This window comes from Palaemon carinicauda, unplaced genomic scaffold (genome assembly GCF_036898095.1).
Source record: "Palaemon carinicauda isolate YSFRI2023 unplaced genomic scaffold, ASM3689809v2 scaffold1012, whole genome shotgun sequence".
Lineage (NCBI taxonomy): Eukaryota > Metazoa > Arthropoda > Malacostraca > Decapoda > Palaemonidae > Palaemon > Palaemon carinicauda.
In genome coordinates this window covers 3,143-70,167 of record NW_027168497.1, presented here as the reverse complement: position 1 = coordinate 70,167, position 67,025 = coordinate 3,143, and the positions used below count along the sequence as shown (strand labels likewise).

The 67,025-nt window shown below is 41.5% G+C and overlaps 1 long non-coding RNA gene across 3 annotated transcripts; it reads left to right on the top strand.

Moving 5' to 3' along the window:
- The first annotated feature begins 7,960 nt into the window (after positions 1-7,960).
- On the top strand, positions 7,961-63,640 carry LOC137635207 (uncharacterized). Of its 3 annotated transcripts, XR_011042615.1 has the most exons (8): positions 7,961-8,109; positions 17,188-17,271; positions 20,861-21,021; positions 30,364-30,778; positions 39,129-39,327; positions 51,516-51,931; positions 56,671-56,773; positions 57,889-63,640. It is a non-coding gene; the product is annotated as an uncharacterized lncRNA (long non-coding RNA). The 3 variants fall into 3 exon arrangements; XR_011042616.1 differs by lacking the exon at positions 30,364-30,778; XR_011042617.1 differs by lacking the exon at positions 39,129-39,327.
- The last annotated feature ends 3,385 nt before the right edge of the window (positions 63,641-67,025 follow it).

Sequence of the window (67,025 nt, the reverse complement as noted above, 5' to 3'; positions counted from 1 at the left end):
AATCGCGGCCTGCCAAAAAAAGAAAAAAACGCTTACGAAAACTCCTAACTAAACTAAACTATCGTACTATAATCAAAGATAAACAATAAACTTTCTATCATTCACGAACACGCCTAACAAAAATGAATAAAAACAGTACTTACTCAGAACATAAAACACTAAACAGCCGGCTTCCGAAGAACAAAAAAATGCAGAACCGACTCCTTCTATCGTTCGAGATCCAATGCTTTCGCCCAAGACATTCATCACCGCCTATCCTAGCTAAAAAATGTAAACAAACAACCTCAAATATACCAACAATCTTTCCAACTTCAAACAATCATTCGCTAATTACCCTTTTTCTTCGGCACGCACCGCGGACACAAACACACGCACACACAACCACACATACCCTCTCGCGCACAGCGCGATCTGGCAAAACTAAAGCAAATGAAATTCTCTCTCTCTCTCTCTCTGACAAAACTAAAGCAAATAAACACTTTCTTTCTTTCTCTCTCTCTCTCTCTCTCTCTCTCTCTCTCTCTCTCTCTCTCTCTCTCTCTCTCTCTCTCTCTCTCTCTCTCTCTCTCACAAAACTATGCAAATAAACACTTACTCTCTCTTGCGGTTTGACAAAACTTAAGTAAATAAACACCCACACTCACTCACTCTCTCTCTCTCTCTCTCTCTCTCTCTCTCTCTCTCTCTCTCCCTCTTAATGAGAGAATGCCTTGATGAAGTCACTGAGCTTCAGCACGGCATTTTATTCCCGTGCTGAAACTTCGTGACGGGCAAGAGGGCTCTCGAACTTGGGGAAATTGCTCCCCCAGTTCGAATCTAAATTTCTCTCTTTCTTATCTTTTTCTTCCTCTTTATATTGCTTCAACCTTCTCCTAATATTATAAACTTTCTTTCATGATGCTGTCCCAACCCTATGAGTAAAATTTTCCATATGTATATGTGTATATTTTTACATATATATATATGTATGTTTATTATCTTTTTTTTTTCTCTTTATGGCATGGATGTTTCTACATCTATTATTGCCACTTGGGCGGATGTTTCGGCATCCGGTATTGCTGCCTGCTTTTGATGAATGTTAAAGGTGTCGCGGTTGGGAGGTCTTTGTGCTCAAAGCTATATGTGAGTGTATAGGATGATCTCAGCCATCCCGAAGATGGTTTGGACCTTTTTGGCGGAACTATTACAAGTGTTGGGTCTTCGGAATCCAGGGGGATCCAATGCTTGGGGTAGGACTCTCGGCTTCTGGCCGGAAGCCCGTCATTACAGATATGGGGAGGATGATTCCATAGTTTCTTGGTCTCAGTCCTAACAGGCGGGTTCAGCTTACACCTGTGCCTCTATATCTGTTTTGATGCTATCCTTCGGGTAGGGTATGGAGTGGACCATCTGGGAAGTATACTCTCACTGTGCCGGTAGTGGAGAGTGTAAATCTCCTTCCCAACATGTGATGCCTTAATGTTCTCAAGCAGGTAATTCAAACTTCAAAAAATCACTCTTCTCTTCTTTTTTATGATGGAATCTTGTGAAAATGACCCCACCTCCCCTGGATATGCTGACTCGCCCCCGGCACTGTTGACGACCTCTGGCAATTCATTTAAAGAAAACTCCGTTGACGACGTAGGAACTAAAAAGGACTATTCTTTAAACACTCGGAAAAAGGGTAATTTGGACAACACAGGAAAACTGAAAGTCCTGCACGTTACCCAAATCCCTTTAGAAGCTGATTATGATGTGCTACATAAAGTATTTGAGTGTTACGGATCAATAAAAGAAATTAGAATGAAACTTCAAGATGATAATTGGGAATCTTGGTTATCATTTAATTGTCACGAAGAAGCATTTAATGCAAGCTGTAACATTGTTGATATTAAAGTAGGTAATATGAATGTTAAGGGTGCTCTGTGTGATGGGGCACCTAAAGATCTGGATGTCTACAGACCAGCAGACTGGGCTGATAAAGATATAGAGGCAGATATACCATCCCAAAGAAAGCCAAAACCACCAATGTGGCTTCTTGCTCAATCTGTAGGAGGTACGGAAAATTATTTCAAGATATGCAAATTTCTTCAGAGGAAGGTAGGTACGATCGCACCTGGAGATATATCTCGATTTGGGAAGAAAAGTTTCTTGATAAAGGCCAAGTCATACACACAGTCTGTTATACTGACTCATTTGAAGACAGTAAATGATGATATAAAATTGGACATCAAACCCCATCTAAACTTTAGCTATGGAAGGGGAGTGGTTTTTAATAGGGATCTGTATGAATTTACTGAAGAGGAGATATTGGCCATGTGTCCACTATCAGTGTGGAAAGTACATAAAGTACCTGGAACATCAATGATTGTTCTTACTTTCCAGGATGCTGATGTACCTTTCCACATAGACATAGAAAACGAAAGGATCAGAGTTCAACCTTTTAAGCAGAAGCCACTGCAATGTTATAATTGCTTTAAATTTGGACATCCTTCCAAAGTTTGCAATAATGAAAAAATTTGTAATACTTGCTCCAAAATTTACCATGGGGATTGTACACTTGAGGCAAGGTGCTTAAACTGCAACTCTAATCATAAATCTAATGATAGGAGCTGCCAGTTTTATAAGTTAGAAGAGGCTGCCCTCAATAAATCAATTATTGAACATGTAAGCGTGGGGCATGCCAAGAGATTATTAAATAAATCTAATACTTATGCAAAAACATTAAAAACAGGAGAAAAAGTTCCTCGGGAATCATCTCACCCACCTACTACTGTAGGTAGTTCTCGAAAAAGGAATTCACAATCTATTGATAAAGTGCTGCATAAGACAAGAACATCTCCTCCTAAAGATTTATCATTGAGTATCAACAAAAAGACATTGCCCACCACTATAAAACCTTTGTCCCCCATTACAAAGGATAGTACTAACCTCTCCCAGGCCATATCCTTGCCTGATTTAATGGAGATTCCACCTGACACCAAGTTATCAGGTGTACCTGTAGTGGGGAAGGTACAAAAACCTGGTAACTTGCAACCTATTAATCGTAAAAGAGAGAGACCTCCATCTCTCTCACCCCCTTCCATAAGAAATACTAGAATTATGACATCAAATAAATATGATGTTTTGTCTGTTGATGTTGGCGATCAACCAGAAGACAATTTAAATAAATCAGAAATTCAAGTTGAGGTCCACCATCCCCCTCAACAAATATATAAAAAAGATACAAAGAAAAACTCCAATGTAAAACCCAACATAACAAGACCATCTCTGAAGAAACCTACAAGTGATAATGTTAGATTAAAAACTGCTAATGGGAAGACCTCACCCAAGACGTCTTCCAAAAATAATCCATAGTTTTCTCCTCCATTTTGCAATGGAACTGTCAGGGTTTGAGGGCGAAATATGAAGAACTTAAGCTCCTAATTCATGAGCATTCCCCCATAATAGTATGTCTACAGGAAAGTATGCTTGATTCTAACACTCCTAGTCCTCGAGAGTATGTTAGCTATAGAACACCATATAATCAACAAGCAGGGAGCCATGGCGGAAGTCTCATGTACATTCGTCGAGATGTTCCCCAAATACCCATGTCTATACGTACAACCCTGCAGGCAGTTGTTGTACAAATTGATATAGGGAGAAAATATACAATATGCTCTCTGTACTTACCTCCAAATGATGATATTTTATATGATGATTTAGCAGAAGTTATTCAACAACTCCCTCAACCTTTTCTCTTACTGGGAGATATGAATGGTAGACATCCTTTATGGGGTGATGTTTTGGCCAACACAAGGGGCAATATTATCTCATCAATTGTGGAGAATGAGGATGTGGGGCTCCTTAATACAGGAGAGCCCACGCACTTCCATGTTCAGACAGGTACTTTGTCATGCATTGACCTTTCAATTGCAAGCTCTAACTGCCTTCTTGATTTTGATTGGAGGACATTAGATGATTGGCATACTAGTGATCATGCACCAATCATTATAAACACCAACAAGGGTCCACCTTTGCAAAGATCGCCACGTTGGAATCTAGACAAGGCAGACTGGGTTAAATTTTCTGAGCTAAGTGAAATCGAAGGGAGAGCAGAACAGTTTGAAAGTATTGATGATGCTATAGATCTGCTGAATGGAACTCTTCATACAGCAGGAGTCAATTCAATTCCCAAAACAACAGGGTTATTCAAACGACGACCAGTCCCGTGGTGGTCTTCAGAACTAACTGCACTCCACAGAGCCACAAGAAGATCTCTAACACGATTGCGTAGACTCCGAACTGATGAGAATTTAATCATGTACAAGAAATGTAGAGCACAGTTCCGTCGTGCCATGAAAGAAGCAAGGCGCCAGTCATGGATGTCTTTTGTTTCCTCCATTAACAGTAGAACACCACCATCTTCTGTGTGGAGGAAAGTAAAAAAGATAGCTGGCAAATTCACCCCCAACCCACCACCAGTGTTGAAGGTGAATGGCCAGTATGTAACTGAAGCAAATGAAGTTAGCAATGCCTTGGCTAATCATTTTTCAAATGTATCCAGCAAGTATGAAGGAGCCCCTGGTCACCAGTATAGGAGCACTGAAGAAAATAAAATTTTAAATTTTGCAACAAGAAGGGAAGAGTCGTATAATTCTCCTTTCACTGAAAGAGAATTTGATTCCGCACTTGCTCATTGCAACGATACAGCCCCCTGGACCCGATGGAATTTCATATGCAATGATTAAACATGTACATTTTAATACAAAGCTATTTATTTTAAGCATTATTAATAGAATATGGCATGATCATAGTTACCCAAGTGTTTGGGAACTAGCCATTATTTTAGCCTTTTTAAAACCCGGTAAAGACAAGTTTTCAGCAGCAAACTATCGTCCTATTGCATTGACATCTTGTTTATGTAAAATCATGGAGAAGATGGTCAATGCAAGGCTGATATGGTACCTTGAAAATAAAGGTATTTTATCACCGATTCAATGTGGATTCCGAAAAATGCACTCAACGACTGATGTGTTGATACGACTTGAGTCTTCTATTTGTGAAGCCTTTGCTTCCAAACAGCACCATGTTACAGTATTTTTTGACCTTGAAAAGGCATATGATACCACATGGAGATATGGTATTCTTAAAACCATTCATGAATTGGGATTGAGAGGAGAGCTGCCACTATTTATTCAGGCATTTCTTTCACGTAGAGTTTTTCAAGTGAGAGTGGGGGAAACTCTATCAGAGAGTAAGTGCCAGGAAGAAGGAGTTCCTCAGGGTAGTGTGCTGAGTGTAACCCTTTTTGCACTAGCAATTAATGGGATATCCTCAGCCATTCCCCAGGATGTTCTCTCAACATTATTTGTGGATGATCTCTCAATATCATTTGCTGGCACTAGAATGGCAATGGTTGAGAGAAAAATCCAACTCTCTATTGATAAAATTATCCAGTGGGCTGACATGAATGGATTCAAGTTCTCGACAAGTAAAACTACCATTGTCCATTTTTGTCGTATCCGGGGAGTACATCCAGACCCGGATATATACATTAAAGGTCAACGGATACCATGTGTATCGGAAACCAAATTTTTAGGTTTGATATTTGACTGTAGACTTACCTGGGTTTCTCACCTAAAAGCGCTAAAAGCTAAATGTGTTGAAGCTCTGAATATCTTAAAAGTATTATCCCATACATCATGGGGGGCAGACCGCAATACTATTTTAAAATTATACAAGGCCTTAATTTTTTCCAAAATTAGTTATGGTTGTGAGGTATATTCTTCAGCCACCCCAAGCCGGTTAAAAATATTAGATTCGATACATCATGCAGGTATTAGATTTTCTACTGGAGCTTTTAAAACCTCGCCTATCCCAAGTCTCCTTGTTGATGCTGGAGAGTTACCTCTAGACCTTTACCGAATGTCTTCCATTCTTCGGTATTGGTTTAGTTTGCAAAGACTCCCTAACTCTCTAGCCTTTCAGACTGCAAGCCTTGTAAGACAAGCATCATACTTTGAGTTGCACCCAAAATCTCCTCAACCTTATGGCTTTCGGGTGAAACGATTATTAAATAGTCTGGATATAATTAGAAATAAGATACTTCCATTCAAGGTATCAACAACGCCTCCATGGAAGTTACCAGAGATATCTTTTTGTAAATATTTTATTGGAGATAAGAAGAATATGTCAGACCTAGAAGCCAGGTCTCTTTTTAATGAACATGTTAAAGAACATAGAGGATCAACTTTTATCTATACTGATGGCTCCAAATCTGATGCTGGCGTTGGATTTGGAGTACATAGTAATGGTTTTAATTGTAGAGGTGCACTTCCTCTGACCGCTTCCATATTTACTGCCGAACTGTATGGCATATTAACTGCTATTGAGAAAATAGCGTTGGAAAAGGAGGGTAATTTTACAATTTTTAGTGATGCAAGGAGTGTCCTTCAAGCTATGGAAGTTTTTAATTCTAATAACCCTTTAGTTTTAAAGATTTTAGAATGGCTTTTCATAATTGGACGGAGAGGTATAACAGTTCAATTTTGTTGGGTTCCAGCACATGTAGGTGTGTCTGGGAATGAGAAGGCAGATTCACTGGCTAAGGAGGCTGCATCAGAGTTGCTGCCAAGAAGGTATCCCATTCCCTGTGATGATTTCTTACCTGACATCAAGAAATTGGTTTGCAATAAATGGCAACAGCAATGGGATAGTCAAGATGGCAATAAAATGCGAGAGATAACAAATGACATATCTCCTTGGAGGTATAATATGATGCCCCGAAAATGGGAGAAGTCTCTTTGTCGTCTCCGTATTGGTCACACTCGGTTTACACACGAGTTTTTGCTGAAGGGCCAACACCAACCATATTGTGACGACTGTGTAGTACCTCTAACAGTAAGGCATTTGCTGACTGAATGCCCCAATTATAACAACTTGCGGAATAGATATTTGTTTGAGGCTCGAGGTGAGGGTGGCAGGTTCATCCTTGCCAAGATTCTTGGAAATGATGTGTCCTACCATGCAAGTGGCATTTTTAGATTTATTTCAGAAGCAGGTCTTCTGAAAAATATTTAACTTTTATTACATTCAACTTTTATGATTTTAATTGAATACTCTTTTATTTTTTATTTTATTTTATCTTTTATTTTTGTATACATAAATTAAATGTTACCGGCGTCAATGACCTCAGATGTCAGGATGCCTGAAAACTTTGAATCAATCAATCAATCTCTCTCTCTCTCTCTCTCTCTCTCCTCTCTCTCTCCTCTCTCTCTCTCTCTCTCTCTCATTAATGACAAAGCTAAAGCAAATAAAATGTCTATATTTAACAATACTACAACAACTCTCTCTCTCTCTCTCTCTCTCTCTCTCTCTCTCTCTCTCTCTCTCTCTCTCTCTCTCTGTGACAAAACTAAGCCAATACTGTAAACACTTCTCTCTCTCTCTCTCTCTCTCTCTCTCTCTCTCTCTCTCTCTCTCTCTCTCTCTCTCTGTGTGACAAAACTTAAATAAACACACTCACACACACTCACTCTCTCTCTCTCTCTCTCTCTCTCTCTCTCTCTCTCCTCTCTCCTCTCTCTCTCTCTCTCTCTCTCTCTCTCTCTCTCACTCTTGATTTGGCAAACAAAAAATAAATTAAAATAAAATGAATCCTCCACATTATTTTACTTCTTTCAATGATATTTTGATTATTTTTATTGTTTTTAATCATTTGGAACAATATTCTAGCCATATTTATATAATTTATTTACACTTAAAGATTAAAATTGGAGTTGTTTATAAGTGAAAAATGTGAAAATCAATACACAGAAATAAAAGGCGTCTGTTAACAATGACTGTACTGTTAATTCAAATAGCATGTACAGTACTGTTGATTCTCTATATGATTTCCAGTATTATAAAAATAGTTATAGATTGTAACAGTTTAAAATTTGATGTTTTATGTCAATATATCGTTCTTTTATTCTACTAAATAGAATGCAAAAATTTACAAATTTTTTGTCAAAAAAAAAAAAAAGCTTTAATTCTTTTATCTTTGTTTCAGCTGGGGTGTATGTATAATAACGGCCACCTGTAAGATGAAGACTTAAGTATACTGTAATGTAAGGGGGTCGCAGGGGGGCATCAGCCCCCTATTAGGTAAGTGGTAAGCACACGTCTCGTAGGTTAGGTTAGGGGGGGGCGAAGTTTAGTGGGTGTCCATATTTTTATGCTTGCTGAAGGAACTGGCCGTTGTTGTACAAAGGCTCCAATACAATATTCCTAATAAATAAATAAGAAGAGTTATTGGTATATTTTCAAGTAATTTATGTTTCTGATGGAAATGTAAAGGGAAAAACCAATATTTTAGAGGTTTTATGATTGTGGGAATTGTTTTGAAATGGAAACAACGCTAGGGCACCTCCTAACCTAAGGTTTCCATCGTGACCCTACGAGCTGATCCTTGCTTCCTTCCCAACCCGTGGGAAGTGTATCACACCCGTGTAGGCCACCGTACCCTTAGCTTACCCTAAGACTAAATCTCAACCTAGTGTTTGCTTCTCAAACAGCTTAACTCCTGAAACTGGTTTTGTTCCTGTGCAAAATACAAACCGTCCGCTCTTTACTTTGGAGTATTATTTCGGCGATGCTGAAACCAGCCGATGAAGCTTTTTTGTCAGGGTGTAACAACCCGCCTCTAGTTAGCGCTCACACCAGCACTAGCGACTAACCATCACTTTCTATTTCAGCTCGGTAAATACGTAGTCTTTCTCTCTCGCCAACCTTTTTAACCGGTTTTCGGTTAAAAGTAACTGGCCTAATGCTTAATAAAATGCCCATTTGTTTTGAGCTGCCTTCATTGGTTCTCACGGGTTCCCTGTGCAAGGAAGGTTGTGAGGTACGAGAGACTGACCATAGCCGAGTGATGCTTTATTCCTGAGATGGGCAAAGGACATTGACCTGTGCGGACAGCAAAGTAGCATCCTGCTGGGCAGGTGACTGACCGACTGCGAACAGGCATTTGTGTTTTCTAACACTGACGTTATGATTAATATAAAAGCCCACACTTTACTGTACATATAATGATGAATCACACATAAAAATGAAGGGCAAATGATTTCGCGCCTAAATGCATAATCAATATATACAGGGTATTTACAGAGAATACTATATTTACAATGCTGAAAAGTGTGCTACAACGTCCTACATGTTGTCTTTGTAACTACTTACCTCCCCAAGACAGTTATTAAAAGGGGATCATTTTAATGATTGTATGAAAAGAAATAAATGGGTAAAATATACATATTAGTCGCTGTAGCAAGACGGGGGTTGCAGGCATCCCCTTCGTCGAAACACTATGACTGGAGGGCCGTTATTCTCGATACGCAGTCTCAGGATGCAGCCCCGTTGAGGAGAAACAGGGGGTTTGACTGCTGGTTGTAGTTTCTTGGAACTGCGTTTGGTCGGACTTCTTGCGTCTTCTATTTGTTTGTTCTGGGGAAGTACTCGTGGGCGCCGCCCTTGCTGCTCGTACACGTCGACATCGCTTTGTGAACGAGCAGGCCTTAATCTGTCCACAGTCAGCCAGTCTTCTGTTTCGTGGACCATGACCTTAAATGCCTTCTTCGTCCTCTCCAGCACATGATAGGGCCCATTATAAGGACGTGAGAGTGGGAGCTAGTGACCGTCCTGTCTGACGAAGACGTAGGGGCAGGTGTCCAGCGAGGCAGGTCTAAATTGCTTTGTTCTGTCTACATACGTTTTGTGGCAAGGCGTGAATTTTCCTGCGCTTTCACAAAGCTGGGCGAGGTTGACGTCTTCGGTGTCTGGATTGAAGGGGAAAAACTAGCCAGGGGCCATGAGCGTTTCCCCATAGACTTTTTCTGCCGAAGAGGCATCACCGTTTGCTTTCGCAGCCGTTCGAAGACCGAGGAGGAGCCAGGGAAGTTGCTCAACCCAATTCTCGTCTGTGCATCGAGCCATTAAGGCCGCTTTCAGGAACCAATGGCCTCTTTCGACCATGCCGTTGGCTGTGTGGTTTTAGGCAGTCGTGCTGTGCAGGTTGGTCCCCATCAGGCGAGTGAGGGATACCCACAGGTTCGATATGGAAGTGGGTCCGCTGTCGGTTTTCATGTTGTCCGGGATCCCAAAATGGCTGACCCAGCCGGAGAGAAGTTCCTGGGTGTAGGTGTCAGTCGATGCTTTGGTCATGGGAGTTGCCTCTGGCCACCTCATTGGACGGTCGATCATTGTGAGGAGGTACTTGGCGTTGCCGGAGGGTGGTAAGGGCCCCACAATGTTGCCGTGGATATGTCCGAACCGTCGCCTGGGTTGACGGAAACTGCTGACTATGGATGGAGTTGATGCTGATTCTTGACAAAGCGTCAGCCACAGTGTTTTTTCCCCCCGGGACGTAGCTAATAGTGCAGCCGAAGTCGGAGATGGGCGCCAAGTATCGTTGCTGTTGGGTGGACCATGCATCCCCAGGCTTGGTGATGTGAGGAAGTACCTGGCGTCACCCGAGGGTGGTGAAGGCGTCACAATGTCGACGTGGATATGTCCAACCCGTCGCTTAGGTTGAGGGAAACTGACGACTCCTGACTCGGTGTGACGGCTGACCTTGCTGGTTTGACACGCCGTACATGCACCTGCCGACTCGTATGAGTCCTTCCTGATCCCCAGCCACACGAACTTTGGTGGTAGTCCTCGATGAGGGGTGTGAGAGACCGTGGATGACGTTGAATACCAGCCTTTATCGCGTCTGCTGTGGTGGAGTCGCCTGTTTGTTCTTGGGCTGATTTCCTCGTAGTCCACCCCGATGAGGATGGAGTTGATGCTGATTCTTGACAGAGCATCGGCCACAGGGTTTTTTCCCACCGGGACATAGCTAATAGTGCAGCCGAACTCAGAGATGGCCGCCAGATGTCGTTCCTGGGCTGTTGAAGGCGTGGACCAGAGGCTGGTGGTCTGTCTGGATGATGAATGAAGCTCCCCCCAGCAGGTATTTCAAGTCCCTTATGGCGAGGTACACTGCCAGAAGCTTGCGTTTGAAAGTGCTGTAGCGAGTCTCGGATGGTTTTAACATCCTGCTGAAGAAGGTGAATGGTTGGGGCACGTTGCTGATCACCTGCTTTAGGATGGTGCCGCATCCAACGTACTGGCGTCCGTAGTTAACCTCGGGTGACCCGTGGTCTTGGTACACCATGGTTGTGGCCATGTAGAGGGCAGTTTTTGTTTGCTCGAAGAGTACTTGTTGAGAGGGACCCCACTGTAGCTTTTTTGGTTTCCCCTTCAGGACGTTGAGAAGAGGTTTCATCAAACTGGCAACATTGGGTAAGAACTTCTTGTAGTAGTTCGTCATGCCGATGAATTCTTGAAGGGACTTCACGGAGGTCAGCGTGGAGAATTGGTTTATGGAATCCACCTTCGACGTCACAGGACGCACGCCCCTTTTTGTGAGTTTACACCCCAGGAACTCCACCTTCTCAGCCCCGAACGTGCATATGTCGAAGCGTACCACGAGGCCATTCTCCTACTGGTGCTTCAGAACCGTCCTCACGTGCCCCAGGTGTTCCTCCCGCATCTTAAAGAACACGAGGATGCCATCGACGTAGACGGTACAGAATGGAACGTCCCCAAGATGCTGTCCCTCGTTTCTCAGGCTGAACGTCGAGTAGGAAAAGACGTAGGACCCGAATGGGGGTGATGATGGCCATCTCTGGGATGTCGTCGTACTGAATGGCGACCTTATAATAAGACTTTGAGATCCATCTCGGAGAAAATAGTGGCCCCGTGGAGGGCCCCGGTGAGATCCTGCATGTTTGGCAACGGTAAGTGGTCAAGTGTCGTGGCCAGATTTAGGGGTCTATAATCGCCTTTTTGCAGATTCCTATGCGCTCTGTCTCCTGGAAGGTATGCTTGGCGTCCTGTATCTTCTGCGGAGGGAGGCTTCTAAACCAACAGTGGGTTGGGGGACCCGTCGTTGAGATATGGTGGAATATCCCATGCTTGGCAGGGAACCCCTCCAGTTGTTGTAGCTCGGGTTTGAAGACCTCCGGGAATTCCTGCGGCAGGCGGTCGTATTTGTGGGGCGTAACTGAGCACGTGGGAAGCCTGGGCCCGAAGGAGAGGTGGTCCTCTGATCGACCAGTCGTTTGCGACACACGTCTACCAGCAGTCCGTGGTGAGCGATGAAGTCGGCACCTAGGAGGGGCACCTTGATCAGGAAAGGCCAGTGTAATCCTGGCCCATGATGGATGTCTTCAGTGTCCTCGTCCCATAACAGGTGATGGGGCTGCCGTTCGTGGCAACCAGGGCGGCCTTTTCGTCTGATTGGTGGCCTAGGTTATTCTTTGAAGGTGGGAACATTGACACTGTAGCGCCGGTATCCACCAGGAATCTTTTTGGTGAGTTTACGTCGAGGATGTAGAAGCCCGTGTGATCGGGCCTCGACTGCTCCACGGTTGCTTGTAGGCATGGTCGCCCACCTAGTTTTATTTGGATGGGCGCACGGATGGACACACTTTCGCGCCCCTTTCCTCCAGTCTTGATTGAAGTAGCACCATCTGCGAAGGTGAGGCCCTTGTGGTAGTGGTCCTCTCGTTGTTGCTGTTGCTCCTGCTGGGGGCGCTGCTGGCGTTGCTGCTACTGTCCATGCAGCGGAAGCCGTGGCCAGGAGTATTGGGGTCTCCCGCTGTGGATCGTGTTGACCCCTACTTCGTCTGGCTCCTCCGTGACGGCGTTGACAGAGGTGGTGGCGCGTATCTGGCAGTCTGGGCTGCCAGGTGGAGTTTGTCGGCCTTCGCGACCAACGATGGAACGTCCAGGCCCTCGGCACCCTCCAACTGGGCGCTGATGCTTTTGGGAAGGCAACGCACGAAGATCTACCTTGACAGGCTTATCCCCTTGGGACGCCCATCGCAGCCGAGCTCGTTCAGCAGGAGGATGTCCATCAGTTCGTCCCAGGCTACCGAGGGACGTATGTCGCCGAGGGGCATTGTCATCAGGTCGAGGGCTCTCTGGGCCCTCAGGGGTACCGGGAGGTCGTAGATGTCCATCAGTTTCTTCTTCAGGTCGCTGTACCTCATGGGTCCCGGCCTCTGTTTCAGCCAGGGGAACTCCTCCTAAATGCGTCTGGTGTTAGCATTAACATCACCATGTCCGATTTAATTATTTCATCGATGATGTTTGCCAACCTGAAGTTTGACTCTGCACGCTGAAACCATACCGTTGCTGCGTCCGGTGTGAATGGAGGGAGCTGTAACTTCTGTCCCATCGACATCTGTGGAGCCGTTTGCGTTACTTGTGTGAATATCGCGCCATGCCCTTCGGTTGCGAGGGGCGAGTTACGGTAGACGTCTGAATCTGTCATCTGACCTCACACTCCGAAACTCAGTAGTGAGCCGTATTTAGTCCACTAACGGAGTAGGAATTCCAATTTGCTGAAGTAGCTAATTGCCATGGCAAAACTGCATTTGGAAATGCCAGAACGCAAAATGATTTGTGCTGTAATGAGTCCATTAGTGGCGTTGGGGTATGTGGAGTTGAGTTCGCTAGTATCAGATGGCGTTCGCAAGTTCTTGCCACCATTCGCTCATTTTCACCACGTTCGCTGGTAAATCTATACGAACCTCAGCGCCTTAGTATCGGAGACGAAGGTTTGTGAGACCTTGCCTCGCCTTCGTTCCCATGGCAGTTTGCGAGCCTATCGCCTCATGCGAGATCCCCATCTCGTCTTAGTACCCATGGTAAATTTGGGAGACCCTCGTCTCGCCTTATTGACAATGGCGGGTTTGTGAAACCCTCCTCGCCAGGGCTACTGTAGTGTACACTACTGTCTCTAGCAGTGAAGGTAAGATTCAATGCTGACATTTTTCAAATTCTCATTCACTAATTCTCGCTGGCGTTTGCGAGCGCTTACCAGTGTTTTGTGAACGTTCACCAGCGTTCGATAGTATCAGATGCCGTTCACGAGCGCTTGTCAGCGTTTGCGGACAATCGCCTGCGCTTGCGGACGCTCGCCACCGCTCGCTGATTCTCACCATGTTTGCTAGCAAGCCTATACGAATCAGCCTAGTGTTTATGTTCTCTGCGTTCTGGGACAACAAATCCTTCATGCGAGACTGCTTATTATGGGTAGCTTTCTTCCCCGAGGAGAAGTTTTACACAACTACAGGTGTTTATTGAAACTGTATAAAAGGCTGAAACGAATTCTAGTGGCGCATGCGCTCCCACCAAAACAAAACCCCAAGGTTATTGCCACAAATACGATTTACTATCGATGGCTGGAGTCAGCCGCATGTGTCAGTATGCCCCAGGACACGACGACTTCAAGTTAGACACCGAGTTTTGAAACATAATCCTTCAGGGTTATTTTCTTGGGCTTTTTTGCCCGACGGAATGGAGAGCTTCGGAGCAATCGCACAACGGACTTGTGATGTACTGTATACCCTTACAGGGTTATTATTTCAAGCCTTTAGTCCCAAGGGAACATTAGTAGCCTCTGCTTACATTTACGAACGATAGCAAGCCCCGTCCACAAGGCAGCCAGATGAATGTTGTCAGCTTCTTATTACCGCTTGTGAACGATAGCAAGCCCCGCCCACAAGAGGGGTAGGCAAACCAGTGAGGGTATGATTGCTACACCAGCTGTATGTTTTGTTTTTGCGAGCGCACGCGCTCACATCTTAAAAAGTACTACAGCTAGTAGACGATCACATTCCTTGGGTAATATTTTTAGTATTATTTCTATTCTTATAATTATAATAATAATAATAATAATAATGAGATGAAGCTGAAAATGACGAATTCCGAGATATTTTGTATTTTTCATAATACAAACTTTAGCTATTTATTACGATATTACTTTTAGCAAAGCTGAAAGGATAAGCCATTAAAATTTAGCAAGGGTTAACCACCCATCCCGATAGTTAGTGGGGGTTAGGTGAGTTAGCTCGCTACCCTTCCCACTCACACACCTGTGATTGAGCTCACTTTGCTTTTGGCTCGGATGGAGACCGGTTGTTTTCTTTATAGTGTTTAAGCTCTGTGTGTGACAACGCAGTACGGCAGGTTCTTAAGGACGGAGAATCTTCCCTTCCGACCTTTCCCCCTTGACTATCCGTCATCCCGTTGGCGAATAGTCTTCCGTGTGAGTCGGCCGACTCCGCAGGGGAATCGTCATCGTTCAGCTGTTGTCATCGCCTTCCCCTCTGCGTGGAATCTACTGAGGGAAGGGAGTGCGGCCTTTTCAGAGCTTGACATCTGTCTTACTCTTTCTCAAGGTCATCGCCGTTCACCTTTCAATGGCTTCCGACAGTATACTCTGCGGGGCGGAGCACCTTTCCCGTTTGCGGGTTAGGTTGCTCTTCCGATTGGTTTCGTCATTAATTATGTGAAATTATAATTGTTTGTTGTTTACCTTTCTAGCTTCTCCGCAGGGAACCCTTCCCGCCAGAGGGTCCAGTGGCTCTTCCGATTAGTGAATATTTTTACCTGAATTAATTAATTGTAATTCTTGTTTTATTACAGTTTTTTCGCTGCCGCTATCCTTTTCCCATCAATGTCGGCCTGGGAAGGGAGTGCGTAATTCTTATTTTGTGTCTGTTCTCTCGGTGGACACCTTTCCCGCCTGCTCACTAAATGCTTTTCCCGAGGGAGTTTTATCTTACATAATTTATTTTATTTTCCTCAGTTAGCGATGCCATTCTTCTTCGTTCGACTAAGAGAGCTGAGGAAGTAGAGCAGTTCTGGTCGCGCCTTGGGGATCTGCCGTCACTTTCCTGTTCTTCTACGACCGTGGCAGCTCCTGATCAGCACTCCATCTTCGTGGAACTAGCTTCGGCTACATTTCCTCATGCTACGCTCATTGCAGATTTTCCACTTGAACAAGGCTTGGTGACAGGAAGCATAGAGCTTGGGTTGTCCTCCCTTCTGAGGGAGAACTTTCCTTCATCATCTTCATCACTTCACATCGACACCAACTGTGGTTGCTGTATCTTAGCTGAGATTACGCTTCCCCCTTGCTGAGTCGCCTCTTCTGTCTTGGCCGGAACAAAGTCCAAGGCAAGTCTGTCCTGTGAAGTGATCACCTCTCTTTGCAAGAGGGGCCACTCATAGAGACGCCTCTTCAGAGGATTGCTGCTGCTGAAGGTCAGCTTGCTGATCCAACAACCTCAGAGGGCGTTATCACCTTAGAAGTGTGCCTGCCTCTTTGGCTCTTCAGCTTCATCAACGCAGCTTTCCTCCGCAGAGGAGCCTCCTTGTCAGTCGTCTTCTGGCCCTCGACCTTCACCTGCTACTGGACCTTCTTCCGACGACTCTGCCGCTAGTCCTCGGAGACTTCGGCCTTGGACTCTCCTGTGGATCACGCATGATCCCCTTAGGTGGATGTTCATCATTGCAAAGGACACATCCCTGTTCTAGTTCATCCTACGCGCTGATCTTCTACGACTCATCATCCTCCTTGCCGTCTCCGTTCCCGATGCTAGGCACCGTCGAGATCATGCTCCAGTGGCTCGCCAACCTCGCCAACGCACCAGCGTTCTCTAGCGCGTCAACGCTCTCCAGCACACCAGCGATTACCATATCTCCGATCGCTATCTCACTGCTCACCCTCTCCTCAATATACCCCGGATCATGACACACCATGGAGGTCTCGTTCGCGAGCCTTTCCTGAAGATGTCAGCCCTTCCAGGGCGTGTCTTTCTGTTAGCTCGTCCTTTCAGCTTCGCCGAAAGTAATACAGTACCCCTAACAAACGGCTAAAGGTTTGCATCGTTAGGAAAAATACAAATTATTTCCAAATTTGTCATATCAGGGATAAGAAACTTAATAGACCGTAAGTTCTACCGTCATGCCTTCACCTAATTTTTTTGTTAATACCTATAGATTTACTCTGCTGTAGAAGTTTCCATAAATTTAAACGTAGATTTATGATTTTTTGTAGTAATGAATTCATTTTTGGTAATTGAAATTGTTGAATCTTTGACCAGTTCTAAATAGAAAGCTTTATTTAAAAAACTTCAGATAAAAAAAATAGTGATAACATTTGTATAATTCTAATCAAAACAAGAGAGAGAGGAGTGCTCGTTTATTCTTTGTCATTTGCAAGAGACCTTGCCTCTCGTTAGTATTTTATGAGGGGTTTTAAATTCATCGAAGTAAACCAAAAGTTCATTTTGTGTTTGACTTATCAATTCAACCATTAGTTTTGTTTAAAATGACTCATACTTTCAGATATCAAACAAGTTGAAATTTTTCTATCGTGAAGCTGCCTTCCAACACTGCACTGAAGTGGAACTTGAAGCTGTTCTAACCAAGGTGAAATGGTATTCTTAAGATGTGTATTGACAGTAGTTTGTTCCTAGATTGTGCTGACATGAATGAATTATATTTTGAAGGTGTATGTTTTCATGTTAACCCTTTTACCCCCAAAGGACGTACTGGTACGTTTCACAAAACCCATCCCTTTACCCCCATGGACGTACCGGTACGTCCTTGCAAAAAAAATGCTATAAATTTTTTTTTTCATATTTTTTATATTTTTTTTTGAGAAAATTCAGGCATTTTCCAAGAGAATGAGACCAACCTGACCCCTCTATGACAAAAATTAAGGCTGTTAGAGCAATTTAAAAAAAAAAATATACTGCAAAATATGCTGGGAAAAAAATAACCCCTGGGGGTTAAGGGTTGGAAATTTCCAAAGAGCCTTGGGGGTAAAAGGGTTAATGAAGGTTTGACATTGCAAAGTTCAATGTTTCTGTGATAGTCTAATGTATACGACAAACGTGTTCTAGGTGCAACAAAACGTGAATATTGCACTAGGTACGGAACTGAATTTCAAATGAATTTGCTTTGAATGTTTGGGTTGGGGTGTCTTGTATCAGTATACTGTAAGCTATAGTGTATTACCTAATTAGTGTGTGTTCTGATTTAGTATTAAAACCAGGCATATCAAAAAGAATTGGACATGGGTCCTTAGTCAATTTATTTTGCTTACATTCTCTTACAGAAGGGACAGATGAAAGCCGTTCAGTATTTTATGGAAGGGAAAATTATCAAAAGCTTTCAGAGAAGAAAATGGAAAAGGAAAAGGAGTGTTAGGGTGGTGATTTGAGGTTTAGGAAAAACATTCTTGTACAGGAAGTGTCCTTCAAGCTATAGAAGTTTTTAATTCTAATAACCCTCTAGTTTTAAAGATTTTAGAATGGCTTTTTATTATTGGACGGAGAGGTATAACGGTTCAATTTTGTTGGGTTCCAGCACATGTAGGTGTGTGTGGGAATGAGAAGGCAGATTCACTGGCTAAGAATGCTGCATCCGAGTTGCTGCCAAGAAGGTATCCCATTCTCTGTAATGATTTCTTACCTGAAATCAAGAAATTGATTTGCAATAAATGGCAACAGCAATGGGATAGCCTAGATGGGAATAAAATGCGAGAGGTAACAAATGTCATATCTCCATGGAGGTACAATATGATGCCCCGAAAATGGGAGACATATCTTTGTCGTCTTCGTATTGGTCACACTCGGTTGACACACGAGTTTCTGCTGAAGGGCCAACACCAACCGTATTGTGACGACTGTTTAGTACCTCTAACAGTAAGGCATTTGTTGACTGAATGCCCCAATTATAACAACTTAAGGAATAGATATTTGTTTGAGGCTTGAGGTGAGGATGGCAGGCTCATCCTTGCCAAGATTCTTGGAAATGATGTGTCCTACTATGCAAGTGGCATTTTTAGATTTATTTCGTAAGCAGGTCTTCTGAAAACTATAACTTTTATGATTTTAATTGAATACTCTTTTATTTTTTATTTTATTTTATTTTTTTAATTTTGTATACATAAATTAAATGTTACCGGCGTCAATGACCTTAGATGTCAGGATGCCTGAAAACTTTAAATCAATCAATCAATCTTGTACAGGAAAGTGACACAACACGGCAGGTGGCGAGACCAGCTAAAAATGTACAACGGTATCCCATGGGATGGGCACACGTGCGGGCTGGATTATTGCATTTGCACTCATCATCAGCACGGGGAAGGTCAAAAGGAGGGTCATTGACCTGGCCCTGAATCCCGATCCTCTACCAACACGAAGACCCAGAGCTCATGACGCCAGGGGCATTGCAACGTCCCTGCCGCTCAAAAGAAACCACTCTGTGGCGTGTAGAAGTATCAGACGACCTTCACAGTCCACTGCCTTCAGATGTGACCCACAGGAACATGGAGACGTTCTCCATTGGTCCTGTGGTGGCTGCACAATAAGTAGTTTAATACCTCAAGCTCCTTGATGGACAGGTAGCAGAGGGTTTGAAGGCGAAGGTTATCCGGGATTAGTCTGGGATGAATGTTTAAGAATGGCTGGCTCTTTCTTTTCTTGACCTTTCTCTCTCTTGGGGCATCAGCACCCAGGATCCTCTGCAAAGCTGACCTCAACTATCTGCAGGTAAACCATTTCCCCTAGTGTAACCTCTTATTGTTTCAATACTTGTTGCGTCCCCATACCCTAACGATGGGGTATTAGGTAATGTCTTGGTAACCTCTGAAGAGTCCAAGGGCTCGGAAGAACTCTTAGCAAGACAGTCTCATTGCTAGTATCACGAGCACACAGCTTTTGTAGGCCGCGGACCATGCGTAGTACGGTTTTAGTGAGGTGTAGGGTTTCCGCCAATTATGTGCAGAACACATAAAGGGGAAAACCCCGGGTCAAAGCCAAAAAGCCAATTGGCACAGACTTCCACCTTTCTCAAGGGTAAGTCATCCCATATAGATAGCTTTGGTTTGTTATTTAGTGACGGAATAAATGACAATTAGGAAGTAATTTGTGTTTTTCCTAGTGACACAAACCTTTAGCTATTTATATAAATTGGCCCGCCAGTACCTGTCCCTCTTGAAGTCCTACTTCCTAGCAAATTAGGTTAATAGCTCAGGTGTGTTAGTGAGCAGGGTGGCTACTACTCCCACCCCCCACCCTGCTAATTAGCGAATGGGTGCTTAACCCTCGTTAAAAGTCTCCTCACCTATCCTTCTTAGATTCCTAAACTGTGGTAAGTCTGTTAGGGGTACAGATATCTATGGTTATCTATGGATACGTCCCTGATTACACACGATGTCTTAGGATAGTCGTTCCGGGGGTTAGAACCCCGTGATACCTGACGGTAATTCTCTTATAATATCACTCGCAGAAATATTATACAGTAGGAAGCTGCCGGGAGGACCTTCCATCAGGACAACATGTCTATCTCACCCAAAAATAGATTTTTCTTACTTCAAAATTCGTTTTCTTTCAGCTTCGCATAAAGTAATATCCATGTATAAATAGCTAAATCTTTGTGTCGTTATAAAAAATACAAATTACTTTCAAATTTGACATATGTCGATATACGTGACCTTGCGACGAGCTCTGCAACAAGCAGTTATGATGGAAAATAAAAAAAAAAAGCAATTCCATTCATAAAATTAAAAAATACAGTACATACTTATCTCTGATAATGGTATAATGGTATTATACATAGTATAATGAGAAAATATAAGTACAGAAGTGTGATAAACAAAAACATAAGATATGTTTTGACAACTCTATTTGCATCTCAAAGCTGTCCAGTACCTTACAGGTTGAAGAGTGTAGCTCTCTCCCGACTGAAGCTATGTCGGTTTTGTTAAGAATAGTCACTAAGGTCGTACAAATATTTTGTAAATGGATAACAGCGTGATAGCCTAATGTTTAATTTATAACATAATGCAATTATTTATATATTTTATGTACTATGAAACTTTGGAATGAAGTCTTGGTGCCTAGCAATGAATTTCTCTGAATTTAGATCAAATTTTAGAATTTTTCAAGTGACACTATTAGGAAAAGGGCTTTTTTTTATATTGATTTATTTTAATTGAGCAATATTCCAGGTAAGGTTGCTGTCACCCCAAGATGAAAGTGGCTTTAAATCATGACGCCGATGCGATGGAAATAGCCAGATCTTGTGACACTCGCCGACCCTTTCTTTAAAGTTCCCTTAGGAACTCATAAAACATCGCATCTGTTTGTACTGGATGGAAATCCTTTAAAAGTAAGTTGCTTTTAGTTTTTGATTATCTGGAAAGTGGTTTTTTTTTTTCCACAAATTGAAGTGTTATTGGCTAGGAAAACAAGTAAGCTTATAGGTTACTTTGAGGTACTGTACTGTATAGGCTATTGTGTTGAGGGTAGGATCAAATCATCTTTGTTCCGACGCTAAATGCAAACCCTTCCGCTCTTTATTAGGGATATACTTCCAGCGAAACTGGATGACTCGCCATAAGACGTTTAGTGAGGGGTAACTCCCCCGCTGCTACTTAGCGTTGGGTAGGGGAGGTAGCCGGCTACCCCGCTCACACACGCACACACAGACGCACGTACACACACACCAGTGTTGTCTCATCACTTTTGATTGTAAACAGGACTATGAGGGGGATAGGTGATGGCAGGCCAAGTTTATATAAAGAGTTTAAGGTTTGTGTTAAGAAAGATACAAATTACTTTAAAATTTGTCATTTTTATTATTGTTAAAGAATTTTCTATAGGTGTCATAGGTGGCAAGATTTTTATTTGCATTAATAAATATTTTCTTTGGTAATTCATGCTTCTTAAAATGTTTATACATAATCCAGTGTGTGTTGGCTTTTCTAAAATGTTAGAAGAAGTAGAATTTTTAAAAATAACATTTGTATAATCAAAATCAAAACAAGAAAGAAAGAATACTTGTTTGGCACATTGCAAAAGACTGTCGTCTTTTCTTATGAATAGGTCAAAGTGAGCCCAAAAAAAGCAGTTTGTTTTGGATTGTGATTAATTCAACCACTAGATTTGTCTAACATTGTGAATACTTTCAGATTTCAAAATAATGAATCTGCATCTCCTGTCAAACCTACTGGTATGCCATCTATACTTGGAGCCTTGTTGTTTTTCAGACTAGAAATTGCAGATGTTACCTCAACTAAGGTTGGGATTCTGTCCAGTGTCACAACTGGTTGTTGAGGTCTGTTATTAATGGCATTTTCATCTTTTACAGGATCTCTATTCAATAATTCCTGGAAATGTTCCCCACCTATTAAAGATGTCTATTGAACCCTTGAGGTTTCTAGCACATTCTTTGTTTCTTATGGAGCTAGTCCTTGTGAGATGGAACCATATACTCATCTTGCAGTGCTGAAAAAGTCAGCATTTTATTTGCATTTCTTGAAACTGCTTATCCGCCACTCATTTTCAGTTGTTCTTGTGGATCTTTGAACATCATCTTTCAGTTGTCTATGCTTTTGTCTTTTAGTTTCCAAGGTGAGATTGTTCAGGTCATCAATCAGTGCCTTTCTTTTTACATCTGTTAGCTTTGTTTGCCTCGTCATTTTCATCAAACCAGTCCTCGTGTTTGTGATCTTTCATGCCAATTGTTTCTGAGCAGCTGTCCCACACTCTTGTTTTGAGTTTCTTCCCAGTGTCCTCTAATATCTGGGGATATTCATCTGGTAGATTATTGCTAAGGCCATTCTAATGTGATTTTTTTATAGAGGAGTCATATAGATGTTCAGTCTTGAATCTGGTTCTCTTCAGCATCCGTCCATTCCTGACAGTCTTTTCAAGACTTACCTTTATCACTGTCTGCCAAAGAAGGTGATGAATGCAAGAGTTGATGGGAGAAGTACAAGAGGAAGGCCAAGGTTTGGGTGGATAGATGGAGTGAAGAAAGCTCTGGGTGATAGGAGGATAGATGTGAGAGAGGCAAGAGAGCGTGCTAGAAATAGGAATGAATGGCGAGCGATTGTGACGTAGTTCCGGTAGGCCCTGATGCTTCCTCCGGTAGCCTTGGATGACCGCGGAGGTAGCAGCAGTATGAAGCTTCATCTGTGGTGGATAATGTGGGAGGATGGGCTGTGGCACCCTAGCTGTACCAGCCGAACTCGGTTGAGTCACTCGTCAGTCTGGGAGGAACGTAGAGAAGAAAGGTCCCCCTTTTTTTTCATTTGTTTCATGTCGGCTACCCCTAAAATTGGGGGAAGTGCCTTGGTATATGGATAGGACTTTTATCACTTAGTAGACAAGAGGATGGGCAGTCCAGCAGCCTATGAAAGGGGCAGCTCTTGTGATCATTACATCTTTACAGTCAGGTTCTTTCAGTGATATAACCTAGTAAGTGCCTTGGATGTTATCAGGTAGTCTTATATTTGTTCCTTTGCCTGAAGATAGTATTTGCGATGCATAGATTGAATTCTGAACTCTTGGATAGGAAAAGGGTTTCATTTATATTGATCTTACCTGCTCCATGTCTACCGATTGTATTTCGCCATAAATGAGTCTGTTAACTCTGGTGTTAAAGTCACCAAGGAGGAATGCTTTGTCAAGACTAGGGAATAATGTAAGTATTCTATCAAGGTCAGCAGAGAGAGACTTACAATGTCTTCAGCATCAAGAGTCAGAGCATAAGCACTGATCATTGTGGCATATGCTATTAAGATTCCCCTGATGAAGCAAGTTATACATGTTGAACATAAGACACTTCTTTCAAAATCACTAAAGGCACCAGACTGTGAATTTTAGGTAATGTAGATACTTTCAAAGTTTACAATGATGAAAATATCAGCAATGAAGATTTTAGTTCTAAAATTTAGCTTGAAGAATGACTGAGATGTTAGTTTTGGTCATCGTCTTGCAGCAAGCACCTGAACATCAGTGCCCGGAGCGAAGACAGCTTGTTAGCACCTCTTCCTGTAGCATTTACTTCATGAAGAACCATTTTTGTATCAGCTGCTTCTTGTTTACTTTTAAGAACTAGTTTACAATGGACAGAAGTTACATCTGTATGCCATGCTACCACAAAGTTTATATTTTTTCTCTTCTGCATGATGGATGACTTTTTGAGAAATATAGGATGATAATTCATCTTTGGTATGAGAGATTAGTTCACCAAACATTTAACTGGGCTCCACAAGGCACTAGAAGAGTTGGAAGACCCAATCCTACATGGCTGAGGACAATGAAATGTGAAATAGATGGGGAATGGAGAAGTATTGAATTAAAAGCGCAAGATAGAGAACATGCAAGATCTAACAGAGGCCCTTTGCGTCAATAGACGTAGGTGATGATGAGAGTGAGGTAGCAACTTTTTTCAGTTGTATTTTTGATAACGATGCTATATATAATTTTGATTTGAACTGGTGCAGTACCATGAAGTCTCTTTTCTTGTTTACTTCTGTTTGTGGATTTTCCACACAACTATTAAGGACTTTCTGGAAAACGTATATGGTCTCGGACACATTTGAAATGACAAATTCCCTGGTAACATTTTTCTGCGTCCATCATTGTGACAACTCTCCCTGACTGTAAAGCTTCCAACAAAGAATCAATAGATTCTACCTGATTATCAGATTCTGCCGTTCTTGGCAAATCCTCAGCTGTTTTTCGTTTTTCTAAATACATTGCCGACATTTCTGCTTAAACACTCCTTGTGGTATGCGAAATCAGGCATGGCAGTCTCTTAGGTCAATACATCCATTTAATTAAAGTTTCTATTCTGTATTAGTTCCCTGGTTCAGAGCATCATACAGCTTTTTACCTACTGATGATGTAGAAACTGTATGTAATGGATGGTTTCTAGTTTAAGGTTACCAAAGAAACAAGTCATACTCAGAAGTTTTTGAGTGAAATATGGATCTAGTTGTGGGTCCTTTGTTCAAACTCTGAGACAATACTGTTGTCATCTCTTCATTTACTTTATTTCAATTTTTTCTGTAATGGAATTTTTCTAGCATTTTTTTGTAAGTATTGTACATTTTTTTTATTGCAAGGAAGTTGGGTAAGAATAAATAATTATAATTACTGGTACAAAACTGTACGAAGGAAGCAAAATGAAAAGTTAATACTTGGATGCTTCGACTAAGTAGTAAATATAATCACCGGTACAAAACTGTACGAATGAAGCGATGTGAAAAGCAATAATACTTAGATGCTTCGAATAGCGTAGATACGGAAATGTCAGGCCAGTCAAACTCCAAACCTAGAAAGTTTCCATTTTACATTGTTCTTCAGTAAGTCTTCCATAGAATTGTCCTTCAGATATTGCAAAACATGCATATAATCATCACTATCAGAGTCACTTCGAATCTTTATACTGCCAACAAGTTTTCCAGCACATTTTGAATTTTCAACTTAAGTTCCTTTTGTTTAAGACTGACATAGTAAACATGAATTAACATTTAAATTGATTATTTCTTTTCTGATGAGGGTACATTTGCATCATCCAAATGTTCCCTTTTCCTTTCTATCAGAATTTCCTTCATTCACAATTCAATTCTGGCACAAAAAAAGAAGCTTTATTATAAGAGGAATAATTATTTTGTTTTCTATTTAAAAGTGATATCATGATGTATATTGTTTAAACTTAACAAATCATATAAAAGTACTTTTAAAGCTTTTTATTTCAAAAACACTTCATTATACAAAAAAAAAAAATTTTGGATCATTTTTTATGTATATGAAATTCTCTTTACAATGATTTGAATAATTGAAATTGGACCAAAAATAAGAAATTTGAATAGAATTATTTATGGTAATTTGCCAATTTAATGACATCAGAATTATATGCAACAGAACCGAGAGTTTTCTTTAAACTCCAAACTTGGTCATACATACATATACCAAGGCACTTCCCCAATTTTGGGGGGTAGCCGACATCAAACAAATGAAACAGAAAAGGGGACCTCTCCTCTCTACGTTCCTCCCAGCCTGACAAGGGACTCAACTGAGTTCAGCTGGTACTGCTAGGGTGTCACAGCCCACCCTCCCCCATTATCCACCGCAGATGAAGCTTCATAATGCTGAATCCCCTACTGCTGCTACCTCCGCCCGTTGAGATACTACCACTAGAGAGGTATTGGACCCTTTGACTGGCCAGACAGTAATGCATTGGATCCCTCTCTCTGGTCACGGCTTATTTTTTCTTTGCCTACACTTACACAGAATAGTTTGGCCTATTCTTTACATATTCTCGTCTTTCCTCATACACCTGACAACAATGAGATACTTAACACTTCTTCACCCAAGGGGTTAATTACTGTACTGCAATTTGTTCAGTGTACTTTCCTCTTGGTAAGGGTAGAAGAGACTCTTTAGCTGTGGTAAGCAGCTCTTCTAGGAGAAGGACACTCCAATATTAAACCACTGTTCTCTAGTCTTGGGTAGTGCTATAGCCTCTGTACCATGGTCTTTCACTGTCTTGGGTTGGAGTTCTCTTGCTTGAGGGTACACTCAGGCACACTATTCTATCTTATTTTTTTTTTCTTCCTCTTGTTTTTTTTGAAATGGTGTGTTGGGCAGGCTTAATAGAAGGGCCATGGATGCCTGGTGGTTTATCAAGAGGTTGTCTTTTCCTTTTTCTGATTCTTTTTCTTCTCAAAACCATCCTTACTGTCCTCCCTTCAGTTGAAGTGGCTATCCTGGAGGGTATTTAGCCTTGCATGGTGTATCGGCTCCTCCATGTTGACCAGTTTTTCCGACTTTTTACTATAGTCTATGGGTATCATCAATCACTTTGTTTATAATTCTGTACATATTGTTTTTGTTATAATTCTTGTTAATCTAGTTTTTAAGTATGCTGTCTCTTTTTTATTTCTATTAATTCTTATGCTGTCTGGAGACATTGAGCGAAATCCGGGACCAGTACGTCCTAGATTTCGTCAATGTCGTCTTCTGTATTGCAATATTCGTGGTCTTCGTGCAAATATCCAAGACCTTACAGTTGTGTCCAGACAGTATGATATTCTTTTGTGCTCAGAAACTTTGGTTTCTAATATGAGGCACTCATCCGAGCTCCTTATAACTGGTTTTAAGAAGCCAATAATGTTGAAACGTGATGCCATCCCTAGGGCCAGGGGAATGGCGGTGTATATTAGGACCGAGTACCCTGCTTCTCATAAGTCCTGCTATCAATGTGGATGTCATGAGATTCAGGTAATAAAAGTTTGTGGCAGGCATAACAACTTTTATTTATGTTCGATCTACCGGAATCCAGACATGGATGATTCTATCTTCGATTGTCTTCTTACCATTATGGCTAAAATACAAGAAGATGATAGAAAGGCTTCTTTTGTCTTTGTTGGTGATTTTAATGCTCACCATAGGGAGTGGTTAAGTTCTATCTCTCCTACCGATCGCCATGGCTTAAGAGCTTTAGACTTTGCTTCTGAATCAGGCTGTGAGCAAATCATAAATGAAGCTAATCACAGGTCTGGTAATTGCTTGGACCTCGTATACACTGACTCCCCTGGCGTTATAACTGGTAAGGTTGGTTCTCCAGTCGGGACATCTGATCATGCCTTGATTTCATTATTAATGAAGACTGAGCAGCCTGTCCCTGATATATCATATACTTGTAAAATTTATATGAAATCCCAAGCAGACTGGAATGGGATTTTACATGATCTTTTGTGCTTGAATTGGTCACGATTATATAATAGTGTAGATCCTGTTGTCCCTTTGAATGAGAATCTAGTCAACATAATTGATAGGCGTATCCCTTCTCGTGTGCTAAGGTACCGAGTGAAGGACAAACCGTGGTTCAATGATGATTGTAGACGTGCTTTTTTGGAGAAGCAGGAGGCCTATCAACTTTGGAAGGGTAACAGATCAGATTTGACCTGGAACAACTATACTCAGCTTCGTGCTTTTGCTCAGAGAGTTTATGCCTCAACTGAAAAGGAGTACAATTTAACCATGAAAGAAACACTTTCTGGTACAACTCAGAAACATAAATGGTGGTCTACCCTTAAATCTGCACTTTTTGGTGTAGATGCAACAGTTCCTCCTTTACTTAAACCAGATGGCTCCGTCACTCACTGTCCAAAGGAAAAGGCAACCCTTTTGGCTGCTGTTTTTGACAGTAAACAGAGTAATGAAAAACTTGAACTTCCTCATTCCTGTTTTCCTGAGGCTAAACTAACTAGTTTAGCTTTTCGATCTCGTGAGATTAAAGCTGTTGATGGACCTTGATGCTTATGGAGGTGTAGACCCAAATGGTATTTTTTCTTTGTTTTTTATAAAGACAGCAGATTTCTTAGCTCCAAAGTTATCTGTTATTTTGCGCAAGTTAGCAAGAAGAGGAGCTTTTAGCACTAGTTGGAGAATTGGTAATGTTACTCCTCTATGTAAATGTGTTTGTGGTAGCTCAAGTCCCACTGATTACCGCCCAATTTCCATAACTCCCATATTATCTAAAGTTTTTGAACGTCTTCTGGCAAAACGTCTTAATAGGTTTGCTGAAGGTAATCATCTATTCCCTAGTTTGCAATTTGGTTTTCGTAAAGGCCTTGGAGCATGTGATGCCATTCTTACAATCTCCAATGCAGTACAGAAATCCCTTGATTGTGGTCGAGAAGTTCGTATGATTGGACTTGATTTTAGTGCTGCCTTTGACCGTGTTAATCATGAGGCCCTTGTTTTCAAACTGAAACAGTTGGGAGTGGGTGGGTCGTTTCTTAGCATTAATATTGATTTCTTAATTAATAGATCTCAAAGAGTTGTTGTTGATGGGCACCATAGTGATTATAGGAATGTGATATCCGGTGTTCTTGGCCCATTACTTTTCATACTATATACACATGACATGTGGTTTGGCCTAGAAAACAAGCTTGTTGCATATGCAGATGATGCTACTCTCTTTGCATCAATTCCATCCCCTGAATGTAGATCTAGGGTTGGTGAATCCCTTAATAGAGATTTAGCTAGAATTAGTGCATGGTGCAAATTATGGGGTATGAAGTTGAATCCTAACAAAACTCAAAGTATGATTGTAAGTAGGTCAAGGACGGTGGCTCCTCAACATCCAGATCTCAGTATTGATAATGTTTCTTTAACTTTGTATGACTCTTTCAAAATTTTAGGTGTGATTCTCGACAGTAAATTTACTTGTGAGAAACATATAAGGTCTGTGTCTTCTTCAATTGCACATAAAATAGGCTTATTGAGAAAGTCTTTCAAGATTTTCGGTGATCAATCTATTCTGAAGAAGTGTTTAAATTCTTTCATTCTACCTTGTTTTGAGTATTGTTCTCCTTTCTGGTCTTCAGCTGCTGACTCTCATCTTCATTTGTTGGACAGCAACTTACGGTCTATTAAATTTCTTATTCCTGATCTTGATATTAATCTTTGGCACCATCGTTCTCTTGTCGTCAGCACTTGGAGAGACGAGAGGATGATCACCAAAACATCATCTCTGCTGGACTCATTGAGTCATCAACTACACTGTGAATCCAGATCCTCATCCAACATGTCGACCCATGATGTCAGCAGATTACTCTGTGATGCAGGTTGTACAAACAAGGGTGTAAATGCTCCAGGTGACTTTCACAACCTTTCTCCTGCAAGACGTGACCCACAGGAACTCGATACGATCTCTATTGGTCCTGTGGTGGCTGCACAACAGCTGGTTGTATACCTCAAGCTCCTTATTGGACAAGTAGCAGAAGGTTGAGGGCACTGTTACCCGGATTTAGTCTACGTGAATGAAAAGATTTGACTGGCTCTTATTCTTTTCTTCATCCTCCCCTCTCGTGGGGAAAGCAGCATCCTGGGTTCTCTGCATAAGCTGACCTCAAACCACTGCAGGTAAACCATGCTCCCTTGTGTACAGTACCTAGTATTAAGCTAATACTGTTGCGTCCGCATACCCTGGCGACGTGGTATTGGGAAATTCTTGGTTACATCAGGTTTTTCCTACAATTGACTCTGAATAACTTTACCTAGATAGTCGCACTTCTGCATGTCTCAACACACAGCTTGCGTAGGCCGCGGACCTTGCATAACAAGGTTTTAGCGAGGGCAGGGCACTCCTTATTTTTGAGTACTAACATACTCAGATAAGGAGCCCCCGGGTAGAACCAAAAGCCAGATTGGCAGGGAGGTCCACCCTTCCTAATGGGTGAGTCACCCTTAATATAGAGCTTGGTTTGTATTCCAGTTACGGAACAAATGACAAATTCGTAGATAATATGTATTTTTCCTTACTCTACAAACCTTAGCTATTTATGCAAGCTTGCCCGCCAGCCCTATCCCCCTTGAAGTCCTACCTCCAAGGAAAGTGGGCTAAATCACAGGTGTGTGAACGGGAGTGGTAGGAAGCTACCCCCCTACCACCCCGCTAACTAGCGGTGTGGGTAGTTAACCCTCGCTAAATTTTAATGGCTCGTCATTTCAGCTCCGCTGAAAGTATAACCCCTAATAAATAGCTAAGGTTTGTATAGTTAGGAAAAATACAAATCATCTACGAATTTATCATATTTATAGGGCCTCATTGATATGTATCTGTGGGTACAGTATTAAGAAAATAATTCAGATACAGTATAGTAGCTATTACATAATTTGTACTTAATGAAATATTCTTTTGCAGATAATGTTGTACGTCGTTCTTTGAAAGGAAAAACGCCCGTGCGTCCAGGCAGGACACTTTTCAACATCACGGGACAGAAAGGGTATCGATGCGTTCTTCCCCCTTCTGCCCAGTAAGGAGGCTATCAGATAAGTTTAGGGCATTGCAAGATCGAGCGATGATCTTCATAGCTCTGCTTCGGCAACATGCAGAATGATTCCCAGATCTTGTACAACTGCTCACAGAGGCCCCGAGGGAGCTCCCTCCACTTCCCGACCACCCGTGAAGATTTTCCATTGAGTGATACTATCGCTACGACCTCGCATCTGGAGATCATCCAGCAGCTTCTTGCAAATAGAGGCTTTTCGAAGCCAGATGCGAAGCACACGGCAGGATAGCTCCACGAGTCATCTGCTTCAGTGTATCAGGCGAAGTGGTAAGTTGTTTGTGGTGGGTGTCGTGGACGGAGTATCTATCCACACAGTTCCTCTAGACCAACAGCCATCTTCTTTGCTCTCATCTAGAACAGGCTGACGCCTCGAGGGAGAAAAATAACAAATCAGTTCAGTTCTAGGGGAACTTCCTGTCCATCAATTAGCGAGTCATGTCTTCTCAGTCCCGAGTCAAACTTCAAAAGTCGAGTCTAACGAGAGGAACACTATCTGGAAGGGGTTATTAAAAAAAAGTGCCTGAACTTGAATCAGTTGAAAAAAAAACATGTTTCAGGATGGTATATGATAGGGTTCAAATGTAATTTTTGCGGAGAAGTTTTATTTTCCTGTGCAAGAGACTTTTGGATCAAAGAAAATGGGGTGATTTCAAATGTATTTATATTTGTTTTTATAGGGCATTAAGTATATATCTCTGTGGGTATTGTAGGAAGAAAAGAATTTAAATACAGTATAGTAGCTATTACATTACTTGTCCTTAATGAAATATTCTTTGTCCCAACACGGAGTACTTACCTCGAACTACTTTCTTAGGAGGATCTGGGATCTCCTCATTAACCGACCAAGAATTTTGCGTAGTTCCCCCCCTCTCTCCGTTACCTTGTTGGGGCGCTCTAGGGCGGAAGGATACTCGCCCCGGGGCGACCCGGGGTCAGCGCGCGAGGCAGCGCTGCTAGGTCTGAGTCATCAGTAAGCGTCTGGTTGCAGCTTAGATATCATCTCGCCGCTCTCTCTCACTTATCCCGTCCGATCCACCTTATGTACCACGTGTTACTTCGTGTTCCTCATCCCTTGTGCACCACGTGTTCCCTTTGTGTTCTTTACCCTTTCCCTTGTGTTCTTGTGTTGCTTTTGTGTCCGCGTTTCCTTATTATGGAATCCCAGCGTCGTCCCGGGCCCCAAGCTGGTAAGTCTTGCGGGGCCTGGTTTTCCAGGCCCGATGTCAATCCGCACACGCTGTGCGCCTCGTGTCGAGGAAATAAGTGCTCCCCTTCCTCCACGTGCCTGGAGTGCGAGTCCTGGCCAGAGCTTCAGTGGACCCTGTTTGCCACTAAGAAGAAAAAGGCGCCCAAATGATCTCCCAAGAAGGCGGGTCTCATCTCGCCGTTGACGTCGCCCTCAGCGCCTTCGGAGAGAGAGGTTCTCCTTCACCTTGCCCTACCCAGAGTAGGGGACGAGGTAAGTCCGTTGCGGGGAAACAGCCTATTGCCGGTCCCCATGAGTCTGATATCGGGGATTCTGTTAATATGGGGCCTACGCAGACGGGTGGGGGGTCTGCTAGTGTGGCGGAAGTATGTGTTGTGGACGAATTCCTGGTGCCCGCAGGACCCGTCTCAAGTGAAGGCCCGGTGTAGGGGACGCCCGAAACAGCTCCTACCCCCCCATTGTGGCAGTGTTTTTCAGGTTCAGCGGGTTCCGGGGGCGGTCGGGACAAAGAAAGGAGGACCACGTGTTCTTCAGGTCCCCCATGCGGCAGGAAGAGGAGTTCGAGGGCTGGTATGCCTCTCGAGCCCCTATTCGCACGCCCCCGGCGCCCTCAGCAACGCTTCCTCCAGACTTTATGGAGCCCTTGACCCCGGTATCTAGACCGAGGGCCCCTAGAAGGCTTGTGGTAGAGACAGAAGATTCCGTCAGCTCCTCCGCCTCGTCTTCCTCCTTGGACAGCTCCTCGACCTCCAACTTTTCGTCGGAAGAGGACTCCAGCGACCGGGACACCAGGAAGAAGAGGAAGAGGTCCAGAAGAAGGAGGGCTAGCTCCCACGCAAGCCCGGCGAGGAAAAAGGCGAAGTCCTCGAGGAGAAGGAGTAAGAAGAAGAGTTCCCCAAGGGGGAGGTTTGTAAGAGTGGCTTTTCACCCTCGCGGGTCGAGCAGGACGGCTGCCGCCCCAGTGCCTGCCTCGGTGGCCGCTGGAGCCGCTTCCGCGACCTTGCCCAGTGTCTCTTTGGCTCCGCCCGCCTGTCGGGTGTAGTCATTGGCACACTTTCCCTTGCCTGGCAAATCATCGGCTCCATCCGCTCCCAGCAGCTCGGACCCCAGCCGCTTCGTCGCACCAGCTCCGTCCAAGTTACGGAACCTGCCGCTATCGCGACCTTCAAGCAGCTCCATTCGGTTCTCCCCTGGAGGGGGTAGACCCATGACGGCTACCCCCACCCTGGCGGCTCCAGCCGTGACGGAGACAGCCGCTCCACCAACCCATCAAGAGGGAAGGGATATCTCCGCGCCCACGGATCCCTCCGTCTTTGAAGATGCTTCCGACACGGAGGTGCAAGTAGTGGAGGAGTTGCTAGACACCGGCGAGTGCTCCCCAGACGAGGAGCCTTCGTACAGAAAAATTCTGCCCCTCATTCACCACCACCATAGGCTGGACGAACCACGGCCGTCTTCGGAACAAGCTTGGCTATTATATCTGGGCAGGATGGTTGACAATCCTGTACAACAGAAGCCATCCCTGACCTTAGCGCCTGACATTGCCCTGGGGATGGAGCACGTTGATCAGTTTGTGTCGGGCCCTAAGAACTCCCTGAGAGCCCAGGGTTCCTTCAAGCTCCTACCGGGACTGAGGACCCAAAAGAAATTTTATGTGCCATACGGGCGGCACTCAGGGCCCCGCACAATGGAAGAAGCCGTCGCTACCCTGAACCAGGGCAACACAGATGAGCGGAGACTTAATGCACCAGTGGTTTTCTCTCAAGCAGAGGCCGCCATGATGGAGGACACCGCTCAGGACATAGTCAACGTGACCTCATGGCTGGACTAGTGGGCGTGCACCCTAGCAGGATTTCAACTGGCGCACGACCTATCGATCCCAGAGAACCAGGCCCTCTTACAAGAACTGATCCGTTCGGGGGGGGGGAAGGCAATGAAGTTTCTCACCTTCCAGTCCCTTACCCAGACGGCGAACTGGGTTCTGAGGAGGAGGGACACAGTGCTGAACAGACTACTTCGTAGACTCCCTGAGCTGGAAGCTAAATTCCTGAGGAATGCCCCGGTCTGGGGCGAGACCGTGTTCACCCTTCAGGCGGTGGCGGAGACGCTAGAAAGAGTGGGAAAATTTAAGTTCGTCCGAGCCCATGCAGCCGGCGACAAGGCGGCCCTCACACAGGAGATCATCAGCGGATGGGGCCTACCCGCCCATGCCTCCGGCTAGGCAGGAGGCCGCCTCCCCTTCCTTGCATCAATCCCCACGGCCCTCCCGCAGGAGCGGTGCCCCAGCCCAGGCCTCCAGTAGACCTAAATGTCCCGGCTCAAGGAGAGGCCGTTCTAACCGTCTCCCCAGAAGGAGATAGGGAGAGGGGCCCCCCACACCTTCCCACGCCTCAGGTCGGGGGATGCCTCAAACATTATTGGCAAGCATGGTGAGACAACGGTGCGGATCCCTGGACGGTGACAGTCCTCAGGAAGAGATACAGAATTCTCTTCCTGTCAGAACCGCCCCCTCTGATCCCCGAACATCAAGCAGAATGGCTGGCACCCAAGGACACCGAGAAGAGAGCAGCCCTGTAAGGGGAAGTGGCAGCCATGTTGAGCAAGGGAGCTCTACAGCCCGTCCAGGAACCATCCCCAGGATTCTACAGCAGGCTTTTGCAGAATCCGAGGTTCAACTGAACGACGTCGAGAGAGAGAGAGAGAGAGAGAGAGAGAGAGAGAGAGAGAGAGAGAGAGAGAGAGAGAGAGAGAGAGAGAGGCAGCATGTAAGTGTGTGTTGATCTTTTAAGGGAAAGAACCCGAGATTCAACTGAACGACGTAGAAAGAGAGAGGCAGTATGTAAGTGTGTGTTGATCATTTGGATGTTTTGAGAAGACACAGCTGAAGGGAGAAAATAGGTTCTTGCGTGGTGCTAACATTTTGAAGGCAAGTATCACAGATAGGGATCATTGGTGTTAAATTTTACCATACGACTGATTTTTTTTTTATAGTTCTGAATCTTCAGTACCAGATCCCCGGGCGTTCTGACAGGACGCTTTTCAAAGTCACGGGACAGAATAGACGTCTTTGCGTTCCTTCCCTTCTGTCTAGTAAGGAGGCTATCGAACAAGTTAGGGCATCGCAAGATCAAGTGATGGTTCCCGGATCTTATATAACTGCTCACAGAGGCCCCAAGTGAGCTCCCTCCTCTTCCTGAAATACTCGGACAACCACATGTAAAGTTTCCATCGAGCGATATAATCGCTTTGACCTCGCATCCTGGGATTATCCAATAGCTGCTCGCAAAGAGAGACTTTTTGAAGCCAGTTGCGAAGCACATGCCAGGTTCTCTCCAGTAGTGTTCTTCCACAATCTATCAGGCAAAGTAATGAGTTGTTTGTGTTGGGTGTCGTGGACAGAGTATCTCTACACACAGTGCCTTTAGACCAACAATAGCAGAGTAGAATTCTTATTAAATATCAGGTAGGAAAACTGTTTGGTGTCGGCGGTGAAAGTCCTTGAAGCTAGTCTTCAAGCTGAATGTAGGTAACATTCCCTTCTTGACCAAATTCTCTCTCCTCACACAGAATTTTGAGTGCGCCTGCCCTCACTCGGAAGTCTTTAAGCTGAACGGAATTATCATTTCCTTCTCGACGGAATTTTCTGTCATCATACGGAACTTTGCGGTGATAGGCTATCGCTCGGCCTTGACGATGGTCTTTAAGCTGAACGGAATTAACATTTCCTTCTTGATGGAATTTTCCGTCATCATACGGAACTTTGAGCGCACGTTCCCTCACTCGGAAGTCAAACCCCCGCCTCCGTGGAACGTTGTCAGTCTTACGTTCTCTGAAAACAGCCTTTTATGGGCCTCTTCGTCACGCCTCTGACTGAGACTGTCTTCCTTCTAGATTCTGTCCTCTGGCAGGAGAGTCGGTGAGCTGCATGTATGGGAGTAAAAATGACACAGCTTCATCCCTGAGTTTATAGCCACAACTCAAAATCCGGCTGTTGTAGCGGATCCTAGATTCGGGCCCTTCTGGAATGAGAGTCCCCGGTGGGTAGCAAATGAGCCTAATCAATGATTACTCTGCCATGTGAGAGTACTGAGGAAATACGTAAAAAGAACGGCAAAAAACCCATCGTCAGATCAGCGGGTTCTTTGTAAGCACAGGAAGAACCAAAAGGAAGATCATGAGATGTTTAGTTTCTTTCTGGATCAGACAGGTCATCGAAAAGGCCATTCCAAATGACCTCTCACTTCTGATCGATGTCCCTGTGCACACGATGTCAAGTCTATGTACATCCCTGGCATTTGTAAGAATTTCAGTCACTTCTGATCGATGTCCCTGCGCACACGATGTCAAGTATATGTACATCCCTGGCATTTGTAAGAATTTCAGTGACACAGGTCTTGCTAGTTGGCGTGTGGGAAACGAGTAACATTCATCGTCCACTACCTGCAAGTTGTGAAGAGTGGATGATTTTTGTGTTGTGGTGGAACCAATGACAATTTTGGAAATCATTTTTATTTCTCCTTGGTCTATAAACCTGGAGCTCTGTACACGTACTGGGTCTGCCATCGTCTACCCTTGAGGAGTCCTGCCGCAACGGCAAAGCGACGGTTCGTCGCTAGTGCTGGTGTGAGCGGGGTGGCTAGACTACCCAACTACTCCCCCATCCGTTAACTAGCGTAGGGTAGTAACACCTTGCAAAAGTTTTAAACTCTAGTTTCAGTTCCTCCAAAATAAATACTCCTATGAAAAGAGCTGTAGGTTTTTATAGCTAGGAAAAATACAAATTTCAAAATTCATAATTTTTACAAGAAATTTGGACAATATGCATACAGTATTAACAACCATAAAATTATGCTTTATTAGGCAAGGATGAGTCCTATTGTTTATTAACTTGCCCCTTCTATTTATTCCTTTTCTCCTTTGTCCTTGCTGTGGTTTGTTCCACACGAGGACAGACTATCGAACATACTTAGTCTCGTTCGCGAGGTAAAAGGTTTAAGGAGTCCACAGATCTCTAGACACTGTGGAGGATTAATTTCATTTGCTTTGGTTTTGCCAAATCGCTCACGTGCGCGAGAGAGAGACAGACAGAGAGAGAGAGAGAGAGCGGGTGCGAGTATGCATGTGTTTGCGTGTGTGTGTGTCTGCGGTGCGCGCCACCGAACGAGGGGTATTGAGTGTAATGATTGTTTTTGGTTTTGCCAAATCGTGCACGTGCGCGAGAGAGAGGGAGAGCGGGTGCGAGTATGCATATGTTTGCGTGTGTGTGTCTGCGGTGCGCGCCACCGAACGAGGGGTATTTAGTATAATGATTGTTTGTAGTGGGAAAGACTGTTGGTATAATTGAGGTTGTTTGTTTACATTTTTTAGCAAGGTTAGGCCGGTGATGAATGTCTTGGGCGAATGCAATTTTTACTTGACGGTAGCAGGAGTCGGTTGTGTCCTGAATGTCTCCTCTCCTTTTAACAACCTTCCATTTCCATCTTTCACTCTCTCTTCAATTCTTGCGCCGGCCTTCCTTACTCTCTTCACTTCTTTCCAAAACTACTTCTTATTCTCTTCATATGACTGGCCCAGTCCCTGACCCCACCTCAGGTCAGCTGCCCTCTTTGCCTCACGTACCTTGCGCTTTACTTTACTAGATACACATAGCCTACAATATTGTGTACTGTATTAAAATGTGACCCTAGATACTTCTAGTCTGCTATATTTAATGTAACAGCAAATAGCTGAAAAGGAAAGTTGGTAGTACAGTATGTATGCCAACTTACACTGGGGAGTGCCTGGTCTTGCATGGAATTTAATTCACTTAACCCACTTCAATATTTCAAGGAGAATGGATTCATGTTTTAGTGCTGTAGTTTTAAGAGTATTGAATCATAACAGGCTTTCAAACGCTATTCAGTACAATTCTTCTGTATATTACCGAGTGCAGTTTTCTACAATGCATAAAGTGAATGGTTATTAACCCTTTTACCCCCAGGCTCTTTGGAAATTTCCAACCCTTAACCCCCAAGGGGTTATTTTTTCCCCAGCACATTTTGCAGTATATATGTTTTTTTTAAATTGCTCTAACAGCCTTAGTTTTTGTCCTAGAGAGGTCAGGTTGGTCTCATTCTCTTGGAAAAGGCCTGATTTTCCTCAAAAAATTATCAAAAATATGAAAAAAAAAAATTTTATAGCATTTTTTTGCAAGGACGTACCGGTACGTCCATGGGGGTAAAGGGATGAGTTTTGTGAAACGTACCAGTACATCCTTTTGGGGGTAAAAGGGTTAATGTAGGCATTTGTTTTTTCTATAACATATCTGGCTGTAAGCGCTTACGTACAAACCTTGACGAGTATAAGTGACTGATAAGTCCTTTAGGGACAAAACTGACCTGCGTTGAAAAGCTTCTTGTTAGGTCTCTTTGAACAAGTTAACAACGTAGGGCGAGGTGTGGCTGTACGATACAGTACCCATAATGAAGAAAATTAATTATCCAATGTATTTTTAGGGCATTTGAATAACCTTGATGAAAATATACAATGTAAATCTTCTAAATTACAAGCATTTTAAAATTCTTGAAGTCTTGAATGAAAATCTATGTTCCTACACGTACGAACCATTGACCTTTATTATAAGTATGGCCAGCGTTGGTTACCAGGTGGCCTGGAAGTCCTGCCCACATGGCTGGTAGATGAACCTCCACTTTGACTTGAACTGCTGACAAGAAGTGACTTAATGTTTGGCGTCTCTTGCAGTTGTGTTTGATGGATTTTGGAAGTGGGGGTTATGCAATGAAATTTTATTGAAAGTACATACATACATACATATACCAAGGCACTTCCCCCAATTTTTGAGGGTAGCCGACATCAACAAAGGAACAAAAACAAAAAGGGGACCTCTACTCTCTACGTTCCTCCCAGCCTAACAAGGGACTCAACCGAGTTCAGCTGGTACTGCTAGGGTGTCACAGCCCACCCTCCCACATTATCCACCACAGATGAAGCTTCATAATGCTGAATCCCCTACTACTGCTACCTCCGCGGTCATCTAAGGCACCGGAGGAAGCAGCAGGGCCTACCGGAACTGCGTCACAATCGCTCGCCATTCATTCCTATTTCTAGCACGCTCTCTTGCCTCGCTCACATCTATCCTCCTATCACCCAGGGCTCCCTTCACTCCATTCTTATTGAAAGTAAAAAACAATATAAAGTACATTTTCCCAATGTTGGAAATTATATGAATAGCTTTATATTACAATTGGTCATTTATTTATATAATTTATGTTCTGTTTACCTTTTGAATGAACTCTTGGTGCCTAGCAATGAATTTCTCTGAACTTGGATAAAATTTTTAATTTTTCAAGTGACACTATTAAAGAAAGAGTTTGTTTTATATTGATTTATTTTAATTGAGCAATATTCCAGGTAAGGTTGCTGTCACCCCAAGATGAAAGTGACTTTTAATCATGACGCCGATGCGATGGAAATAGCCAGTTCTTTTCTGGCTGCCCCAGCACGCTATCAAGACTTGTCGAGAAGTACTCTCACCGACCCTTTCTTTAAAGTTCCCTTAGGAACTCATAAAACATCGCATCTGTTTGTACTGGATGGAAATCCTTTATAAGTAAGTTGCTTTTAGTTTTTGATTATCTAGAAAGTGTTTTTTTTTTCACAAATGGAAATGTCTTATTGGCTAGAAAAACAAGTAACCTTATAGGTTACTTTGAGGTACTGTACTGTATAGGCTATTGTGTTAAGGGTAGGATCAAATCATCTTTGTTCCGACACTAAATGCAAACCCTTCCGCTCTTTATTAGGGATATACTTTCAGCGAAACTGGAAGACTAGACATAAGACGTTTAGAGAGGGGTAACTCCCCCGCTGCTACTTAGCACCAGGTAGGGGAGGTAGCCGGCTACCTCGCTCGCACACATACACACGCATACAGACACACCAGTGTTGTCTCATCACTTTTGATTGAAGACAGGAATTAGAGGGGGATAGGTGATGGCAGGCCAAATTTATATAAAGAGCTCAAGGTTTGTGTTAAGAAAAATACAGATTACTTTCAAATTTATCATTTTTATTATTGTTAAAGAATGGTCAGTAGGGAAGAAACAAAATTAAGTGTCATAGGGTCAAGATTTTTATTTGTATTCATTAATAGATATTTTCTTTGGTAGTTCAAGCTTCTTAAAATGTTTATACATAATCCAGAGTGAGTTGGCAATTTACTTGCTGCCGTTTTCTCTTGTACTCAAAGACTTACTCTGCTGGAGAATTTTTATTTAAATGTAAAGATTAAAGATTTTTATAGTAATTATGAATGAGTTTGTTTCGGTTGAAGTTATCAGTGATAAATTTTTTACTAGAGAGCAGATAATTTTAATTGAGTCAGCCTTTGTAAATTATTTTAGAGGAAATATGACTTTAAGAATAACATTTGTATAATTAAAATCGAAACAAGAGAGAAGAAATATTTGTTTGGCACATGCAAAAGACTGTCCTCTTTTCTTGTGTCAAATTGCAATTTCTCAATAAACTCATTAAAAAAAATGTCTTTTCCAATATTTTCACATACTCTATATTTACAGCTAATGATATACACGTTTGATGATTCATGGTACCTGTAGTTTCAAAAACAGCCCATATATGTACAGTTTCTTCCCTGTAAACTTTAAACTAATACGGTTAGTTATAGAGGTACAGGCCAGATAATGAAAAATAAAATAGGGTAATATTTTACCCTTGGGCCTCTGACTTGATGTTGTGGATACCCTAGTTGAATATTAAGAGTTCTTGTGATTGTACAGGCAATAGCCTTTCCAATGATTCCTAATTTGCACTTGTGATTAATTTCTTTCTATATGAAAAGGTCCTTTATATTGTCCTACCCATAACTTTTGCGTCCTAAGAAAAATTGAAAAAAAAAAAAATAGAGGTCTTACTGTCTTAGAAAACCACCAGTATTTTTAATACTTTACCTTAGTTAATGCTGCTTCAAGTCTTCCACAGAATGGCAGGAGATGCAGATTCATTATTTTAAAATCTGTAAATATTGGTTGAATTAATCACAATCCAAGACAAACTGCTTTTTGGGCTCATAAGAAAAGAGGACAGTCTTTGGCATACATACATACACATACCAAAGGCACTTCCCCCAATTTTGGGGGGCAGCCGACATCAACAACGAAACAAAACAAAAAGGGGACCTCTACTCTCTACGTTCCTCCAGCCTAACCAGGGACTCAGCCGAGTTCAGCTGGTACTGCTAGGGTGCCACAGCCCACCCTCCTCCGTTATCCACCACAGATGAAGCTTCATAATGCTGACTCCCCTACTGCTGCTACCTCCGCGGTCATCTAAGGCACCGGAGGAAACAGCAGGGCCTACCGGAACTGCGTCACAATCGCTCGCCATTCATTCCTATTTCTAGCACGCTCTCTTGCCTCTCTCACATCTATCCTCCTATCACCCAGAGCTTTCTTCACACCATCCATCCACCCAAACCTTGTCCTTCCTCTTGTACTTCTCCCATCAACTCTTGCATTCATCACCTTCTTTAGCAGACAGCCATTTTCCAGTCTTTTGCAGATGCCAAACAAGTCTTTTTGTAATGATAAAAAGGCTTTACATATTCCAAAGATTCCTGGAATAAGGTGCTGTAACATTCCTTTGGTACTTTTATCTTCCAATCATTCCAGTAACTAATTGATGTGAATATATGTTACATTCAGATCCCAGTGATACAAGTTAACCCTTTTACCCCCAAAGGACGTACTGGTACGTTTCACAAAACTCATCCCTTTACCCCCATGGACGTACTGGTAGGTCCTTGCAGAAAAATGCTATAAATTTTTTTTTTTTTTTTCATATTTTTGATAATTTTTTGAGAAAATTCAGGCATTTTCCAAGAGAATGAGACCAACCTGACCTCTCTATGACAAAAATTAAGGCTGTTAGAGCAATTTAAAAAAAATATACTGCAAAATGTGCTGGGGAAAAAATAACCCCTTGGGGGTTAAGGGTTGGAAATTTCCAAAGAGCCTGTGGGTAAAAGGGTTAATATAATGCACAGACTCTCAACTGATTATTATTGAAGCTTCATGATGACTCCCAAAACTGTTCATACTTTGATATAATCATAATCACTGCAATGTTCTTCATAATCACCATCCTGACTATGCTGTCCTTCATCAATGTCCTCATCACACTGTTCCATATCTGTAGTTTTCTCAACTGTATCTATCAGGTCAGGGGGAAGCACTGGCCCGCATGACCACACTGGCTCCAAAACACCCCCATCATTTCTTTCCCAAACTTGTCCAGGGTCATGTGGCTTTTGGAGACCTGAAGATTGGAATATCCGCTCGCTTGTCGATAGCAAGGGGATGGTTCACACAACCAATGTGCGGAATGAGGTTGTCTCGGAAAGATGGCCATGGGAGGGGTCAGTCTTAGATTTCGTTGTCAGTTGCTCATCTTTTCCAACCATCTTCGTTAAAGGTATCATTACTTAAGATAGTGTTAGGATATCCTAATTCACTGTTTATTGCTTTGTTGGTAAAGCTCTTGGCTTTTTCAAGCATTGATATGTAGCCCAAGCTTGGCATAAGCATCATCAAAGGCATTAAGGATTCTTTGAACATCAGCTCCAGTTTGGGCACATGTGGCATTATCGTCTGAATATTGGAATTCTATAAGAGTTGCAGTTTTAATTTTGGTTTTGGCTCCGAGGCATCCAAGGTTGACAATTCCTCCATCCATTCAATATGTAATTGATATACCTGGAGAGAGCTGATCCTTCATGAGATGTATAATAGCAGTGATGAATACAGAGAAAAGGGTGGGAGCCATCACGCATCCCTGTTTGACACCAGATTTTACCGTGAAAGGGTTAACTACATTTTCATTAGCAGTCATAGCAACAGACATATCATATAGTAGCCTTAGAATATGGATCTATAACTGTTGGCAGGCTGCTTTGGATTGAACATCCCAAAGAAGTTCCTGCTTAACATTGTCAAAGGCCTTAGTTATGTCAATAGTAGGTAGAGAGTTAATGGATCCTTTGACTGGCCAGACAGTACTACATTGGATCCCTCTGTGATTGCAGCTCATTTTGTCTGTCTACATATACACCGAATAGTCTGGCCTATTCTTTCCATATTCTTTCCATATAAATATGAAATATTTATTTTATTACTGTTCTTAAAATATTTCATTTTACTTGTTAATTCTCTTATTTCCTTGTTTCCTTTCCTCACTGAGCTATTTTTCCTGTTGGAGCCCCTGGGGTTATAGCATCCTGCTTTTCCAACTAGGGTTGTAGCTTAGCAAGTAATAATTATGATAATAATAAATGCCAGGTATAATGGTTTCGGTTATGTTTATTTCTTGTAGTTGCCAGACTGAAAATCCTGTTGGTTGTCCCCCTGGCTGGTTGAAAGCCACTCTGAGAATCAGGGAGTATCTTTTCAGTGATTGGCATTAGTCGATTGTTAAGAATTTTGGCTGGGATTTTATCAGCCACTGACAAAAGCATGATACCTCTGTAATTACCACAATCTGATCAATCTCATTTCTTTTAATAGATTGGCATTAAACCATCTCTTAGGTCTTCTGGTACCTCTTCATTGATCCAAAGTTTTTCAAGGAATTTATGGACATACAAGTGGAGAAGAGGTTCTCCCTCTTTAAAAGCTTTAACTGGTATGCCATCTATACTTGGAGCCTTGTTGTTTTTCAGACTAGATATTGCAGATGTTACCTTGACTAAGGTTGGGATTCTGTCCAGTGTCACAACTGGTTGTTGAGGTCTGCTATTAATGGCATTTTCATCTTTTACAGGATCTCTATTCAATAATTCCTGGAAATGTTCCCCACCTATTAAAGATGTCTATTTAACCCTTGAGGTTTCTAGCACATTCTTTGTTTCTTAATGGAGCTAGTCCTTGTGAGATGGAACCATATACTCATCTTGCTGTGCCAAAAAAGTCAGCATTTTATTTGCATTTCTTCAAACTGCTTATCCGCCACTCATTTTCAATTCTTCTTGTGGATCTTTGAACATCATCTTTCAGTTGTCTTTACTTTTGTCTTTTAGTTTCCGAGGTGTGAGGTGAGATTGTTCAGATGATCAATCAGTGCCTTTCTTTTTACATCTGTTAGCTTTGTTTTCCTCGTCATTTTCATCAAACCAGTCCTCATGTTTGTGATCTTTCATGCCAATTGTTTCTGAGCAGCTGTCCCACACTCTTGTTTTGAGTTTCTTCCCAGTGTCCTCTAATATCTGGGGATATTCATCTGGTAGATTATTGCTAAGGCCATTCTAATGTGATTGTTTTATAGAGGAGTCATATAGATGTTCAGTCTTGAATTTGGTTCTCTTCAGCATCCGTCCATTCCTGACAGTCTTTTCAAGACTTACCTTTATCACTGTCTGCTAAAGAAGGTGATGAATGCAAGAGTTGATGGGAGAAGTACAAGAGGAAGTCCAAGGTTTGGGTGGATAGATGGAGTGAAGAAAGCTCTGGGTGATAGGAGGATAGATGTGAGAGAGGCAAGAGAGCGTGCTAGAAATAGAAATGAAGGACGAGCGATTGTGACGCAGTTCCGGTAGGCCCTGCTGCTTCCTCCGGTGCCTTAGATGACCGCGGAGGTAGCAGCAGTAGGGGATTCAGCATTATAAAGCTTCATCTGTGGTGGATAATGGGGTAGGGTGGGCTTTTGCACCCTAGCAGTACCAGCCGAACTCAGTTGAGTCGCTCGTCAGTCTGGGAGGAGCGTACAGAAGAAAGGTCCCCTTTTTTTTTCATTTGTTTGATGTCGGCTACCCCCCAAAATTTGGGAAAGTGCCTTGGTATATGGATAGGACTTTTATCACTTGGTAGACAAGAGGATGGGCAGTCCATCAGTCTGTGAAAGGGGCAGCTCTTGTGATCATTACATCTTTACAGTCACAGGTTCTTTCAGTGATATAACCTAGTAAATGCCTTGGATGTTTTCAGGTAATCTTATATTTGTTCCTTTGCCTGGAGATAGTATTTGCGATGCATAGGTAAAATTCTGAACACTGACAGGAAAAGGGTTCCATTTATATTGATCTTACCCACTCCATGCCTACCGATTGTATTTCGCCATAAATGAGTCTGTTAATTCCGGTGTTAAAGTCACCAAGGAGGAATGCTTTGTCATGGTTAGGGAATAATGTAAGTATTCTATCCAGGTCAGCATAGAAAGACTTGCAATGTCTTCAGCATCAAGAGTCGGAGCATAAGCACTGATCATTGGGGCATATGCTTTTAAGATTTCCCTGATGAAGCCAGTTATAAATGTTGAACATAAGACACTTTTTTCAAAATCACTAAATAATGGATTAATGTTAATTCTTATGATTCTTTGTAACTAATTGCATGATAAATATTGAAAAATTAACAAATTAACATCTAGAATGATATAATTGAGAATCAAACATTCTTTATACAAATTGAAATATTAAAAAGTAATTCACCAATCTGTTGCTAAGCAATAAAGTAAATGAAAAGAGGTAGAAATATTTCCTATGCAGTGTCTATAAAATCATCTTCTGGTGTAAATTTGATATTATTGTTACAAAGCTCCTCATTCCCTTCCCACACACACACATCTGCATGTGGTAAATCATTTGCTAAGCATTTACATGGGGGATTACAGACTAAGGATATTATTAGGAGAATTAAGTGAATCACAGACAACTTGGCAGTGGATCCATTAATTATGTCCCGTCCATGACCATGGGGCGATGGGAGTGTTCGTTTTGCTCTAACCTTATTCCATATCATGACCTGATAATTTATTTTCCTAAGTACAGGTACAACAGCCCTTTATGTGCAGTAGCCCTTCCCAGGGTATTTGTTTCTTTGAAAACATATATCATTGAAGTTCTTGCTAGTTTATCTATACTTGACCATTTTTTTGTAGATTTGACAAAATATTTCAAGTTAATCTTGAACTCCATCAGAGATTTCTTCACTTGTTCCGAGTGTCCAATGGTTCTTTAGTTTCCATATATTAAATGCCTTCCAGTAAGAGTAAAGCAGTTGCCTTGGTTCTCCGCACAAGCTGACCTTAAGCCACTGCAGGTAAACCATGCTCCCTTGTGTACCTAGTATTGTGTAAATACTGTTGCGTCCCCATACCCTGTGAGGTGATATTTGGAAAGTCTCGGGTACAAAAGCTTTTCCTACATAGACTCGGAATAACTTTTACTTTGACAGTCACACTGCTTATCTCAATACACAGCTTGCGTGGGCCCGTACCTTATGTAGCAAGGTTTAGGGACTCCTTTTATACCAAACTACTCTAGATAAGGAGCCCCCGGGTAAAGCCAAAAAGCCAGATATGCAGGGACGTCCATCCTCCTAATGGGGAATACCCCCTAATAAGTAGCGTACGGAACAAATGACAAATTTTTAGATAATTTGTATTTTTCCTAACGATACAAACCTTAGCTATTTAACCAAACTTGCCCGCCAGCCCTATCCCCCTTGAAGTCCTACCTCTAAGCAAAATGAGTTCAGTCACAGGTGTGTGAGTGGGAGGGGTAGCAAGCAAACTAGCAGGATGAGTAGTTAACCCTCGCTCAATTTTAAGGGCTGGGCCTTTCAGCTTCACCGAAAGGTCGCTGTACCTCATGGGTCCCGGCCTCTGTTTCAACCAGGAGGAAATTTTTTTTAATACGTCTCGTGTCGGCATTACCATCACCATGTCCGATTTTCTTATTTCCTCAGTGGTGTTTGCCAACCTGAAGTTTGACTCGGCACGCTGAAACCAGTCCCATCGACATCTGTGTAGCCGTTTGTGTGAATATCGCGCCATGCCCTTTGGTTCTGAGGGGCGAGGTACTGTCGACATCTGAATCTGTCATCTGACCTCACACTCCAAAACTCAGTAGTGAGCTGTATTTAGTCCGCTAACGGAGTAGGAATTCCAAGCAGCTGAGTAGTAGCTAATTACCGTGGCAAAACTGCTTTTGGAAACGCCAGAATGCAAAATGATTTGTGCCGTAACGAGTCCGTTAGTGGCGTTGGGGTATGTGGAGTTGCGAGCTCAAACGATTTCTTTTAAAATCGCCTTTGTGAGTTCGTTAAGGGAAAATCCATAGCAAAACAGGATGTCTGGCCACCTGCGCAGGTCATCCGCAGGAGTCTACCAGGCGAAGTGGCGAGTTTTCTGTGGTTGGTGTCGTGGAAGGGGTATCTCTCCACTCGATGCCACTATTCCAGCAATAGCAGAGTTCCTCGTGTATTTGCGGGAGAAAATGCGCCTTTCAGTCTCGGCAGTGAAAGGCTATCGCTCAGCCTTAAGTCTTGCCTTCAGGCTCAAAGGAGTGGACATTTCTTCCTCGCGGGAACTTTCTTTACTCACGAAGTTATGAACTTACCTACCTTCAGTCAGAAGTGAGACCACCTCCATGGAACGTGGTTCGAGTTTTCAGGTCTCTAAAGAGACCTCCCTACGAACCATTACGCCAGGCTTCAGATTGCCACCTTACTTGGAAGACGGCATTCCTGCAAGCTTTGGCTTTGGCCAAGCGAGTCAGCGAATTTCATGGTCTCATACGACGTCGCCCATTCAAGGGGATGGGGGGAGGTAACGTTCAGATTCGTCCCTGAGTTTGTTGCCAAGACTCAGAATCCGGGAGTGCCAGACCCTCGGTTCGACTCTTTCCAGGTTTTGAGTCTTTGTTCTGTAACAGATGACCCAGACCATCTCCTACTGTGCCCAGTAAGGAGTCTGAGGTTGTATCTTAAAAGAACAGCTGCAGTTCGTCCCCAGGTGCAAGCCTTGTTTCTGAGCACTGGGAAAACGAAGAGAAGGGTCACCAGGAATACCATCTCAGCCTGGATTCGCAAGGTAATACACCTAGCCTTGCATCCTGACCCTTCTCCGTCACGTCGCCCTAGAGCCCATGATGTCAGGGGCATAGCCACGTCCCTGGCCTTCAAGAAAAATTATTCACTGATGCAGGTCCTGCCAGCTGGGGTGTGGAAGCGTCAGACCACCTTCACAGCCCACTACCTGCAAGACGTGACACACAGGAGGCACGATACGTTTTCTATCGGCCCTGTGGTGGCTGCACAACAGCTGGTCTAACCTCAGGCTCCTTAATGGACAAGTAGCAGAAGGTTGAGGGCATTGTTACCCGGTTTTAGTCTGCGTAAATGAAAAGGTATGTCTGGCCCTTATTCTTTTCGTCATCCACTCTTCCCTTGGAGAAAGCAGCATCCTGGGTTCTCTGCACAGTTGACCTCAAACCACTGCAGGTAAACCATGCTTCCTTGTGTTCCTAGTATTAAGTGTAGTACTGTCATGTCCCCATACCCTGACGAGGTATTGGGAGAGTCCTAGCCTAGATTTCCATCTGAAGAACTCCAGGTCAACTTCCTAGGATGAGTCACTTCTTCATCTTCGCACACAGCTTACGTAGGTGGCAGCAGTTTCACAGCATGCTAGCGAGGAGCAGGGACTCCTTATTTTCTGAGTACGTAAACACTCGAATATGAAGTCCCCGGGCAAAGCCAAAGCCAGTATGGCAGGGACTTACCGCCCTTCCTAAGGGTTGAGTCACCCTATGTAAATAGGGTGGTTTGCATTTCAGTTATGGAACAAATGAAAATTTGTAGATAATTTGTATTCTTCCTAACTATACAAACCTTAGCTATTTACACATATGTGCCCGCCAGCCCTGTCCCCCGGGATAAGTCCTACCTCTAAGCAAAGTGAAGTACTCACTAGTGTGTGTGAGGGGGGAGGGGGGGGGTTGCAAGCTACCCCTCCCTAGCCCCCCACTAACTAGCGGTGGGGTAGTAAACCCTCTTTGAAAATCTTATGGCTCGTCATTCAGCTACGCCGAAGTAATTACCCTATGTAAATAGCTAAGGTTTGTATAGTTAGGAAAAATATAAATTATCTACGAATTTGTCATATATATTTGAGGATGTACAGTATATCATGTCCATCAGTCGTTTGTTAAAATTTATTTATTCCAGCGCAACATAGAAACCTTTCGGTCTTTATGTAGGGGTATTTATTTTGGCGAAGTGAAACTAGCCGTTGAATGCAAGGTGTAACTACCCTCTGCTGGTCACTTTTTATTTCGGCTCTGTAAAGACGTATTCTTTGTCCCGCCAAAGCCTTTTAACTTTATGATTAAAAGCAACCGGCATAAAGCCTTATAAAAAGTCCTTTTTCTTTCAGAGTCTTGTAAGATTTTTGATGATCTATCTATTCTGAAGAAGTGTTTAAATTCTTTCATTCTACCTTGTTTTGAGTATTGTTCTCCTTTCTGGTCCTCAGCTGCTGACTCTCATCTTCATTTGTTGGACAGCAACTTACGGTCTATTAAATTCCTTATTCCTGATTTAGATATTAATCTTTGGCACCATCGTTCTCTTGTCGTCAGCACTTGGAGAGACGAGAGGAGGATCACCAAAACATTATCTCTGTTGGATTCACCGAGTCATAAACTACGCTGTGAATCCAGATCCTCATCCAACACGTCGACCCATGATGTCAGCAGATTACTCTGTGACGCAGGTTGTACCAGCAAGGGTGTAAATGCTCCAGGTGACTTTCACAACCTTTCTCCTGCAAGACGTGACCCACAGGAACTCGTTACGATCTCTATTGGTCCTGTGGTGGCTTCACAACAGCTGGTTGTATACCTCAAGCTCCTTATTGGACAAGTAGCAGAAGGTTGAGGGCACTGTTACCCGGTTTTAGTCTACGTAAATGAAAAGATTTGACTGGCTCTTATTCTTTTCTTCATCCTCCCCTCTTGTGGGGAAAGCAGCATCCTGGGTTCTCTGCATAAGCTGACCTCAAACCACTGCAGGTAAACCATGCTCCCTTGTGTACCTAGTATTAAGCTAATACTGTTGCGTCCACATACCCTGGTGAGGTGGTATTGGGAAATTCTTGGTTACATCAGTTTTTTCCCACAATTGACTCTGAATAACTTTACCCAGATAGTCGCACTTCTGCATGTCTCAACACACAGCTTGCGTAGGCTGCGGACCTTGCATAACAAGGTTTTAGCGAGGGCAGGGCACTCCTTGTTTTTTAGTACTAACATACTCGGATAAGGAGCCCCCGGATAGAACCAAAAGCCAGATTGGCAGGGAGGTCCACCCTTCCTAATGGGTGAGTCACCCTTAATATAGAGCTTGGTTTGTATTCCAGTTACGGAACAAATGACAAATTCGTAGATAATATGTATTTTTCCTAACTATACAAACCTTAGCTATTTACTGTATTATTATTATTATTATTACTATCCAAGCTACAACCCTAATTGGAAAAGCAAGATGCTATAAGCCCAGGGGCTCCAATAGGGAAAAATAGCCCAGTGAGGAAAGGAAATAAGGAAATAAATAACTGAAGAGAACAAATTAACAATAAATCATTCTAAAAAAAAAAAAAAGTAATGTCAAAAGAGATATATCATATATAAACTATTAACAACGTCAACAACAAAAATGTCATATATAAACTATAAAAAGACTCATGTCCGTCTGGTCAACAAAAAAGCATTTGCTCCAACTTTGAACTTTTGAAGTTCTACTGATTCAACAACCCGATTAGGAAGATCATTCCACAACTTGGTAACAGCTGGAATAAAACTTCTAGAGTACTGCGTAGTATTGAGTCTTATGATGGAGAAGGCCTGGCTATTAGAATTAACTGCCTGCCTAGTATTACGAACAGGATAGAATTGTCCAGGGAGATCTGAATGTAAAGGATGGTCAGAGTTATGAAAAATCTTATGCAACATGCATAATGAACTAATTGATCGACGGTGCCAGAGATTAATATCTAGATCAGGAATAAGAAATTTAATAGACCGTAAGTTTCTGTCCAACAAATTAAGATGAGAATCAGCAGCTGAAGACCAGACAGGAGAACAATACTCAAAACAAGGTAGAATAAAAGAATTAAAACACTTCTTCAGAATAGATTGATCACCGAATATCTTAAAAGACTTTCTCAATAAGCCAATTTTTTGTGCAATTGAAGAAGACACAGACCTTATATGTTTCTCAAAAGTAAATTTGCTGTCAAGAATCACGCCTAAAATTTTGAAAGAGTCATACAAATTTAAAGAAACATTATCAATACTGAGATCCGGATGTTGAGGAGCCACCGTCCTTGACCTGCTTACAATCATACTTTGAGTTTTGTTAGGATTCAACTTCATACCCCATAATTTGCACCATGCACTAATTTTAGCTAAATCTCTATTAAGGGATTCACCAACCCCAGATCTACATTCAGGGGATGGAATTGATGCAAAGAGAGTAGCATCATCTGCATATGCAACAAGCTTATTTTCTAGGCCAAACCACATGTCATGTGTATATAGTATGAAAAGTAATGGGCCAAGAACACTACCCTGTGGAACACCGGATATACAAGCTTGCCCGCCAGGTCTATCCCCCTTGAAGTCCTACCTCCAAGGAAAGTGGGCTAAATCACAGGTGTGTGAACGGGAGTGGTAGCAAGCTACCCCCCTACCCCCCGCTAACTAGCGGTGTGGGTAGTTAACCCTCGCTAAATTTTAATGGCTCGTCATTTCAGCTCCGATGAAAGTATAACCCCTAATAAATAGCTAAGGTTTGTATAGTTAGGAAAAATACAAATCATCTACGAATTTATCATATTTATAGGGCCTCATTGATATGTATCTGTGGGTACAGTATTAAGAATATAATTTAGATACAGTATAGTAGCTATTACATAATTTGTACTTAATGAAATATTCTATTGCAGATAATGGTGTACGTCGTTGCTTTGAAAGGAAAACCGCCCGTGCGTCCAGGCAGGACACTTTTCAACATCACGGGACAGAAAGGGTATCTATGCGTTCTTCCCCCTTCTGCCCAGTAAGGAGGCTATCAGATAAGTTTAGGGCATTGCAAGATCGAGCGATGATCTTCATAGCTCTGCTTCGGCAACATGCAGAATGATTCCCAGATCTTGTACAACTGCTCACAGAGGCCCCGAGGGAGCTCCCTCCACTTCCCGACCACCCGTGAAGATTTTCCATTGAGTGATACTATCGCTACGACCTCGCATCTGGAGATCATCCAGCAGCTTCTTGCAAAGAGAGGCTTTTCGAAGCCAGATGCGAAGCACACGGCAGGATAGCTCCATGAGTCATCTGCTTCAGTGTATCAGGCGAAGTGGTGAGTTTTTTATGGAGGGTGTCGTGGACGGAGTATCTATCCACACAGTTCCTCTAGACCAGTGGTTCTCAAACTATGGGTCGCGACCCAAAGTTGGGTCGCGAGATCAATTTTGATGGGTCGCAGGGACACAGGAACATTATCATGCTTTCAGTGTTTCAGTGTATTTCAGTTGCTTAATTGAATTATTCTTCTTTAACCCCAAATTACTTCTGTTATGTATGTTCATCTTCCCCCCACCTCCCTCCTCCCTGTGAATTAAAAGCAGTGCCATAGATTCTATTAATTTAGTTTTGTGAATTAAAAGCAGTGCCATGGATTCTATTAATATAGTTTTGGGAACGAAAAGCAGTGCCATGAATCCTGTTCGTTTAGTTTTGTGAAAAGGAAAAGCAGTGCCATAAATCCCACTAGTTTAGTTTTGTGAATGAAAAGCTGTACACATTATTTTTTTCCAAAATAAAGTGTATATATCATTGCATGTTTTCTTTCTCTTCACTTTACTCTGGGTCGCGAAGGAATGAAATGTTTCAAATAGGGTCGCTCATGAAAAAGTTTGAGAACCACTGCTCTAGACCAACAGCCATCTTTGCTCTCTTCTAGAACAGACTGACGCCTCTAGGGAGAAAAATAACAAATAGGTTCAGTTCTAGGGGAACTTCCTGTCCATTAATTAGTGAGTCTTATGTCTTCTCAGTCCCGAGTCAAACTTCAAAAGTCGAGTCTAACGAGAGGAACACTATCTGGAAGGGGTTATTAAAGAAAAAGTGCCTGAACTTGAATCAGTTGAAAAAAAAAATGTTTCAGGATGGTATATGATAGGGTTCAAATGTATTTTTTGCGGAGAAGTTTTATTTTGCTGTGCAAGAGACTTTTGAATCAAAGAAAATGGGGTGATTTTAAATGTATTTATATTTGTTTTTATAGGGCATTAAGTATATATCTCTGTGGGTATTGTAGGAAGAAAAGAATTTATATACAGTATAGTAGCTATTACATTACTTGTCCTTAATGAAATATTCTTTGTTCCAACACGGAGTACTTACCTCGAACTACTTTCTTAGGAAGATCTGGGATCTCCTCATTAACTGACCAAGAATTTTGCGTAGTTCCCCCCCTCTCTCCGTTACCTTGTTGGGGCGCTCTAGGGCGGAAGGATACTCGCCCCGGGGTGTGTTTTGCAACATCCCGCCACATTATTTAAGTAGACATTGCTCCAAATAAGAATGACTGTACCTGGTTGTCACCAGAATAATAGACTTTGCTTTGGCCCCTAATGCTAAGGACATTAACCGTGGTGTAACATTCCGAGAAATTAAAGTGCTTCTGGTTATCGCTTTATCGCCACGACTGGATATATTTCCATCCATATACCAAAGGCACTTCCCCCAATTTTGGGGGGTAGCCGACAACAACAAGAAACAAAACAAAAAGGGGACCTCTACTCTTTACGTTCCTCCAGCCTATATTTACTGCTGAAATTTCTATTAAGTAGATCTTAATCTATAAATTTTCCTTTGTTTTTTCATCCGTCCTTTTGCCTTTATGTATATACTACTCTGACTTCGGAGGTAGCAGCAGTAGGGGATTCAGCGTTATGAAGCTTCATCTGTGGTGGATAACGGGGGAGGGTGGGCTGTGGCACCCCTAGTAGTACACAGCCGAACTCGGTTGAGTCCCTTGTAAGGCTGAGAGGAACGTAGAGAGGAAAGGTCCCCTTTTTTGTTTCATTTGTTAGAGGTCGGCTACCTCCCAATTTCCTTGGTAGATGATGATGATGATGTACTACTCTAACTAATGGTCTCTTTGATTCATTTTTCCTCAAGTTTATTTTTGTAGCCCAGGGAACAGCATATAGCATTCCCCCAGCCTTCTCATTGATACTGTGATCTTTGGATATTGATCTTAGTCCTTTTAGGCATTTTTGTAGAAGATCTTCCTTATTGTTTACAAGATTTCAGTCTCTACAGTAGAAGAGATCTTTAGACTACACTACATTACTCACAATTTTATGTTAAGTTATAAGGTACTCATTTACTAGTTTAGTTTAGCAATCTTTTCATTTCGTCCATGCTTTTGTAGCTTAATACTTTATTGCTTTGGTGCAATGCTTTGTATCTGAGGGAGCGGATATGTTGCGCACTTTTGAAGGGTGGCTCTTGCACCACAAAATTATTTGTTTCTTTGTCTACTTCTTGCGTAATGTTCCCACATCTTTCTAACCCCAAAGATCCCTGCACATTTGGATTTCGTAACCACAAGCGTCTCTTGTAGTGATAAAAGTGATACCTGCTGTATTTGTTTCACGTGTCATTCACCCTTTTTCTGCTAACGTTTCTTCCCCGTTACCGTCTTGATGCTTAGTCGATTTTGCTTTCTTGATTCTCCTTCCTCTCAAACTCCATTCCATGTGAGATATTTCCCTGTTGAAAGCAGCGCCATATTTTCCCTAGATGACCGCAGAGGTAGCAGCAGTAGGGGATTCAGCATTATGAAGCTTCATCTGTGGTGGAAATGTGGGAGGTTGGGCTGTTTCACCCTAGCAGTACCAGCTGAACTCGGTTGAGTCCCTGGTTAGGCTGGAGGAACGTAGAGAGTAGAGGTCCCCTTTTTTGTTTTGTTTCTTTGTTGATGTCGGCTACCCCCCAAAATTGGGGGAAGTGCCGTTGGTATATAGATAGTATTCTTGAAAATAGATAAAAGGCAATGTTGGTGGTCTTCGTTGGATGGCATAAGTGGCCCCCTCTAGTCTGTTACTGTTTGTGCCTCCATTGGGGTTAGTATACAATAGCAATGTTGTAATTTATGGTATAATCTGTTTTTGTTTGGTCCTTTTAAAGCTGATTGTCAGGATGTAGCTGTTGAGTTTGGAGTACTATGGACCAAAATAAACATACACATATACAAATTACCTTCACCGACGAGGTTATAAAATAACCTGTTTATTTATGTTTGTCTATTAGTAGTGTTATGTCAGACTTCTCAAATTTTAACAGCGAACAGCGGATAGGAAGAAACCCATCAAGTTTTTGCAGGTATTTGATACAGTAGATTCATTCACGGTTAACTTGTGTAAAAGGGAAAGCTTGGTCCATAGGCTCGAGTAAAATGTTGACCATCTTCATTGGCAGATGTCTGAAATCTCTGATTGCTCTTCCTACTCGTTTTATATTTGATTCCGTTCTGTTCATACACTGATGGTCCAGCACTTTGCTGCAGTAGAGGGGCTTGAGTGTCTCAATGATGGGCTGGGCAATGGCGGTGGGGTAGTTTATCCACCCTGGCAGGCTCAACCATACCGCTAAGGCCAGTTCTGAGAGACCAGACCAAGACTGGACCCCTATAGGCCTTTTCCTTTATTTCAGATAGGCAAAGGCTAGGAGAAGGAAAACTCCAAAATCAAACCAAACCAAACCAAACAAGACCCCAACGGCGGAGCTTCCCAGCACCGGCGGAAGAGGGCAATGCCTATCGGGCAGGCAACAAGGCGGGCTTTGATATAACAAGAACCCGGCAGCCCGATGCAACCAACATCGGAGAAGCCGCCTGTCTCATATGTCTTGAGCCGCGGTGAAAACGATGTGGGCCAAGTGTGTGTGCGTGGCCGTTGCAAAGCCACGACCACCCAAAACAATATACCCAGCTACTGGCATTCTGTCGTTTCCTCCACCCTTCTTCTGATAGGAGGCTGATGGCTAACGACAGAAACCAATACTCGGACACGAGTGGGCGCCGACGACGACAGTTATATACATTCACTTATACAGTACTGTGATAACGCGGCTTTAGCTTCAGACTGACCTCTAGACTAGTTTTATAGAACAGCTGTTACACCTATACTGTAGTCAAAATATTTGAAGAAAAAACCCCAATCTCTATCTAAATAAATGTAACTAGTTAATGATACCAATGCTCTCTTTTAACAAAATTAAATTTCTCTCTGACTAAAATTCTTTGAAAATATTTTTCTCTCAGCTCTCGTCTCACCATAGCTTCCCTCCAACAATACTTCTCCTACACGAAATCATATCTTACTGTATCTAAAACCCTTCCTCCAACAGTTCCCACCATCTCATCTCCAACATTTTCATTCTTAGATATTAAATTCATGTTAATATATATACTGTATATACCATAATACTAGAATATGATTTTTGGAACCAATGTGAGTCCTTAACCCTTTTACCCCCAGGCTATTTGGAAATTTCCAACCCTTATTTTTTTCCCAGCACATTTTGCAGTATATTTTTTTTAAATTGCTCTATCAGCCTTAATTTTTGTCATAGAGAGGTCAGGTTGGTCTCATTCTCTTGGAAAATGCTCGAATTTTCTCAAAAAATTATCAAAAATATGAAAAAAATAATTTTTATAGCATTTTTTTGCAAGGACGTACCGGTACATCCATGTGGGTTAAGGGATGGCTTTTGTGAAACGTACCAGTACGTCCTTTGGGGGTAAAAGGGTTAATATACTGTCAAAAAGACTTCAAAATAAATCTTTAAAAAAATGTCGACACGAGTGAAGGTCCGTGTAAGTGTTAGATTCAGCACTGTGTACTGCTGTAACACCCCGCAAAATTGGTGACTTTTTAGAGAGCCAATAAAGATCTATGCATTTTGCATTGTAGTCTTGGTATGGTTTATTGCACCAGGTAAATCTGTCTGTTTGTAGCATTTATTTGCACTTAGATAAATTTTTAATAAATTTTTCATAATCTGATAAACTGTAATTATTTGCAGGTTACCGTTATGGCTATAGCCCATTTGTGTACATAGCTTCCGTAAAGAAGAGCTTTCTCGAGTCTTGATTGCCACTATAAGGAGATCAACAATGTGATAAGAGGTAAATATGGAAAATGTACCAGAGTATTGGAAGTTATTATTTTATAGTCAGTATTTGAAACTCCTTACGAAAGGATGTCCAAAGAATTTAATCTCGACTAAGGGGGGTATCACCATCAGTGCGTTACTTGGGCCAGTAGCTATGATTAATTTTTAACCTTTCTCTATACATGGGTGATGAATGTACTCCCAGGCCCCATTGTTGAACCTCATATCCCAAATTCACAATTTAAAATGGGGCCTTTTTTTGGTCTTAAACTGTCCCTTGAGTTCACCTACCTGTCCTCTCATCGTGACTTGAATTTAAACTGTGTTCTTTTTAATCTTGTGTTATTCTCAAAGTTATTAGATTTGAACCTAGCATTGTGTAAGCAAAGTTAAACTCAATTTCTATATCAGACAACATTAGCGTCGTCTTAAGACTTGGGAAAACCTTTATTTTCAGCCTCTGAGGTTTAGTTGTTTAAATTACTAACCTTAGAATTAATTTAATATTAGTTGGAACTTTTCATTCTTACCAACTTTTGTATTGGGAAAAATATGATGGGTGCAGTACTGTTTTTAACCCTTTTACCCTCAGGCTCTTTGGAAATTTCCAACCCTTAACCCCCAAGGGGTTATTTTTTCCCCAGCACATTTTGCAGTATATATTTTTTAAATTCCTCTAACAGCCTTAATTTTTGTCATAGAGAGGTCAGGTTGGTCTCATTCTCTTGGAAAATGCCTGAAGTTTCTCAAAAAAATATTAAAAATATGAAAAAAAAAATTTTATAGCATTTTTTTGCAAGGACGTACCGGTACGTCCATGGGGGTAAAGGGATGAGTTTTGTGAAACGTACCAGTACGTCCTTTGGGGGTAAAAGGGTTAAGTCTAGAGTTGATTTTCAAAATGATTGATAAGGGTATCCTAATTATAGTAGGGTCACTGTAATTTAATATTAGTTGGAACTTTTCCAGTCTTACACAACCCTTGTGTGGGAAAAATATATGATGGGCTCAGCCCTTTTTTGAATGTCTACTGTTATGGTTATTTTCAAAATAATTGACATCTGATTATAGTATCATTGCCATAATTTTTTTTACATCTAAACTCACTGCGTTCGTTGCAATTTTCAGGTGGCTGCCCCAACCCAGCCTGTGAATTATCACTTTCAAGACAAGAATCTTGTTGTTTGAAAGTCTGCTCAAGAGAAAACCTTCTTCAATTTCAAGCCATGCAAGATTCAGAGATGCACGAAAAATCTTTTTAATATAGAAATCACACTTGTCTAACCCTTAGTGGTGTTTAGAAAGAAAAAAATGCTAGCTAGCCCCTTTTGACAAATTATACTTTGGTTTTGTCATCTTTTAGGTACCATCCATCCATATACCAAAGGCACTTACCCCAATTTTGGGGGGTAGCCGACATCAACAATGAAACAAAACAAAAAAGGGGACCTCTACTCTCTACGTTCCTTCAGCCTAACCAGGGACTCAACCGAGTTCAGCTGGTACTGCTAGGGTGCCACAGCCCAACCTCCCACATTATCCACCACAGATGAAGCTTCATAATGCTGAATCCCCTAATACTGCTTCCTCCGCGGTCATCTAAGGCACCGGAGGAAGCAGCAGGGCCTACCGGAACTGCGTCACAATCGCTCGCCATTCATTCCTATTTCTAGCACGCTCTCTTGCCTCTCTCACATCTATCCTCCTATCACCCAGAGCTTTCTTCACACCATCCATCCACCCAAACCTTGGCCTTCCTCTTGCACTTCTCCCATCAACTCTTGCATTCATCACCTTCTTTAGCAGACAGCTAGGTACAGTTATGAATAATTTTTTTTTTTCATGAAGATATAAATTTTTGGGTGAGATAGCCATGTTGTCCTGATGGAAGGTTCCTTTAGTAGCTTCCTTAGGGTATATATGACAGTCATATATACCCTAAGGAAGCTACTGAAGGAACCTTCCATCAGGACGACATGGCCTAAGCCCAAAAAGATTTTGACACTATCATTCAACTCAAGCAATTATTCCTCCATACTGCATGTGACTGTTATATATACTTTAAAATTCAGCCATAGTCTAGGCAAGGTTTCAACTAATTTTCAGCCATTCAAGAATCTATTTATTGAATAATAATCCTTCAAGTTAGTGAAGACCAGCTTAGTCATTTTCAACCCTTTTTTGGCAGAAATAAAGAGTGGATAGTTTTCAGTTATAGATTACTTTTTCAGTTGATGCATCTCCCTTACTTTCAGTTGCGAATAAATTATATATAGCTGCATGTATATGAATGGCTATGGAAAAAAATTCAATTTAAAACTCATAATGATTGATAGACAAAACTGAAAAATAAATGTGAATATGTATGATCATTAACCCTTTTACCCCCAGGCTATTTGTAACTTTCCAACCCTTAACCCCCAGGAGTTTTTTTTTTTTCAAGCACATTTTGCAATATATTTTCAAATTGTTCTAACAACCTTAATTTTCGTCATAGAGAGGTCAGGTTGGTCTCATTCTTTCGGAAAATGCCTGAAGTTTCTCAAAAAAAGTATCAAAAATATGCTAAAAAAAATTTTGATAGCAGTTTTTTTCAAGGACGTACCAGTACATCCGTGGGGGTAAAAGGGATAACTAGCAACTTACTGTACATGCAACATTCACTAAATCTTTTGAAATAGGTTTTTTTTTAATTGTTTGTGTTCACTTAATTTTTCATGTTGGCCATTTCGGGTTCATTAAAACAAAATTCCTTTTACAGGTCATTAGTTGACTTTGCATTTCATCCAGAACAAAAATACCAAAATACTGTACACTATATCACTTATAGAAAACATTGCTAACAGTTATTTATGATTAAGATGTGCTATATTGTTTCCAATTTACCCATGTTTACAAATTTAGGTGGATGGATGGAGAGAAGGAAGCTCTGGGTGAAAGGAGGATAGATGTGAGAGAGGCAAGAGAGCGTGCTAGAAATAGGAATAAATGGCGAGCGATTGTGACGCAGTTCCGGTAGGCCCTGCTGCTGCCTCCGCTGCCTTGGATGACCGCAGAGGTAGCAGCAGTAGGGGATTCAGTGTTATGAAGCTTCTTCTGTGATGGATAACGGGGGCGGGTGGGCTGTGGCACCCCTAGCAGTACCAGCTGAACTCGGTTGAGTCCCTTGTTAGGCTGGGAGGAACGTAGAGAGTAGAGGTCCCCTTTTTTTGTTTCATTTGTTTGATGTCGAGTGCCTTGGTATATGTATGTATGTATGTACAAATTTAGTACGCTAGTAGCACTACAGGTGGCGTTGTATGCAATTATATCCATAACTAAACTCTTCTGGAATACCCTAATTGAAAGTCTAGTAAGAATATATTGTTGGTAACACATTTCCCACTGACGGTGAAATAGCTGGAACGGGTCTGCCATTCTCGCTCGGTGTACTTCCATCCTCCGTGAATGACTCCACAACTGTTGGATATTTGAGTTTCTTACCATTCAAAATATGTAGAATGGACACATTATGGTGGTCAGTAATGCAAATTTTTCATTTTATTTAGGTATGTAAAATTTATTATATTGGCAAAAGAAATAGCCTAGGCAAAATATTTAATTTTTTGTTTTCACTTAGTCAGGGATCCTAAGTAGAGTTTCAAGATGTTAAACAATATCATCAATACATAAGAGGCATAAAAATATATCAAATAAATTTTTATTATTATTATAATTATTATTATTATTACCCAAGCTACAACCCTAGTTGGAAAAGCAAGATGCTATGAGCCCAAGGGCTCCAATAGGGAAAAATAGCCCAGTGAGGAAAGGAAATAAGGAAATATATAAATGATGAGAATAAATTAACAATAAATCATTCTAAAAACAGTAACAGTGTCAAAAGAGATATGTCCTATATAAACTATTAACAACGTCCAAAACAGATATGTCATATATAAAGTATAAAAAGACTCATGTCAGCCTGGTCAACATAAAAACATTTGCTCCAACTTTGAACTCTTGAAGTTCTACTGATTCAACTACCCGATTAGGAGGACTTTTATATACGGCATTGACATTATGCATGGAGTATGGTTATATAGTGTATAATTGTTGGAATTCACATTTTTTGCTTTTACTACAGTCACAATGTCTAACGTTTGCATTTTAGCTTGTACCTTTTTATATATATCTTAATATTTTTCTTATCAGTGGCCATGTTTCAGTTTTCACATAGTGCTCCATGATCATCATCGTCTCCTCCCCCGCCTATTGATGCAAAGGGCCTCGGTTAGATTTTGCCAGTCGTCCGTATCTTGAGATTTGAATCCATACCTCTCCATTCATCACCCCCTACTTCACGTTTCATAGGCCTCGGCCATGTAGACCCGGGTCTTCCAACTCTTTTAGTGCCTTGTGGAGCCCAACTGAAAGTTTGGTGCGCTAATCTCTCTTGGGGAGTGCAAACCATCTCCGTCTACCCCTCGCCATGATCTCGTCTGTATGTGGCACCCGATTAATCTGTCTCAACAGTTTCGTTTCTAATCCTGTTCTACCATTTAACTCCCAATATTCTTCTGCCGGGCTTTGTTCTCAAATCTACTACAAAATCTTTAGGATTTGTTCCATACTACAAACTTTTAATGTGATTAAGAAATACTTATATGAACGAATATCGGAGGAAATCCTGTACATAATATGTGTATGAAAACTTGAAATGTGTGACTTATAAGTGTATTAGATTAGAAAAATCATATGACTATTGTATATACGTGCTTTAAAGTTGATAAAAATTCCAATAAAACAAATAAGTTTTATACTTTTATTTCAATAAAAGGCCAATGGGAGGTCTTATTCAAGTGAAGTCATGAATAGGTATAGGAAACCTCAGTGGAAAATAAGTTTAAAAGCTTAAAAGAAAAGAATGTAAATTTGTATTGTAGAAAACAGTCGTGAAATATGAGATTGAATTCTAGTGCGTGTGTAGTATTAACCCTTTTACCCCCGTGGTATTTGGAAATTTCCAACCCTTAACCCCCAAGGGGTTATTGTTTTCCCATCATATTTTGCAGTATATTTTTCTTAAATTGCTTTAGCAGCCTTAATTTTTGTCATAGAGAGGCCAGGTTGGTCTCATTCTCTTGGAAAATGCCTGAATTTTCTCAAAAAATTATAGAAAAAATATGAAAAATTAATTTATATAGCATTTTTTTGCAAGGACGTACCGGTACGTCCATGGGGGTAAAGGGATGGCTTCTGTGAAACGTACCAGTACGTCCTTTGGGGGTAAAAGGGTTAAATGGAAATGAACTATTATTGTAGTTTAGGGCTTATGAATTCTGGAAGTATCCACAAGTATTTTGGTGAGAACATTCTTTTGAAAGAGGTTTAACAAGACATATTTCGAACTAGGGGTACGTGGAGTGCTATATCACTTAATTTCATTTTAAGTTCATGGATGAAGTGATTACTAAACAACAGACATACTGTATATCAATTTACAAAACCAATCCTTAAATTTGATTAAACTTTATTTAGTTTTATTCACCAAAATTTTAAATCTTGAATGCTCAACATGGTTGAATAGTTTTAACCTTTTCGACCGGGTTTGAGAGTCAAGATTTATTTGGACAAAAGTATCGGGGTGTATTTTGGTTTTAACTAGAATTTTGTTTAGATAAAAGCATAAGATAGTGTTGCTTAACCCTTTTACCCCCGGGGTATTTGAAAAATTTCCAACCCTTAATCCCCAAGGGGTTATTTTTTTCCCAGCACCTTTTGCAGTATATTTTTTTTAAATTGCTCTAACAGCCTTAATTTTTGTCATAGAGAGGTCAGGTTGGTCTCATTCTCTTGGAAAATGCCTGAATTTTCTCAAAAAATTATCAAAAAATATAAAAAACAAATTTTTATAGCATTTTTTTGCAAGGACATACCAGTACGTCCTTTGGGGGTAAAAGGGTTAATGCATTTGGAAATGGTTACTATGCAATGCATGAAGAATTTCATTAGTAGTTATTGAAAAATATGGTTTGGAATAAGTATTTTTATATATCTTTTTAGGAAGTGAAGGCATTTATTTTGTTAAGGGTTCCGAGTGATTTGATTCTGTAACTGGCTGACTTTTAAATGTCTGCAGGGAAGAGAGTATTTTAATATTGCGGTGATGCAAGTTGTAGAACTTATTTTTCCAAAAGATATTATGAATTCTCGTCTTATATGCAGTAAATATCATTTGTCTTTATTTGGTTACTACCACTAATACCAATACATTATTTCAAATACCAACATTGTCATCACTGTAATTGTAAATATATGTTCAATATTTAGTCATTTGAAAAGGAAAAAGGCAATTTCTATGCATGTTACATTCAATATTTAGTCATTTGAAAAGGAAAAAGGCAATTTCTATGCATGTTACATTCAATATTTAGTCATTTGAAAAGGAAAAAGGCAATTTCTATGCATGTTACATTCAATATTTAGTCTTTTGAAAAGGAAAAAGGCAATTTCTATGCATGTTACATTCAATATTTAGTCATTTGAAAGCTTTCTTTGCATTTGAAAACAAAAAGATATCTTGGCATGTAACTAATTTAAATTCATTTAAATTCATTTAAATATTGGTCATCAGTTTCGAATGTGCCAGAAGCTAGAATTCTGGAAACCTTTAGTTTAATTCTCTGGGAATATCCACTGCAGTCAAATATACCCTTAGGAAGCTACTAAAGGAACCTTCCATCAGGACGACATGGCCTGAGCCCAAAAATAGATCCGTTTCCTGGTAATGTGGGCAATATGAATTCACTGTTGTGGTTTGTTCACCCTTATGTTGTAGCAAAGGTCAGTTCAATATTTTCCACATTTCATAATGCAATTTCTGAACTTCACTTGTAAATGGAAAATGGTTGTCTGCTAAAGAAGGTGATGAATGCAAGAGTTGATTGGAGAAGTACAAGAGGAAGGCCAAGGTTTGGGTGGATGGATGGTGTGAAGAAAGCTCTGGGTGATAGGAGGATAAATGTGAGAGAGGCAAGAGAGCGTGCTAGAAATAGGAATGAATGGCGAGCGATTGTGACGCAGTTCCGGTAGGCCCTGCTGCTTCCTCCGGTGCCTTAGATGACCGCGGAGGTAGCAGTAGTAGGGGATTCAGCATTATGAAGCTTCATCTGTGGTGGATAATGTGGGAGGTTGGGCTGTGGCACCCTAGCAGTACCAGCTGAACTCGGTTGAGTCCCTGTTTAGGCTGAAGGAACATAGAGAGTAGAGGTCCCCTTTTTGTTTTGTTTCATTGTTGGTGTCGGCTACCCCCCAAAATTGGGGGAAGTGCCTTGGTATATGGATGGATGGGACTTGTAAATGTATTGAAATTTTGCTCAATGTGAATGTTTGATGCATGAACGAGAAAGTTGGAGTTTGAATTATTGCTTGTTTTAATGTATTCAGTGTGATGTTATATTATCCATCAATACAGAATCTATATGTATTTAAACCTGACCATAATAATTGAATCTTTTTATACATTATTTTGTACATTCATACCTACATATACCAAGGCACTTCCCCCAATTTTTGGGGGTAGCCGACATCAAACAAATGAAACAAAAAAGGGGACCTCTCCTCTCTACGTTCCTCCCACCCTGACAAGGGACTCAACCAAGTTAGGCTGGTAGAGTCCCTTGTAGTTAATGTAATATTGTTATACTTTCTCCAAATTACCAAATGTTATGTTCTTTCACTATTTGGAAAGAAATTACTCATAAAGATATTTTGAGAAGTTCACAAAAGGATAATATTGCTGTTGATTTTTAATTGATGTACGATGAAAATGTTCAAATTTGCTACTGTATTATTAAAGGACATTTGAGGTCATGATATTTCTCTCTCTCTCTCTCTCTCTCTCTCTCTCTCTCTCTCTCTCTCTCTCTTTTGTACTTGAGCATCAGTGTTACATCATTATTTTAGGAGCTAATTGCATCAGGAAAAGAGAAATATGAGCTGAGAGCTGAAAAAACCTTAATAAAGTAAAATGTAGATTTATCCAAAGATGGTGGTTCCTTGTTCAATATAAAGTACAGCAATCAACCTTCCTAAATCATTCACAGTTTTAATCATACAGGTATTTAAAAATGTCTAGGCCTACTGATATACATGAGGAGTTTGAAATTCTAAATCTTTTGGGGGTAATGTTTAATATCCAGTAGTTCACCTCTTCATGAAAATGGATGTCATTTGTTCTTAGAATTCATTTTAAATGTCAAGAAAATACCAAGGTTAAGAGAGTCAGCTATGCGATTTACATGTTACCTGATGCATGTCCGTACCCTACGTATTTGGATGTCCTTTTTGGGCTCAAGCCATGGCGTCCTGATTGAAGGTTCCTTTTTGGTAGCTTCCTTGGGTATATAAACTACGTAGTTTATATACCCAAGGAAGCTACCAAAAAGGAACCTTCAATCAGGACGCCATGGCTATCTCACCCAAAAATAGATTTTTCGCTTCGCTCAAAATCCGTTTTTTTTTTTAATTATTAAATCTATCATATTCAATCTTGTCTTCTTTATTATTACTGCTTCCTTAGTGTTAAGTCCACCTATTAATATTATTATTTTTATTATTATTGTGATTAGCTAAGCCACAATCCCAGTTGGAAAAGTTGGATTCTACTGTATAAGCTGAAGGGCTCCAACAAGGAAAATAGCCCAGTGAGGAAAGAAAACAAGAAAATAAATAAACTACAAGATAAGTAAGTAACAATTAATATGATATATTTCAAAAACAGTAACAAAATTAAAAAACATCTTTCATATATAAACTATCAAAGCTAGAAAAAAACGAAGAGAAATAAGGTTATAGTTTGCCCGAGTGTATACTCAGGCAAGAGAACTGTTTAACCTCTTCTTTCATTAGGTTACTTAAGGCCTACTGTATTCTTAATGTCCAAAATTGAAATTAACTATTCTAATGATGTTTGAGGTTCATCTTGTGTTTGCCAGCTATCATTATCAAATGCTATATTCATAATTATAGCAATACGTCTATCTATATTTGAGTGACATTTGTTATATTGGCATCATCTTTGTTAAGCAGCTCTTCTAGGAGAAGAGCATTCTAAGATAAAACCATTGTTTTCTAGTCTTGGGTAGTGTCATAGCCTCTGTACCATGGTCTTCTTCCACTGGCTTGGGTTAGAGTTCTCTTGTTTGAGGGTACACTCGGGCACACTGTTTTATCTAGTTTCTCTTCCTCTTGTTTTGTTAAAGTTTATAGTTTATATAGAAGATATTTATTGTAATGTTATTATTCTTAAAATATTTTATTTTTCCTTGTTTCCTTTCCTCACTGGGCTATTTTCCCTGTTGGGGCCCCTGGGCTTATAGCATCCTGCTTTTCAACTAGGATTGTAGCTTAGCATTTAATAATAATAATAATAATAATAATAATGACTTCATTTCAAAACCCCCTCCATTCACCCAGTGTGAACTTCAAATGCATAACAAAGGATATAGTTACATCGTTTAACTGCTTCTTTAATCCGTCAAAACTATTATGAGGGTAATTAAATAACATCTCCCTTCATTTAAAAGATAAGTGTATGTAAAGATAGTTAAACAAACATAGGCTAATACTGGTTTACATGAAGTCTATAGGCTAACTATAAATGGAGCCTTTGTACATTAGCGGCCAGTTCCTCCCATGTGTATAAGAATGGATACCAGCTAACCTAAACTTCCTAGCCCCTAACCTAACCTACATGCCATGTCCTTACTTGCCTAATAGGGGTTCCCCCCCCCCCTGTAATCCCCCTTATACTGCTGTATTCTTAGCCATCATCCTACATACAGGTGGCCGCTATCATACATACACCCCCTATAAATCCTAGATTTTAGTTTGTGGTGATAGTTTAACTATTCTTAAATGAATCTTACTAATTTTGTACCATACAACTATATAAGTTATGGAAGATAATATTCCTAAGGGCATTAACTCATAAATTTGCTAAGATAACTTTATAACAAAAAGAAAAATAAAGTTTTTTCGTGGTGGTTAAATATATCATAGTTAACCTTAAATAACGTTTTCTGTAAATAAAAAGTAGCACCGTTTTCTTTTTCCTAAAACCCGCTGATTCAGGGGTAACTAGCTTATAAATTTCACTCGTATACTGTATATCAATTAAATATTATATTAAATTCATGCGAATGTCTTCTGAACTCCTATTATAATTCAATTAATTTATTGGAAGAAATTTTAAATATGTCCTAAGCAAAATACTATAATTT